At 45.7% G+C, this 72,089-nt stretch overlaps 2 protein-coding genes across 2 annotated transcripts; both read left to right on the top strand.

The window, feature by feature from the left end:
• Positions 1 to 16,808: 16,808 nt before the first annotated feature.
• On the top strand, positions 16,809 to 17,432 carry LOC142433251 (melanoma-associated antigen B1-like). The gene has a single exon (XM_075538336.1). It carries the CDS (start codon positions 16,809 to 16,811, stop codon positions 17,430 to 17,432), a length of 624 nt encoding a protein of 207 aa, XP_075394451.1.
• Positions 17,433 to 47,737: 30,305 nt separating this feature from the next.
• LOC142433253 (melanoma-associated antigen B4-like) lies at positions 47,738 to 48,736 on the top strand. Its single transcript, XM_075538337.1, has one exon. It carries the CDS (start codon positions 47,738 to 47,740, stop codon positions 48,734 to 48,736), a length of 999 nt encoding a protein of 332 aa, XP_075394452.1.
• The last annotated feature ends 23,353 nt before the right edge of the window (positions 48,737 to 72,089 follow it).

Raw genomic sequence — 72,089 nt, forward strand, 5'->3', positions numbered from 1 at the left:
CTGTTAGGTTTCTGGAGTTCTTTGTTTGCCAAGCTTTAAGAATAAACACCGTAATGCACTATGTAACTCAGTGAGTTTACATGAAGGAACAGCAGATGTTCAAGTTTCCCCTTCTTAAAGCAGTACATGCTATTTCTGGAAAGCACGCCAAGTCACCCATAAGCCATACTAGGCTTCACCAGCGGGCAGGCAGAAGCAGGTGGATAAGAAGAACCATGGGAGTGCTACAGGCAAAGTGCATGGGGGCACCAAGGAGGCCCAGAGATGGTACTGAGGGCTTCAGGTGGGTGTTGCGTGGGTCCAGCACATTAGGTGCCCTCTGGACATCATACCAGAGAACCTGGGCAGAGAATAAAAGGACTGGCTGCGGCTTGGGCATGTGAGGCCTTGTTTGTCAGAGGGGTTTTCCCAGAGGGCGGGGCTGCCCACCTTTATTTTGCACTGGACCCATCCTGGCTGTGGGTCCCCTGATGGAAAAGACTCTCAGGTGGATAGTAGGCACAGGCTCATAAAGTTCAAAGCAGCCATCTGATCATGAGCACACTGATCAACAAGGACCTATAAGACAATGGTCTGCTTCATGTAGATCTCTTGAGGTCCCTATGGCTATGCAGGAACCTTTGGAAGTGCTGAACGAGACTGCCCTGGCAGCTGAGAGCAGAGTTACAATTGTGAATGGAGGGTGGCTTAAAGGTGCTAGGGACCAAAACAGCCTGGGAAATGGCTGTCAGCCTTTGGGATCTCCCCTCACAGCCCTGGGCCTGCATTTTCAACCAAGCCTGCCTGCTTTCTACAGGGGGGTGGCAGCAGGTTGTGTGAAGAACTCATTATCTGTACCGGGACCTCCCCGCCGGCTGGGCACGATGAATACACCCTGACCTTTAGTTCTCATTCAGCCTGCCTATGGGAAGTTTGCCCGGTTCCTACTGCCAGTCCAGAAGCAATTCCTGGGGTATATGAGATGGAATGGGAGGACGACAGTTGCCTTTAAGCCCTAGAACCAGCAGCACTTGAGCTCAAGCGACAGGCAGCCCAGGCACCAAAGTAGGATGCAATGAGATAGCTGAAAACAGAAATGGCAGGACTCGGCTTGAGAGTAGCATGGTATCTAGAAATGCCCCGGAGGGATAGAGTGTCAAGGCCACCCTTTACGGGAAGATCCCTGGTGTGTGTGGGGGTTGGGGGTGGTGGTGGAACGGGTGGACATAGAAGACAGACTATACCTGAGCACAATGGATCTCTAAAAAATATGTCCCTGGAGGTCCGGCGGGAAGGACCACCAATTTATGACGTCACAGGACTGTACCTGCGTCAAATGTGACTCTGATAAATCTGTCCCCGGATGTCTGGCGTGTAGGACAGCACACCTTAGATTCTCAGAGGTCTTAGCTCTAAGACAACTAGTTCACAGGAAAAAGTGACATCAATAGCATTAAAAGTAATAGGTTTCCAATCTGTGGGAAATTTGACATCCCCTTGAAGAAGGGCTATTGGGAGGAGATGAGCCAGTCAGGATGCAGTGTAGCAACGGTGAAATATACAATTTTCATCTAGTTCTTGAATGCTTCCTCACCCCCACTCTTATGATCCCAATTCTACCTTACATATCCGGCTGGAACTGGGAATGTACACTCGCACAGATGGGAACTGGAAATACAGGAATACCAGGATAGATGAACCCATCAGGACCAGGGGTGAGAGTGGCGATACCGGCAGGCAGGAGGGAATGTGAGGGAGAAAGGTGGAACAGATTACAAGGTCTACATATGACCTCCTCTCTGGGGGATGGACAGCGGAAAAGTAGGTGAGGGAGATGTCACAAGCTGTAAAATATGACAAAATAATAATAATAATTTGCAAATTATCAAGGGTTCAGGGGGAGGGGACATATGGGAGGGAAGGGGAAAATGAGAAGCTCATACCAAGGGCTCAAGTAGAAGCAGGTGTTTTTAGAATGATGATGGCAACATATGTACAAATGTGCTTGATACAATGGATGCATGTATGAACTGTGATAAGAGTTGTATGAGCCCCTAATAAAATGATTTAAAAATAATAGGTTTCAAAAAATATTCACCATGTACTAAGGCCAATCAATAACCCAGTACTCTGAAGGAACTGGGGGGATGCCTCAAATAAAAGGCTCGGAAGGAGCCAGGATCTCCTGTTGCCCCAATGAGGAATTACATTGACTGATGAACCTGCTGATGCCCAATTGAGCGTAGGATCCCCAGCAGAAAAAAAAAAATAAATGAAACAGATTATTCATTTTCTTCTTCTTCTTCTTCTTCTTCTTCTTCTTCTTCTTCTTCTTCTTCTTCTTCTTCTCTCTCTCTCTCTTTCTCTCTCTCTCTCTCTCTATCCCTCTCTCTTCATTCCTTCTTTCCTTTTATTTCCTGCCTCATCGTCCTCCTTTAATAACATAATGTCGCAACCCTGGTCATTGTGCTTTGCATGGTCAACTTAAATGTCAGGAATTCCCCACCTCGAGTGACTGAGCTGGAGGACCATGACACTTTCTATACCACCGAAGAGTTTCATAGTCTCTGAAATCCATGTGTGCGGTTCTAAGCTATCCTATACAATTGCCATGAAATGGGACGTATTAGTGATTTGAGAGTTGAGTTTGGTTTGGTTCTTTTTAACTGCCTTTGGCTACTATCTATTCATGCTGTGATATATGTATACCTCTTTTTCTATGCATATTGTAATATCAGTGCTCTTCATTACCCTGGCCCCCATCAAGCCCTGCTCTTTTAGGCTTCTTGGACAAGCTACTCCTGACCCATCAAAGGCAGATCCCCTGGGTGTGAAAGCTGTGTTCCTGGACTCCCACCCACCACCCACTCCACCACCACACCCACACACACAACAGACCCCTTCTGCTACATTTTGCAAATGCGGGGATGTTCCACGTTTGCTCAATTCAATATCATACAAAATCGTGCTGGCCATTAGATATTTGAAAGCTTACTCCATATGCTTTGGGGATTGGGGCTATTGTGTTGTATTATGCCCCCATGTTGATTGATGGACTGGCCAGTAGGTTGTTACGGACTTCATTTCTTATGCATGAAGACAAGGAGGTGGGTCAAGGATCCCTTGGTGCTCCACTTTATGGATAGGTAGGATCCTAGAGGGAGCTGCCAAGAAGGAGTGCACAGGCTGCCAGGGGTCATGTGGAAAGGGGTGGTGTCAGCCAGGGAGTGACTGTGCAAGAGGCTTTCCTATTGGGTACAGGGTCCTGCTCAGAGCAACCCAGTCAGTCAGCCACTGGTTGCAGGAGCCAAAGGTGTGTCAGGCTGGTGGGGGAAATGCCTGAAGGAGCACCCTTGGCAAGCGTTTTCTGAGGAAAGTACAGGGAGCATTCCTGGGACAGGGTCAAGGCAGGAGCATTGGACAGAGTATGGGGAAGTCCTGTTAGGTTTCTGGAGTTCTTTAATTGGCAATTTTTAAGAATGCACCCCATAGCGCATTATGTAACTCAGGTGAGTTTATATGTAGGAAAGGGAAAAGTTCAAGTTTCCCCTTCTCAACGTGTTACATGCAATTTCTGGAAGGCATGTCAAGCCACCCGGAAGCTGCCCTGGGGCTCACCAGCTGTCAGGCAGAACCAGGTGAAAAAGAAGAGCCTCTGGAGGGCAACAGTCCATGTGCATGGTGGCCCCAAGGAGGCCCAGAGGTGTCACTGAGGGTGTCAGATGGTTGCTGCATGGTGCCTGCACATGGACGCCTTCTGGACATTGATAAAGGGACTGGCTGGGGCCTGGGAGTGTTTGGTGGGGCCTTTCGGTGAGGTGTGGCCAGAGGGCGGGGTTTTCTTCCTTTATTTTACTTGGGTCCCCTCCTGGCTGTAGGTCCTTTGATGCAAAGGACCCTCAGTTGGATAGTAGGCACAGGCTCACAAACTTCAAAGGAGCCTCCAGATGCACACAGGAGCACACTGATCAACAAAGGCCTGTGAGACAATGGCCCCCTTCATGTAGATCTCTTAAGGTCCCTATGGCTATGCGGGAACTTTTGGAAGTGGTTGCTTGAGATGGCTCTGACGGTGGGGCGGGAGGGGGCGCGGAGGGCAGGGTTATGACTGTCAATGAAGGGTGGACCAAAATTTCTGGCCACCAAATCATCCCAGAAAATGGCTGTTGGCCTTTGGACTCTCCTCTCACAGCCCCAGGCCTGCACTTTCACCCCAGCCTGCCTGCTGTCTATTGGGGGATGACAGCAGGCTGTGTGAAGAACCCGTGATTTGTGGTGGGGACCTCCTGCCACCTGGGTACCACAAATGCAGCCAGACCCTGAGTTCTCACTCAGGCTGCTCATTGGAATATTTGCCTGGTTCCCACTGCCAATTCAGGATCACATCATGGAGTGTGCGAGCTGGACTGCGAGGCCAACAGTTACCTTTAAGGCCCTAGAACCAGCAGCACTTGAGCATAGACATCAGGCAACCCAGGCACCAAAGTACTATGCCAATGGGATAGCTGGAAACAGACCCGGCAGGACTCGGCCTGAAAGAAGGATGGTATCCAGAAGTACGCCAGAAGGGATACAGTGTCAAGGCCACTCATTTACTGGAAGAGCCCCGGGGGACAAAGGCCACCCGTTTAGCGGAAGAGTAGGTCTACATAGAAGACAGCCTGTACCTGCTAGAAATAGGGCATGGAAAAATATTTTCCCGGATGTGCGGCATGTAGGACAGCCCTTTTATAATGTCAGAGGAATATACCTCCGTGAAATGCGACTCTGAAGAATCTGTCCCCGGATGTCTGTTGTGTAGGCCAGCACACCTTAGCTTCTCAGAGGTCTTAGCACTATGACAGCCAGTTCACAGGCAAAGGTGACATCGAGATCTCTAAAAGTAATAGGTTTCCCATCTGAGAAATTGGACATCCTCTTGCAGAAGGGCTCCTGGGAGATGAGCCAGTCAGGATGCGGTGTAGCAACGATAAAATATACAATTTTCCTCTAATTGTTGAATGATTCCTCTCCTCCACTGTCATGATCCCAATTCTACCTTACATATCCGGCTGGAACTGAGGATTTACACTCACACAGATGGGAAATGAAAATACAGGGAATCCAGGACAGATGAACCCATCAGGACAAGTGGTGAGGTTGTCGATACCCGGGGCCAAGAGGGAAGGTGAGGGAGAAAGGTGGAACAGATTACAAGGTCTACATATGACCTCCTTCCTGGGAGATTGACAGTGGAGAAGTGGGTGAGGGAGAAGTCAACAGGTGTAAGTTATGACAAAATAACAATAGTTTATAAATTATCAAGGATTCGGAAGGGAGGGGGCAGAGCAGAGAGAGGGAAAAAATGAGAAGCTAATAATAAGGGCTCAAGTAGAAACCAGGTGTTTTGAGATTGGTGATGGTAACATATGTACGCTTGTGCTTGACACAGTTGATGGATGTATGGACTATGATAAGAGTTGTATGAGCCCCTAGAAAAATGATTTAAGAAAAATAATAGGTTTCAAAAAAATATTCCAACGACCATCCTGTGGACCGCTAAGGCCCACTAATAATCCAGAAGTCTGAAGGAACTGGGAGGATGCCTGAAAGAAAGGAGAAGCCTCGGGAGGCGCCTGGATCTCCTGTTGCCACAACGAGCTATTTCCTTGACTGGTGAGCCTGCTGATGCATAGCCAACTTAAAGGTGAGGAGTTCTCCACCTCCAGTGACTGAGCTTGAGGACAATGACACTTTGTATACCCCCAAAGGGTTTCACAGTCTCTGAAACCCATACATGCAGTTCTAAGCTATTCTACACAATTGCCATGACATGGAATGGATTAGAGATCGCTGAGTTTGGTTTGGTTTGGTCCTTTTTAATTGTCTTAGGCTAGCTTATAACCATGCTGTGATATATGTATACCTCTTTTTATATGCATATTGTAATATCAGTGTTCTTTATTTTCCTGCTCCCACCAAGTCCTACTCCTTTCGGCTTCTTAGACAAGCTCCTCCTGACCCAACAATGGCAGTTCCCTTTGGTGAGATTGCTGTGTTCCTGAACTCCCACCCATCCCCCACTCTCCCCCACCCTACCCCCCCCACACACAACAGACCACTTCTGCTATATTTTACAAATGCAGGGGTTTTCCATGGTTGCTCAATATGATATCATGCAACGTCGTGCTGGCCATTGGGTATTTGAAGCATTCCACCTTATGCTTTGGGGATTTGGGCTATCGTGTTGTATGTATGTCCCCACGTTGATTGATATACTCCACCATGGACTAGCCAGTAGGTTGTTGCGGACATCCTTTCCCAAACAGGAGGACAATGAGTTGGGTCTAGGAGTCCTTGTTTCTCCACTTGGTGAATAGGTAGAATCGTAGAGGGAGTTAACAACCTGAAGTCCACAGGCCGCCAGGCGTCATATGGGATGGGGTGGTTTCAGCCAGGGGGTGACTTTGCCACAGGCTTGCCAACTGAGGCCAGGAGCCCACTGAGAGCAACCCAGTCATTGGCTGCAGGAGCCCAGGATTTTCAGGGTGGTGGGGGAAATTACTAAAGAAACACCCTTGGCGACAGCGTTCGGAGGTGAGCGCAGGGAGCATTCCCGGGACAGAGCCAAGACAGAAGCACCTGACAGAGTACGGGGGAGGCCTGTTAGGTTTCTGCAGCTCTTTGCTTGGCAAGCTTTAAGAATGAACCCCTTAGTGCACTATGTAACTCAGGTGAGTTAACATGAAGGAAAGGGAAAGGTTCAAGTTTCCCTTCTTACAGAAATACATGCAATTTCTGGAAAGCATGCCATAAGCCACGGCGGGCTCCACCAGCAGGCAGGCAGAACCAGATTGAAATGAAGAGCGGCGGGAGAGAAAGAGCCCAAGCGCATGGGGACCCCAAGGAGGCATGGAGATGGCACTGACAGCGACAGACGGGTGCTGCGTTGGCCCTGCACACTAGACGCCCTCAAGACATAATGCCTGAGAGCCTGGGCAGAGCATAAAAGGACTGGCTGTGGCCTAGGCATGTGAGGCGGGGTTTGTCGGAAGGGTGTGGCAAAAGGGCGGGGCTTATCGCCTTTATTTTATGTTGGATCCTTCCTGGCTGTGGATCCCCTGATGGAAAAGACCCTCAGGTGGATAGTAGGCACAGGCTCATAAAGTTCAAAGTAGCCTCTGATGCACGAGCACAGTAATTAAGGGCTCAGGAGAGAATGGCCTGCTTCAAGCAGATCTCTTGAGGTCCCTAGAACACATGGGAACCTTTAGAAGTGGCTGTAGGAGACTTCCCTGGCAGTTGGGGGCAGGGCTACAGCGGTGAATGGAAAGTGGCCCAAAGATTCTAGGGGCCAAAACTTCCTGGGAAATGGCAGTCAGCCTTTGGGCTCGCCCCTGACAGCCCTAGGCCTGCATTTTCACCCCAGCCTGTGTGCTTTTTGCAGGAGTATGGCAGCAGGCTGTGCGAAGAACTCCTGATCTGTGCTGGGATATTCCCGCAGGCTGGGCATCAAGAGAGCACCAGGTACCTTAGTTCTCATTCAAGCTGCTTATGGGAAGGTTTTCCTGGTTCCAAGTGCCAGTCCAGAACCAATTCCGGGGGTGTGCAAGCAGGAATGCGAGGACAACAGTTGCCTTTAAGGCCCTAGAACCAGCAGCACTTGAGCTCAAACGTCATTCAGACCGGCCTCCAAATTAGGACGCCAATGGGATAGCTGAAAACAGACCCGGCACAGATGGTACCGGAGTGCCCCAAGGGGGGGGGGATACAGTGTCATAGCCACTCCTTTACTGCAAGAACCCTGGGTGTGGAAGCAGGTGGACATAGAAGACAGCCCGTACCTGCGCAAACTAGATCTCTGAAAAATATGTCTCCGGATGACTGGCATGTAGGACCACGCCTTTATGATACCAGGGGAATGTTCCTGCGTGAATTGTGACTCTGATAAATCTGTCCCCAGATGTCTGGCGTGGAGGACAGCACACCTTAGCTTCTCAGAGGTCTTAGCACTATGACAGCCAGTTCACAGGCAAAGGTGACAGCGATAGCAATCAAACTAACCATCTGTGGGAAAATGGACATCCCCTTGCAGATGGATTCTGGGGAGGAGACGAGCCAGTCAGGATGCGGTGTAGCAATCATTAAATATACAATTTCCTCTAGTTCTTGAATGCTTCTTCTCCCCCACTGTCATGATCCCAATTCTACCTTACATATCCGGCTGGAACTGAGGATTTACACTCACACAGATGGGAACTGAAAATACATGGATACCAGGACAGATGAACCCATCAGGACCAGTGGTGAGAGTGGTGATACTGGGAGGCAATAGCGAAGGTGAGGGAGAAAGGTGGAACAGATTACAAGGTCTATGTATGACCTCCTCCCTGGCGGATGGGCAGCAGAGAAATGGGTGAGGGAGACGTCGGAAAGTTTAAGATATGACAAAATAATAATTTACGAAATATCAAGGGTTTAGGGGGGAGGGGCAGAAGGGAGAGAAGGGGAAAATGAGAAACTCATACCAAGGGCTGAAGTAGAAAGTAGGTGTTTTAGGAAGATGATGGCTATTTATGTATGGGTGTGCTTGACACAATTCATGTATGTATGGACTGTGATGAGAGTTGTATGAGCCCCTAATAAAATGATTTTAAAAATTAATAGGGTTTAACAAAATATGCACAACGACCATGCTGCGGACCGCTAAGGCCCACCAATAATCCAGTAGTCTGAAGGAACTGGGAGGATGCCCCAAAGAAAGGAGAAGGCTCAGGAGGTGCCAGGATCTCCTGTAGCCTCTATGAGCTATTTCATTGACTGGTGAACCTGCTGATGCCTCGCTGAGCATGAGGTCCCCAACAGAAAAAAATGAAACAGATGACCCTTTTCTTCTTTCTCTCCTCTCCTCTCCTCTCCTCTCCTCTCCTCTCCTCTCCTCTCCTCTCCTCTCTCTCTCTCTCTCTCTCTCTCTCTCTCTCTCTCTCTCTCTCTCTCTCTCTTTCTCTCTCTCTCTCTCTCCCCCCTCCCTTCCTTCCTTCCTTCCTTCCTTCCTTCCTTCCTCCCTTCCTTCCTTTCTTTATTTTATTTCCCACTTCTTCGTCTTCCTTTTACAACATAAGGTCGCAACCCTCATCGTTGTGCTTTGCATGGCCAACCTAAAGGTCAGGAGTTCCCCACCTCAAGTGACTGAGCTTGAGGACAATGACACTTTGTATACCCCCGAAGAGTTTCACAGTCTCTGAAACCCACCCATGTGTTTCTAAGCTATCCTACACAAATGCCATGAAATGGAATGGATTAGAGATTGGTGAGTTTGGTTTGGTTTGGTCCTTTTAAACTGACTTAGGCTACTATATAACCATGCTATGATATATGTATACCTCTTTTTCTATGCATATTGTAATATCAGTGCTCTTTATTGCCCTGCTCCTCCCCCCCCCCAAAAAAAAAAACACCTACTTTTAGGCTTCTTTGACAAGCTCCTCCTGACCCATCAAAGGCAGTTCCCTTTGGTGGGAAAGCTGTGTCCTGGACACTCCCCCCATCCCCCACCCCCCACCCCACTACACACACCAGACCCCTTCTGTTACATTTTGAACATGCTGGGATTTTCCAAGCTTGCTCCATTTGATATCATGCAAAATCGTTCTGGCCTTCGGGTGTTTGAAGCTTTCCTCCTAATGCTTTGGGAATTGGGGCTATTGTCTTATATGTATGCCCCCACGTTGATTGATATACGCCACCACGCAGCACTTGAGCACAAAGGTCAGGAGCCCTGGTCCCAAAGTAGAATGTCAATGAGATAGCTGGAAACAGACCTGGCAGGACTCAGCTTGAGAGTAGCATGGTATCTGGAAATGCCCCGGGGGAATACAGTGTCAAGGCCACCTTGACAGGAAGAGACCTAGGGGACAAAGGCCACCCCTTCACATACATAACATAATAAACTTTATATATATTATAATATATCATCATATGTATCATAAAAACAGACTCATTGCCATAAAATCAAACCACAAAACTATGCTCATAGAAAAACCCTAAAGAAATATAGAAAAACATTCTCTGATTGGTTGAAGTATGTGTGACTCATTTTCTCCCTTTTGTGAATTGGGTTTTTTTGCATCTTTGTTTGTTTGATTTTTAGGTATATTTCTCATTTCTTACCAAATGCTTTCTCAAAATACATTCAAGTTTAGTTCCTGCAGCCAAATTAAACCAAAAGTGTACATATAATATTCTGGAATTCCTATTAAATCTGGGCTTGAACAGTACTTCTCTGGGTTTTAATCTGCTGTTATGACTTTGGCAGCATGAACAGTCCTCATTCGAAGTGGACTTTGGGAAAAACAAGTGGTCACATTTTGTAGGAAACAACTGTTTTTCAAGGAACAAGTAAATTTTCCCATTATAGCTACCCTAATTAAGGGCTCAGGCTGCTTATCATTATCTATAACACACAGTACTTGTCCTTTCCTTGGGGTGCCAGACAATTTTTGACAACTGAGGCTTCTCAATTCATCGTTGTATGGGATAGAGGTATGTGTTAGTGTATTAGTCTGAGTAGACTAGAGAAACAAATGCAGGGAGACACTCATATGTGTATAAGAAAGAGTTTTATAAAGAAGAACAATTGACTATTGAGAAAATATTCCAACCCAGTCCAGATCAAGCCCTTAAGTCTGATATTAGCTCATATGTCTGAAACCAATCCATGAAGTCCTCTTCAGAATCAAGAAACACATGCAATGATGCTGAATTCTAATGCAGGAAGATCACAAGCCAGTGGGTGGGAAGTCTTGTAGATCCACTTGCAAGGTAAGCATCTCAGAGCAGACAGGGGTCTCCATATGGCTTCTTCAGTTCCCAGGACTAACTGCATCAAAATAGTTTTCATGTGGCTTCATGTGAGAAACGTCTTGCACAGAGTGAGCATAGAGCAAGTGTCGCCTTTCCAATAAGGAATAGAAGTTTTCCCAGAATTCTCAGGAGAGGGACATGTCCACACAGAGGCCTCACTGGTTATGATCTGACTGACAGGCTAGACTGCAAACCTTCACTCTTAAGCCTCTGAAGCTGATGAATGAATATATAACTACAACGGTTGTTATATTACTTTAATATTGTTTAAATGGTTCCTATTTTGTGACAAATGTCTTCTGTGTACTAATGCACATAACAAATCTTTCATATGACAATTCGCCTTAGCTATTAAAATTGTACATGAGAAAATGTGTTGCAGTATTTGGTTGCAAATAATTTGACATCCAGAGGGCTTTCTGGGGTGGGGAAGCAGGGCAGTCTCAACCCCCTAAAACAGGGTGAATCAAGAAGGGAGCTTGCCTGGATAAACAATTTGGAGTAGAAAACAAGAGGCCCATCAGTTTCAGGGGCCATGGGCAAGGTGAAGATGGGGGAAAGGCAGTGATGTTAAGTAACTCAGGGAGAAGGGAACAACAATTGATTCAAATCAGTGGCGAGGAGGGTGTAAGAGGACTGGTAGGACTTGAGCAAGGGGAATGTAACCGAGAGGAAAGACTGAAATCCAAATGAAGCCTGTGCATATTTGCAGGACTACAGGATAATAAAAAGTAGTAGAGGAAAGAAGTGGGAGTTAAAGGTTATTTGCGGAGGTCTCCGTGCTGATATGTACATATGTAAATATACTTATTTATGATGATGGGGAAATATACCTATGTGCATATATTTATAGGTTTGTTATTTAGGAAGCAGATGGACATTGGGCATATATTCAAATATTCCCTCATTGCACACATGGTTCTACTTAAATGGAATTCCATGTTCTTCACCTTCCTGACCCAATCCCTGATGACATATTAGTGCAAAGGCAATTGTGGTGAAGAAAGTTGATGGTGCCAGGCTATCAAAAGATATAGTATCTGGGGTCTTAAAGATTTGAAGGTAAACAAGCTGCCATCTTGCTGAGAAGCAGGCGAGGTCACATGGAAGAAGCACACCAGCCTGTGTGATCACATATTGTGGAAGGGATTAGGTTTCAGGCTAAAGGAAGAAAAAATCTTATCATTGTGTGCTCACCTTCCTGATAAGAACGCTGAGGACAGATGGGTGCATGAGCAAATGTTAAGAAAGCTAATGGTCCTGGATATCAAAGGATATGGCGTCTGGGGTCTTAAAAGCTTGAAGGTAAACAATCGCCTTTCTAGCTCAGAAGCAACAAAGACCACTTGGAGAAACCAAACCAACATGTGTGATCCTGAGGTTTTGAAGGAATCCGGATTAAAGAAAAAAATTATCATATCATAGTGAGCTCACTTTTCCCATTCAATCGCTGAAGACACCTGGGAGCATAGGCAAATGTGGTGGAGAAAGTTGATGAGGCCCGGTTATCAAAAGATATAACATCTGGGGTCTTAATGGCTTGATGGTAAACAATCAGCCATGGAGCTCAGAAGCAACAAAACCCACATGGAAGAAGTACAACAGCCTGTGTGATCATGAGGTGTCAAAGGGATAGAGTATTAGGCATCAAGAATAAAATAATCATATCATGGTGAATGAAGGGGAGTGCAGATGGGGGATCCAAAACCCATCTGTGGGCAAGTGGACATTCCCTTTCAGAATGGGCTCGGGGCGTGGACTAGCCAGTCTGGCTGCAGTGTACCAACGATGAAACATACAACATTCCCATAGATCTTAAATGCTTCCTCCCACCCACTATCATGATCCCAATTGTACCTTACAAATCTTGATAGAACAGATGATGTACACTGATACACATAAGAACAGAAAACACAGGGAATCTGGGTCAGATGAACCCCTAAGGACCAGTAGCGAGAGTAGGGAATCCCGGGAGGGTGCATGGAAGGTGGGGTAGACAGGGGAAACAGATTACAAGGCGCTACATATAGCCTCCTCCCTGGCTAACGTAAAACAGAAAGGTGGGGCAAAGGAGATATCAGAAATAGGAAGATATGACAAAATAATAATAATTTATAAATTATCAAGTGTTCATGAGGGAGGGGTGATTAGGAAGGGAGGAGGGAATGAGGAGCTGATATCAAGGGCTCAAGCATGTGTTTTCAGAATGATGATGGCAACAAATGTAGAAATGTGCTTGACACAATGGATGTATGTATGGATTGTGATAAGTGGTTTAAGAGACCCCAATAAAAAGACTTTTAAAGAAAGACAATGCAATTTCATCAGTCCCGAGCAAACAGCCAAACAGCAATTGCTGAGTCTATCAATTAATTGTCTTGCAATGAGCTTTCTTCTTTTCATCGTGAAGACCTAGAATCTACCAAACCCACACGACTGCACGTTGTGATACATCTGACCACTGCTAAGTGCTGGGACATTCTTTAGAGTTTGAGGACTCTGGGTCACTTGGTTCAGATAACTCTGCAATTCAACATCCGACTACTTTCTTTTAGTGAGATATAAAGAGAAAAAAATTGGGGCTGTTTGGAAAATTGGGAACAATTTGTTGGAATTCCAAGTCATTACCGACAAGTTGTTGAACATCTTCTACCTTTCTGATAGCATAATTTGGATCACGTGGCAAGACTAACGCGAATTTTCCTTCCCCACACTGGCATATAACATGCTCTTTCTTCCACCCTGCATATTTCCTTCCGTCCAGATATCTCGGATGATATTAGACATGTGGCAGTTCATCTTCAGGGTAGCGTCTAAAAGTTTCTAACTGGCATCAATGAACAACTGCTTTTTTATTTCTCTATTTGTGTCTTTGGCATTTTTCGGTGTTTGTCTGTTTCAAGTTAGTAGATATGTTGGAGCACTTGTCTTGTGCTTCAGCTTTCCCAATTCATGCCATATTGCACGTGCCACAAGGACACATTCTCGGCAATGATGCCAAGAGAGAAATTTCTCATGAGTTGGAGGAATGGGACATTTCTCAGGAAGCCACTTACATAAATGAAGGGGGCCAAGTTAAGGCCCTCCACAGAGACTGGGGAGATAAGCATACTAGAACACAGGGGTGACACAAATAGACCACTGGCACAGTCTTTTAGAACTACAAAGACAGGAAAGTTTTCTAGTCTAGTGTCTTTCCTTGATCCAAAAGATCACTTAGTGAAGTGAAGGACTTGACTATGTGGGGCACCTCTGTTAAGCACATATAGGACTCTCAGATTCTGATATCAACCATCCTATATGGGCATACATTGAGCTTATGGAAATACTTTTCATCTCACCAGAGGAAATATATATTGTGAGTTCATGACCAAGCTTAATAAAATAAGTACAACATGCCTTTTATTTGCACAAATAGCTAGATATCAGGGTGTTAACTCGAAATAAGAAGGAGTCAGAAGGCAGATAGGTCTTTTGTGGCCCAGGACACTCATCACTGTTGTCATTCCTATGAGACCTGAAGAACTGGGGACAAATATAGAGCGCCCTGTTCCCAGTGCAGGCTCTCTGAAGACCCTCTTCCGGAAGAGCAGAATACATTCGCCAGAGGGATAGATTTCAGTGTGGGAATCCTGATGTCATGGTGAGGGAAAGCTCAAGCTGTCAGGATAAGCAGGCCCCTCCTTGGACCCTCAGATCCTAGTATGCAGAAGACAACATGAAGATTCTCCCCCAAGATTTTTCTTGGGGTTAAGCAAAAGAAGTGGTCCCTCACAGTGCACCAGCTCTTTTCTCAGTCCTGGGAGGTCCCAGCAATGTTTGTGGTCTGACTGCACCTTCAGCAAGTCATTTGGAACTCATAAAACCCTCGATAGCATTTCTGAGAAAGTAAAACTTTACCACAAAGACAGTCCTTTGAGCGAAAGAATTGCTGGTGGGTGTGAACCACAGCCTTGAAGTCCCTATACCACAGCCACTCACAGTCCACCAGGGCTCCCATTTAGCCTGAGGTTCACCTTTATTTCCTTTTGTCGGGTTTCTGAGAGGCAAGCACTTTAGTCTAACAGGAGAGGCAGTTGTAGGGTGGGGGATGGATGGAGCAGCCCTGGTTCCTCCACTGTTAACACATCACAGGTGTCAAAGTGAGGAATGCCACTTGAGTGAACCCCCACTAACCAGACAAGAACAAAATGAAAGAAAACAGAACACAAAAAAATGTCCCTGCACGCGACACAAAGAATCATAGCGACGCTATGGGTCATTTTAGAAGTATCCCAGCTGTGAGATTCAGAGACCACAATTGTTGACGAGATTTGAAAGTCATGTCTATCTTGCTCAAAGCCTAACAGTGGTTTCGAACGGTGAACCCTGCGGGTCCCAGCACAATGGAAAACTATTATGCAAACAGGGCTTCGGTTATCTCTTCTCTAGTCTCAGTGCCAACAAATGAAAGGATTCTGATTAAATACCAGGAGGAACGCGGCAGGGTTATCAGCTAAAGACGGCCCTCATTTCTATCACAAAAGAAAGAGCTCCATCCAAAACACCTCCGCTCCCCGGTTGCATATAGGGGCTTGTCTCATTGCTAAGTGACGGGAGACCAGGCTCCAGGTGCAAAAGGTGTGTGTTGGGGTGTACTCAGACAGTCTAGCCCTCAGGGAGGCAGTACCCAGAATGCAATCAGCAGGCGCTCCCATGGTGCACGGGGCCACGCACACCTGAAAGCCCTTCTAGGTTCTCCACGATGGGAGGGGAACTTGAGTCAGATTCTGGGCTCTACTCAAGACCCCCGGGGTCTGATTGAGATTGACGTGGTGAACCTCTGAAACCCAAAGGGCACACTGGGTCTAAATGATTGGGGTCCCAAGAGATACGTCCCTGACAACAGCCCATAGAAATCCCTCTAATGCGTAACAGTTGGAGGACCCTACCTTCATTAGCCGTAAGTGACGCTCTTCAAAAGCAACCTTACCACGTAATAACCGGAAATTTGCCAATTCCGGGTTGAAGACGCAGCGAGGTTCCACGCAGGAGTATCAGTGGTGCTCAGGAGACCTGGTAAGTGGCCCACATGGGACCTGGAGGGACCATCTACGTAATCCAGACCTCCTGTAGGTCTTAATATGCCCCTGCCCCACTCGCAGGTTCCCAGTTCCCAGGTCTCAGAGACCCGGGACATCTCCTGAGCTGGGTCTTCAGACCTGGTCTAAAGGGGCGGCCCGGATCCTAAGGAGGGAGGCGAAACAGGGTTTCTTTGGGGTTAGAGAGGGCCCATCGTGCTCCTGCAACAGGCGGCTCTGCTCCGAGTGTAGACAAACACAAGCCGCCCTGCTCTCTAATCTGAAGCCATAAGGCACATGTGTAAACCCATGACTGACTAAATTAGCTGCGGCCTTCATTCTGGCGCACAGAGCACCAGCATTGAATCCAAGCAGTCTCTGGGAAGAGGAGGGAGGAAATCCACATCTCCTCTTATCCCCTGCTATCCCCCCAGTGATCACTGGGCAGGACTGACACACTCAGCCTAATGTTCACCCCTCCCCCCCCCACCAGGTTTCTCAGGCAACAAATCAAGCAGCACAGGAGGCTGGTGCTTGCCTCCAGGAGGCCGAAGCTCTCTCAGCCACCCTCCTTCGTGGGTGCTGTCACCTGCCCAACCACACTCCTCCCTGGTGCCGTTGAAGATAGTCACCATGCCTCGTGGTCAGAAGAGTAAGCTTCGTGCCCGTAAGAAACGTCGCCAAGTCCGTGATGACACTTGTGAAGCACAGGGGGAAGGGTCTGCCCTCTCCTCTGCTGCTCTTGGGGAAACTGCCCAGAGCTCTCCTGGTGTTCCTGTTTCCCAGGGGCCCCAGGGAGGCCAGGCCTCCAACACTGCTGCTGCAGGCTATGCTGCCAAGGGCCACCATAAGGGAAGGCCACGTTCTTCTGGGGCACCACTCCCCCATGAGAGAACCGGAAAAGCCCTGAGAAGTGTGAATTTGGCCATGCTGCTACTGCTCCTGTTAAATAAATATAAGGAGAAAGAGCCCGTTACGAAGACGGAAATAATGAAAGTTATTGGAAGAAGGAACAAGGTCGCCTACCGTGGGATCATGAATTTTGCATCGAAAATGTTGGACATGGTATTTTGTCTCAACCTGAAGGAAATGGACCCGTTCACCCATTCCTATATCCTCCTGCGCAAACTCTACTTCACTGAAGACGGAGGAATTCTGGATGGTGATGGTGACAGGGGGTTTCCCAGGTACGGTCTCCTGATGGCTCTCCTGTCCTTTATCTATGTAAAGGGCGGCCGGGCCACTGAGGACGAGATGTGGGAATACTTGCATAGGTTGGCCGTGTATGATGGGGAGAAGCACATTATCTTTGGGGACCCCAGAAAATTCATAACAAAAGATTTGGTTCAGGAAATGTACCTGGAGTACGTGCTGGTGCCCTATAGTGTTCCCCCATGCTTTGAATTGCTGTGGGGCCCCAGGGCCCATGCTGTAACCAGCAAGTTGCAAGCCCTGGAGTTTTATGTCAAGCTCACTGGTACAAACCCGGCTGCCTTCCCGCTTCAGTATGAAGCAGCTTTGAGAGAGGAGGAAATGAGGGTTAGAGCCTGAGTTGCAGCCAGAGCCAGTCGTGCTATGAAGCCCAGGGCGTGTCCCAGTGCCACACCCAGCAGCTCCTCCAAGCCTTAGTCAAGTCTGAGGCAGATCACTCCCTCTGCGCTTCAAAATAGAACTTAGAATTCACGTTGTTGAAGGGCTGGGCTCAAGGATTGTTGGAGTTTATGCTTAATATCCCGTGTTTTTTTCATTTGTCCTTTATTGTTTGGTAACTGTTAAATATTCTGTTAAGTCACATGTTCATTAGGCTAAGATCTCAGCTTATTAATGAGCTGCCTTGTACATTTATTTTTCTTTGTATAAAGTATGAGTAAGAGGGTTGGTCTCTTGCTAAGGCAACTTGAAAAACTTTCAATCTTTCTTTGGTTTTGTGAGATTTCTAGAAGAAGGAAACCTCTCTTTGGAACTTAGATTGTTTTAGGAAATGGGAGTGAACCCCACATTAAAATACTCCTTATGTTTCCTTGTTGATTTCTGTCTCCATTTCTATTTTTGAGAATTTAAACACATATACATATCTGGAGATATATCAGTTAATCAAGTATATAGATGACATTAAAGAATGATTAATGATTAATGACACCTTTGTTAGATGACTCCTCACATCCCAATAATTCACAGAGAATTGGCTTTTTGAAGCGCTCTGACATTGAGCGAGAAAAGCCAGCCCTATCCATACATGCTGAGCATCTAGAAGTTGCTGTCACTTAAGGATGAAGGTCAGCAACTCTCTGTGAACGCAAGGGTCAAGGATAAATATGGGGTGGAGATCAGTGAAGTACCAGATGGGAGCAGTCTAGTATACACACCATGATATAGAGAATTTGTGGGGCTGAAAATCATGTCATTTTGAATTTAGTCCGATGGTGCAGGGAAAGATGGGTGATGAAAGTGTCAATGTGAAGTACGTGGAGGAGGGGACTCTGGGTGACGTGTTCATGGGCACAAACTGCCATGATGTGCTCAACATTAAAACCCTGACCCTAGAATCAAGGATGGTTCTTACTGTAACTATAGCATTGTGGGTAAACCAGAGAGAAATCCCCAGCACAGCAACGATTGGACTTTGTCTCTGTTTTTATCCCTGTGCACTGGAAGCCATTCTCTGACTGGGTATGTAATGCAGAGCATGTCTGTGGAGAGGATGGGAAAGAAAAATATACCCTCTAAGGTGAGAGGTCTAGAAGCCTATTCTCATCTTTTGCCATGGGCTAGGGTTCCAGAGTATAATTCATCAAAGAAAATTAGAATTAGGTGCCCATGAGCATCAGTTGGGAACCCTGGTGATGTGAATCTGTGTTAAGCTGCTACGGCAAGGTCACAAGTTTGAAAATAAGAGCTGTGTCTTCGTTTTTATTCTCGCCCGGGAAGCCTACCATGTGTCCTCTGCTGTTATTCCTTGAGCGGGGACTCATTCTTCTTTCCAAGGTGCCACGTGGCAGAACTGCTCAAGATTTCCATTCAAGATCCTAGGAGTTAAGAGGCAGACCGCTACAGGAATCACACAAAGACTAGCTGGTGCCAATTGTAAAACGTAGAATGTTCCCGGGAGGGGGCGCTGAGTATTCCCTCGCCTATCCTTCAGAAATCTCAAGAACCTGAGCATCTTGGCTTAAGAGCAGCACTTGAAGGTAGTTGATAGAGTAGTTTTAGTAGTTGATTGAAATCAAGGCGATTACCCTGAATGAGGATGATGGTTGGGCCCAGAAAAGGAAGTGGGTTCTTCTCTGACTGGCAAGTTGAGGGCCCTGAAAAGAAATGAGAGAACCACTCACTGCAGAAGAGAGGAGACTCCAGGAAGTCCCTCCCTATCCTGTCCTCCAGCCCTTGTGGGAGCTGTCGGTGACAGAATCCTCAGGTTTAGGACTCCCTTCTGTTCCAGCTAGAAAGTGGGCCCTAGTCTAGTGAGGGCTTGCCCCAGAGGTGCACAGGGAAAAGGACACTAACAGGAGTCCAAGTGAGGACTCGCTGTCTTGTGAGAAAATCTCCAATTTTAAGTAGAGCAGATTGCACAGGGCGCAGAAGAACATTTGCCCCAAGAAGCCACCAGCAGAATTTTTAGGCAGAAATAGTGCCCTCTTATTTTGGGCACACAAGTTAACAGGCAGGTAAGACTTGGATTTAACAAGGAGGGATTGGGAGTCTACGTTCTGCAGACAGAGGAGGTTTAGCTCTAAATGGAGTAAGGTGTACGGGAGGGGAAGTCAGGGGCGAAATTATTCCCTAAATAGACTTTAATCAGAGCATCACTCTAGCTGTTACTCCAGGGAGGCCCCAGGCAAGCTCTCCAGGATTCAGGCCCTGCCTTTCCAGAATGCAGTGGTCTCATTCTTAACTGGTGACGGAGGTCTTTATAGGAAGCAACCTCACTCAGTCTCTGATAAGTACCAGGATGCAGAACCTGAGCAATGTGTTAATGGACCACCACCTCCAAAAGTGTTGTACAAGAGCCCAGCCCCGCTGACGTCCCTTGTAGAGTCCCCCAATGTCCTTTGATCCTCGAGACCCACCAGCTGCATTATCTGGACGTGATGCTACCCATAGCTGCCTTTGTGAGGACAGAACTTCAGAACCATAAGTTCTGTGATTTGAGAAATTCATTTTCTGCTCATGGAATGTTGAAATCCCAACCTGGTCACGAATCAAGGTGAGGACCCTGAAGGTAGTCTGGGAGCAGCACACACTCCTGGGCGAATCATCCCCGGGACTCGCTTTTGTTGCTTGCCCTAGAAGAACCTAGCAAGATGACCTGGAATACCTCCTGTCTAGAGAGTCTCCAGGAAGTTAGCATATGGTCTCAGGTAATACTCCTCCTCTTTATAGGACACTTACGTCAGGGGCTTACCTGCTAGTGTCTAGATGAGGACCTTGAAGGCGAATGCATCTACAGGAGGAGCTCCGCAAAGTTCTCCAGCTGACATTGGTACTCAAATACCTCAGGGAAGTGAAGGCCTTAGTTGATCTGAGCTGTCGATGTTCCCCAAAGAGCATTTACCCAGAATTTATTGAGAATCTATGCGAGGCAGGCATTTGGGACCTTGGGGCCTTGTCTCCTCCCGTAGAGTCTTAGACAGTGATGTGATTCAAATAATATAACAACCAGTTTGCTTCCCCATAGACTGTTTTAAGTATAGACAACACAAGTTGTACTCATAGTTTATTATTCCATATATTTTAAACTTATGTTAGAACAGTAAAAGAGATATGGGAACTAGATAATTAGAAAGAGTTTACCACATGAATGAAAATTATTAAATAGTTACTGAGCAGCACAAATGGAACAAATTTACGATGTTTCCATATTTCTTTTGGACTCCCATTTTTGCTTTCAACATCCTTCGCTTTTACATTAGCACCTTGAACAGTGTGATGTCTCTTTAAACACCTTTTCAATGTAGGAGAGGCATCTCATTCCTTTAGAGGGTGGCCCATTAGACTATCTTCATTGTGTTTGATATATTCAAAACAGGTAGGCAACTTCACTGATCTGAATGTATTAGATTCACCTTCTAAAAACAGTGTTCTGCTTCTGCTAAACTTAAAGTCATTGTTCTGACTATATTTTTAGCTCTTTGGGTACTTTCAGGAATTGCCCATTTCTCTCCTAATATCTTGTGGGATTTCAGTATCACAAAATGATGACATGAATTGGCAGCGTGTCCCCCTCTGGTTGTTTGACATTGTTCCTCTTGACCTTATATGTTTGTTGACTGAAGTGACAACTGCAGGCCATTAGAATGTCATGTTTCATCAAAAGCAAACCCAGTTTTATGAAAGAATAAATTAGTATGCAGGCATTGTTGTGTCTAATTTTTTACTCCTATGGACGGAATAAACATTTGTGGATGCTTAGAATGGACTGTTTTGAAGGTGAACGTGAGAATAGAGTAAGGCATATAAATTTGTGATTTCCACATTTAGCAGCCACCCACCTTAGAGAGAATCTGGAATACAAGTGACATTTCCACAACCAGTTTGCTAAACTCAACAAAAAATGGACCTCCCTGTGCAAATATAAACAATATCCTCCCCTTTGGTGGGTTAGTGCCCTGTGCCCTGCTACCAATTCTTTGTTGTTGTTTTTTTCCTTTCCCCACATCCTTTTTAGTTGCCTACCATATGTTTCCCTGGATTTGGTCTGGTCTCTGCCATACTACCTCTTCCTCAAGCCAGGAATGTCTGTATACAGTCGCTATTTCCCCATGCTCCTTTTGCATTCTTTAATAGCTTACCTCAGTGGACTCATGTTTACATCTCCACAGGGAAAGAGGAACCAGGTTTCAACCTAGTGCCCCAAGATGTGAATGCAAAATGCCAGGGTGGAGGTGGAGTAGGGAACCAGTGGACAGGTCTGAGGGGCCTGGGCCAATCCCAAATATGTTCACACCTCTCCCTCCCCCCAGAAGAATTTATTTCAGAGGACAGCACTGACTATGCAGCTCCAGGAGAGGGACATGTCTGATCAGAGCACATGGGAGCAAATGAAGGGGGAGGAAGAGAGAGTGGAGCATATCCTGGCCCACCAAGTCTTGAGGATGATATTCCCGCTCAGAGCAGCAAATCCACAGAGAATACCACATGGCCGGTTCCACTATGAGACTCGACACCCCTCACTGACCCATAGCCCTACAGGGGACAACACTGGAACACACTGTGAGAATTCTGCCCGATCTGATCCCACCACACCGAGGCAGAACACTAAGGCGGTGCAACAGAACAGCAAGGGAACAGAGCAACGAAGTCCCCGGGGAATGCGGAAAATAGACTTTGGTGTCAGGTCTTGGTGCCCAACAGATTGGACTGGAAAACACTCCTAAAGGCCAAGGAACAATCCTTGTATTAACTACAAACTTTTCTTCCTTATTGTGTTTTGTTTAGGTTTTTTTTTGTCATTGGTTAGTTGTCGTTGCTTTGTTTTGTTTTAGTTTGTTGCTTAGTTTTGCTCTGTCTCAGTTTTGTACATGTTATTTTTTCCACGCACAGCTCTGTCTATATAAGATAGCCTGGATGAAAAATCTAGAAGAGAAAACAACAGGATCCACAGTTACGGGGGGACATGGGAGTGGGGGATGTGTGGGGACAGGCAGTGGTTTTAATAAGCCCAGAGACAAGTGAACAACAAGTGATCCAAATCGGTGGTGAGGAGGGTATAGGAGGCCTGGTAGGGCGAGATAAAGGTTCATGTCACTAAGAGGAATTAATGAAACCCAAATGAAGACTGAGCATGATACTGGCACAAGAGGAAAGTAAAAGGAAAGAGAGGAAAGAGCTGGGAGGAAAAGGGCATTTATATAGGTCTAAATAAAGGCATGTACATATGTAAATATATTTCTTTATGAGGATGGGGAAATAGATCTATGTGCATATATTTATAGGTTTCGTATTAAGGTAGCAGATGGACATTGGGCCTCCAGTCAATTACTCCCTCAATGCAAGAATACTTTGTTCTATTAAACTGATATTCTATGATGCTCAACTTCCCAACACAATCGCTGAAGACAAAGCAGGAAATAAGCAAATGTGGTAAAGAAAGCTGGTGGTGCCCGGTTATCAAAAGATATAGCATCTGTGGTCTTAAAGGCTTGAAGGTGAACAAGTAGCCATCTAGCTTAGAAGCAACAGCCCACAAGGAAGAAGCACACCAGACTGCGTGATCTCAAGGTGCCAAAGGGATCAGTTATCAGGAATCAAAGAACAAAAAAATCTTATCATTGTGTGCTCACCTCCCTGATATGATTGCTGAAGACAAATGGATGCATAAGCAAATGTGGTGAATAAAGCTAATGGTGTCGGGATATCAAAAGATGTAGAGTCTGGGGTCTTAAAGGCTTGAAGGTAAACAAGCGGTCATCTAGCTCAGAAGCAACAAAGCCCACATGCAGGAAGCATACCAGCCTGTGAGATTACGAGGGGTCAAAGGGATCAGGTATCAGGCATCATCAGAACAAACAATAATATCCTTGTGAATGAGGAGGGAGATGCGGAGTGGAGACCCAAAGCCCAGTTGTTGGCCACTGGATATCCCCTTATACTAGGGTCTCAGGGAAGAGATGAGTCAGTAAGGGTGCAATCTAGCAACGATGAAACATGCAACTTTCCTCTAGTACCTCAATGCTTCCTTCACCCTCCCCCCACTACCATAATCTCAATTCTACCTTACATATCTGGCTAGACCAGAGGATGTACACTGGAACATATAAGAAATGGAATCACACTGAATCCAGGGTGGATGATTCCTTCAGGACCAGTGGTGTGAGTGGAGATACTGGGAAGGTGGAGGGGGGTGGTTGGAAAGGGGGAACCGATAATAAGGATCTACATATAAACTCCTGCCTGGGGGGATAGACAATAGAAAAGTGGGTGAAGGGAGCCGTTGGACAGTGCATGATATGACAAAATATTAATTTACAAAGCAGCAAGGCTTAAGGAGGGAGGATGTAGCCAGGAGGGAGGGGGAAATTGGGAGTTGGCGCCAGAGGTTTAAATGGAGAGCAACTATTTTGAGAATGATGAGGGCAATGAATGTACAAATGTGCTTTACACAGTTGGTGTATGTATGGATTGTAGTAATAGTTGTATGAGCCCCTAATAAAATGATTTTTTTAAATTACCTACCAGTTCTGCCAAACCTGTCCCTACTGGCTAAATCCCACTGCTGGCCTTAGGGATACAGTACTTTTGTTGAACGAACAAGTCCCTCTTCTAGAGAAGGAGGAGTTCCAAGGCCTAACAGGAGTTACAATGAAGCTGCGTGGAAGGACTGAGGTTATCACCCAGTAGAGAAATGTAGAAGGAACCAGCAGTTCCTATTTGTGGCCCTTAGGCACTCAGGCATGGGAGTCAGGCATCTGTGGACTCTCCTTTTTCTTTTGGATGCCGACAGGTTGGTTAGAGCCCTGATGTGAGAGCAGGGGCTTCAGATCAGCAGATTCAATTGTGCAAGGACTTCTGCGGAGACTCAAGCCGTCATTCCCACTTAGAATCAAACTGAGGGCTCTGAATGAGCACTGAGCTTTCCAAAGCAGCCCAGACAGAAAGAGCCCAATCGAACCATGAGCGCCGAGGACTCCCTGATAGAGGTGGTGCACATCAGGTGGACTCCGCGCTCTCTTAGGGTGTCCCCGGTAGTTGGAGGCATTGATTCAGAGTATTGCACTTAGAGAAGCAGGGGGATAGGTTGGGGTGTGTGAGGAGGGCAAAACTCTACCAAGAATTGATACAATGGTCATAAAGGGGAACTGAGATGACCCAGAGCAGAGGGAGTCCCCCAAAGGCTACACCTCTCATTTTCTTCTCCCAGCTCCAGTGAGCCCCACACCTTAGAGTAGCTTAAGACACACTCTAACAACTTCTGCAGGTTGCTCATGGAACATGCTGAACATTCACAGGAGCCCTGTATGTTTCTAGATCTGTGGATTCAAGGAAACCTTTAGAGGGTGCCTTCTTGAAGCTTAATGTATTTTTACTCATGCATTGTGCTAATATATCCCCCTTTTCCACGGTGCCCACATCACCTATGGTCCACCTCCCAGTGCTGCTACATTATTTGATCAGAGCCAGTATGCCTGGAGGTGGGAAGAGTAATCTCTGTGCAGCTGAGAAGTGCCAGAGGGCACAAGATGAGACCCAGATCCTCAGAGGTCCTCCGGCCATGGAAACTGCATCTGAAGCGTTATCCTCCACCTCCATTTCTCCTTCTGAAAGTATGGAAATACTACCCAGAAAAAGTCTGGTGCTGAGCAAGTATAATAGTTAAGGTTTATTGTATCAACCTGGCCAATGAACACATGTGGGATCACTTAAAGGGCAGTTTAACTGAAGAATGGAAAGATAATGGCTCAGAGAGCCTCACTTGTTTGGTTTGTTTTTTTTTACTCTGATTGCTGGAGCAGAATGCTACTGCCTTAGCTACTTCTCTACCTCGGCTGCAAGGCTCACTTCCGGGGAGACATCCCTGAAGAGAAGCCACATGGAGTTTCCCTGATGCAGCCCTGGGAGCTTGACAAGCCGAGGGGAGACTCCTGCCAGCGCTGAGATGCTTACACCCTCACTGATTCGGCTTTCCTCCTGCATTCGGTGTCATTACAAGTTTTTGGTGACATTGAGGAAGACTCTGTAGATCAATGATGGACCTATGGAAAAATGTAAGACTTATGGGCTTGGCCAGCAGATTTGACTCGCAAATCCATTTGGAAACGAGAAAATATGGTAAAGGCACTCTGAGAATATGGCAAAAGTACTGAAGGTGAACTTGTTCCTCTAGGCTAATCCCACTAACACACCATCTTTTATAAGGGGAAAATGAGAAGAGATTATACATATGAAAGCAAACATTGACAGGAAATGAAATTTTATAAAATTTTGGATCCTTCTAGGTGATTAAAAAAAAGCAAACATACATAAAGAGCAGTTAGATTTAAAACATGCTGGCTTTGAAAAATAACAAAAGAAAAGGTAAGGAAAACAATCCACAAACTTTACTCCAAGTCTTATCTCTATTTTCCCTGAGGAAATGCTGTTAATTTAGCATGCCTAATGGTGATGGTCCTGCAAGAAGTATAACCAGAATGTTCTTTAGCAGTGAGGAATGCAAGTATTCACCTGACATACTTTGGACACATGATATTAAAAGAGAGCAGTCCCTAGACATGGATCCTATGCTTGGAAGAGCAGAGAGGGCTTGAAAAAGTGGAAAATACTCACAGAGATTGATTGGCCCAGGGTGATGCATGCACAAGATCTGCCATGGGCCAAGAGGAGGGAAGACCAAATTCTTCTGGGGCACCACCCCCCACTGTCAGCTCTCAAAAAGCTCTCATTTCCACGATGGTGGGTATGCTGTTACAGTTCCTGCTGGAGAAGTATAAAATGAAAGAGCCCCTTATGAAGGCAGAAATGAAGGTTCTTAGTAGAAATTGCAAGGAGTCCTTCCCTGAGACCGTGAAGATTACCACTGAAGTGCTGGAGCTGGTACTTTGTCTTGACCTCAGGAAATGGACACCCACAAACAATCCTATGTCCTTCTGCGGAATCTCTACCTCCCTGAAGACAAAGAAAATGTGGGGAGTGTTGGCGACACGGAGCTTCCCAGAAATGGGCTCCTGATGACTCTCCTGGCCTTGATCTACATAAAGGGCGACCGGGCCACTGAGGAAGAGATGTGGAAATACTTGAATAGGTTCGGGGGGTGTGATGGGGAGAAGCACTTCTTTTTTGCGGAGCCTAGGAAGTTTTTATTACCAAAGATTTGGCTGAGGAAAGGTACTTGGAGTACGTGCAGGTGCCCAATAGTGATCCTCCACGCTAGGAATCCCTATGGGGCCCCAGGGCCCTTGTTATAAACAGCAAAATGCAAGCCTTGCAGGTTTTTGCCAAGCTCACTAGTACAGTCCCTGCTGACTTCCCGTTTCTTTATGAAGCAGCTTTGAGAGATCAGGAATTTCGAGCCACAGCCAGAGATGCAGCCATAGCTTGTCATGCTAGGACATGTTCTGGGTCCACATCAGGCAGCTCCTCCCACCCCTAGTCAAGTCTGAGGGAGATTTTTCACTCTGTGATTCAAAAGAGAATTTAGCATTCAAGTGGTGGAAGGGATGGTTGGAAGGTATGTAATAGTTTATTCTACATAAGTTTTTTGTTTTGTTTTTTACTGTTTCATTTTGATAAATCCAGTTTGATAGTTTTCAAATATTATTCTATCCAGTCTAACTATCCAGTCTATCATTAACTTAGGGTCTCAAGCTATCACTGACTTGGAACCCACATTTATCTCTTTACCTAAAGTTAGTCTCTCCTTAAGGCAACTTGAAAAACTTTGGATCTTTATTTTGATGTGGCAAGGGGTCCAGAACAATAAAACATCACTTTGAAATTGAGATTGCCTTGGAAATCTGAGTGAATGTCACAATTAAATATTTGGAATGATCAATTATTCATTTCTGGGAGGGGGAAAAAAGAGGACCTGATGCAAAGGGCATAAGTGGAGAGCAAATGCTTTGAGAATGATTGGGGCAGGGAATGTGCGGATGTGCTTTATACAATTGATGTATGTATATGTATGGATTGTGATAAGAGTTGTATGAGCCCCTAATAAAATGTAAAAAAAGAAAAGGAAAAAAAAGAAAATGATTAGGGGAAAAAAAAGATATCCAAATGGGAGTGAAGGAGGTGAAACTATCATTATTTGCAGATGACATGCTCCTGTGCATTATGGATCCCAAAAGTTCCTCAGTGGGATACTTAGAGCAATAGAAGAATATGGAACAGTGGCAGGCTAGAAGTTCAATAAACTCAAGTTGAGAGCTTTGCTATACACATCAGACAGGACCATGGAAGAGGAGATCAAGAAGGAAGTACCCTTCACTGAAGCCAAACAAAATGAAATACCTAGGAATATATTTAAGCAAAAAAACCTAAAGACCAATACATGGAAAATTACAAGACCCTACTACAGGAAATCAAAAGCGACCTCCTCAAATGGAAGAACATACCATGCTGGTAGTTAGGAAGGCCCGACATAGAAAAAATGTCAATCTTTGCCAAAACACTTTATAATTTTAACGCTATTCTCATTCAAATACCAACAACCGTCTCCAGAGGATTGAAATAGCTGACCACCAATTTCATATGGAGAGGGAAGAAGCCCAGAAATAACAGATAACTGAAGAAACAAGTCAGATGGAAGACTGGCTTTACCTGATTTTAACACCTACTACACAGCTACACTCGTCAAAAGAGCATGGTACTGGCACAATGACAGATCCTCAGACCAGTGGAAAAGAATAGAAAGGCCAGCAGTAAAATCATCAGCATATAGACGACTGATCTTCGGTAAGGTTCCAAAAAACATCAATTGGGAAGTGGATGCTCTTTTTAACAAGTGGTGCTGGAAACAATGGATACCACATGTAGAAAAATGAAACAAGATGCTTACCTCACCCCATGCGCAAGAACAAACTCACGGTGGATCACAGACCTAGAAGTAAAACCCCGAACAATCAGGACCATCAAGGAAGGAATCAGGACAAACTTAAGATCATTGGCCCAGGGAATTCATAGGCTCACTGCAATGGGTTAAGGTATATACACAGGTGAACTGGAAATCGACCAATGGGATTTATCAAGAATTAAACCCCCTGTGTGCCTCGAAAGACTTCACCAAGAGAGTAACAAGGCAACCCACTGATCGGAGAGGATATTTAGTAATGACACATGAGACAATGAGCATATTACTAAAATCCACAATACCCTCATGGTCGGCAAAAAGAGGAAAACAGTTAAGCCCCAAAGAAGTGGGCAAAAGAAGTGAAAAGGAATTTCACTAGGGAGGAGACTCGTATGGCCAATAAGCACATGAGAAACTGTTTCAGTTCATTAGCCTAAAGAGAAAGGCAAATTAAAACAACCATGGGTTATCACCTAACACCCCTAATGTTAGCCCAACCCACAAAATCAGAGATCAACCCATGCTGCAGGGGATGTGGTGAAATAAGAACACCCCTCCACTGCTGGTGGTCATGTAGATATGTACACCCACTGTGGAATGCGATCTAGTGATACATACACAAAATGGAAATTGATCTACCTTTTGATCCAGCCCGCCCTCTACTAAGCATATACACAGAGGAGGTAAGAAATAAAACAAGACCAGTCATCTGCGCTCCAATGTTAATTGTGGCGCTATTCACAATTGCAAAGGATTGGAAACAAACTAAATTTCCATTGATAGGCGAGTGGATTGGTAAACTCTGGTACATACAATGGAGTACTACTCAGTACTAAAAAGCATGGATGATCACATGAAAAACGTCGTTCATGGGAAGAGTGGGAAGGAATTATGTTAAGTGAGGTAACCCAATCCAAAATGGACAAGTATGGCATGGGTCCCCTGAGCTAAGTACAATCAGAACAGCAGGAGTAGAAGAAAAGACACTTATCTCACAATGTACTTGTGGAAAAATAGGCAGTCAGTAGGTCAGACCAAACCCAGGGAGGTACAGGTGAATCCACCAAAAAGAAAGGGAAAGGAGGAAGGATGGGTGGACATAGAGGACTGTCTGTACCTGTAAGAAATAGGTCCCTGAAAAATATGTCACCGGATGTCGGGTGTGTAGGACCGCCCCTTTATGATTCCAGAAGGCTGTACCTGAGTGAAATGTGATCCTGATAAATTTGTCTCCGGATATCTGGCATGCACCACAGCGCACCTTAGCTTCTCAGATGTCTTAGCATCAAAACAGCATTGTAAACGCAAACATGCCATCGACAGCAATAAAAATAATAGGTTTCCATACAATAAAATCTTCAGGAACTTCGCCCATGCTGTGGACAGCTAAGGTCCCCCAATAATCCAGTAGTCTGAAGGACATGGGAAGATGCCTCAAAGAAAGGAGAAGGCTAGTGATACGCCAGAATTTCCTGTTGCCCCAATAAGCTATTTCCTTGAATGATGAACCCGCTGAAGCCCAGCTGAGTGTGAGGCAGGGAGCAGAAAAAAGAATTGGATGCTCTCTCTCTCTCTCTCTCTCTCTCTCTCTCTCTCTCTCTCTCTCTCTCTTCTTCTTCTTCTTCTTCTTCTTCTTCTTCTTCTTCTTCTTCTTCTTCTTCTTCTTCTTCTTCTTCTTCTTCTTCTTCTTCTTCTTCTTCTTCTTCTTCTTCTTCTTCTCTCTCTCTCTCATTTCCCGCTTCTTTGTCTTCCTTTTATAAAATAGGTTCAGAACCCTGGTGGTTGCTCATTGCATGGCCACCCTAAAAGTCAGGATTTCCCAACCTTCAGAAACTGAGCTGGAGGAAAATGACACTTTGTATACCCCGAAAAGTTTCACAGTCTCTGAAACCCACAGATGCGGTTCTAAGGTATCCTACCCAATTATCTTGAAAGAGAATGCATTGGAGATCAGTGAGTTTGGTTGGGTTTGGTCCTTTTTAACTGACTTAGGCAACCATGCTACGATATATTTGTATCTCTTTTTCTATGCGTATTGTAATATCAGTGAACTTTATTGTCCAGACCCCCACCAACTCCTGCCCTTATTAGCTTCTTGGAGGAGCTTCCCCCGAACCATCAAAGACACTTCCCTTTGGTGTGAAAGTTGTGTTTATGGAATCCCACCCACCCCTCAATCAACACCTGCACACACACACACACACACACACACACACACACACACCAGACCCCTTCTACTACATTGTGCACATGTGGGGATATTCCAAGGCTGCGCATTTGGAAATCATGCAAAATCGTTCAGTCCAACGGGAATGTGAAATGTTGCTCCTTATGTTTTGGGGATGTGGGCTATTGTGTTGTATGTATGCTCCCATGTCGATTGATATACTCTACCACGGACTGGCCAGTAGGTTGTTATGAACTGCCTTTCTCACACAGGAGGACAGGGAGGTGGGTCAAGGAGCCTTTGGTTCTCTACTTGGTGGATAGGTAGGATCCTAGAAGGAGTTGCCAACCTGAAGTCCACAGGCAGTCAGGAGTCATGTGGGAAGGGGTGGTGTCAGCCAGGGAGTGACCACAACAGGGTTGCCAAATGGGGACAGGGGTCCACTCAGAGCAACCTGGGCGGTTAACCATGGGCTACAGGAGGCCAAGGTTGTCAAGCTGTTGGGGGAGAAAGCCTGAAAGTGCACCCTTGGCGAGCACAGTCTGAAGCTGGCATGGGGATCATTCCGGTGACAAGGCCAAGGAGGGAGTATCAGACAGAGTACTGGGAATGCCTGTTAGGTTTTTGGAGTTCTTTGTTTGCCAAGCTTTAAGAATAAACCCCATAGTGCACAATGTAACTCAGTGAGTTTACATGAAGGAACAGCAGATGATCAAGTTTCCCCTTCTTAAAGCAGTACATGCTATTTCTGGAAAGCATGCCAAGTCACCCATAAGCCATACTAGGCTTCACCAGCGGGCAGGCAGAAGCAGGTGGATAAGAAGAACCATGGGAGTGCTACAGGCAAAGTGCATGGGGGCACCAAGGAGGCCCAGAGATGGTACTGAGGGCTTCAGGTGGGTGTTGCGTGGGTCCAGCACATTAGGTGCCCTCTGGACATCATACCAGAGAACCTGGGCAGAGAATAAAAGGACTGGCTGTGGCTTGGGCATGTGAGGCCTTGTTTGTCAGAGGGGTTTTCCCAGAGGGCGGGGCTGCCCACCTTTATTTTGCACTGGACCCATCCTGGCTGTGGGTCCCCTGATGGAAAAGACTCTCAGGTGGATAGTAGGCACAGGCTCATAAAGTTCAAAGCAGCCATCTGATCATGAGCACACTGATCAACAAGGACCTATAAGACAATGGTCTGCTTCATGTAGATCTCTTGAGGTCCCTATGGCTATGCAGGAACCTTTGGAAGTGCTGAACGAGACTGCCCTGGCAGCTGAGAGCAGGGTTACAATTGTGAATGGAGGGTGGCCTAAAGGTGCTAGGGACCAAAACAGCCTGGGAAATGGCTGTCAGCCTTTGGGATCTCCCCTCACAGCCCTGGGCCTGCATTTTCAACCAAGCCTGCCTGCTTTCTACAGGGGGGTGGCAGCAGGTTGTATGAAGAACTCATTATCTGTGCCGGGGCCTCCCCGCTGGCTGGGCACGATGAATACACCCGGACCTTTAGTTCTCATTCAGCCTGCCTATGGGAAGTTTGCCCGGTTCCTACTGCCAGTCCAGAAGCAATTCCTGGGGTATATGAGATGGAATGGGAGGACGACAGTTGCCTTTAAGCCCTAGAACCAGCAGCACTTGAGCTCAAGCGACAGGCAGCCCAGGCACCAAAGTAGGATGCAATGAGATAGCTGAAAACAGAAATGACAGGACTCGGCTTGAGAGTAGCATGGTATCTAGAAATGCCCCGGAGGGATAGAGTGTCAAGGTCACCCTTTACGGGAAGATCCCTGGTGTGTGTGGGGGTTGGGGGTGGTGGTGGAACGGGTGGACATAGAAGACAGACTATACCTGAGCACAATGGATCTCTGAAAAATATGTCCCTGGAGGTCCGGCGGGAAGGACCACCAATTTATGACGTCACAGGACTGTACCTGCATCAAATGTGACTCTGATAAATCTGTCCCCGGATGTCTGGCGTGTAGGACAACACACCTTAGATTCTCAGAGGTCTTAGCTCTAAGACAACTAGTTCACAGGAAAAAGTGACATCAATAGCATTAAAAGTAATAGGTTTCCAATCTGTGGGAAATTTGACATCTCCTTGAAGAAGGGCTATTGGGAGGAGATGAGCCAGTCAGGATGCAGTGTAGCAACGGTGAAATATACAATTTTCATCTAGTTCTTGAATGCTTCCTCACCCCCACTGTTATGATCCCAATTCTACCTTACATATCCGGCTGGAACTGAGAATGTACACTCGCACAGATGGGAACTGGAAATACAGGAATACCAGGATAGATGAACCCATCAGGACCAGGGGTGAGAGTGGCGATACCGGCAGGCAGGAGGGAAGGTGAGGGAGAAAGGTGGAACAGATTACAAGGTCTACATATGACCTCCTCTCTGGGGGACGGACAGCGGAAAAGTAGGTGAGGGAGATGTCACAAGCTGTAAAATATGACAAAATAATAATAATAATTTGCAAATTATCAAGGGTTCAAGGGGAGGGGACATATGGGAGGGAAGGGGAAAATGAGAAGCTCATACCAAGGGCTCAAGTAGAAGCAGGTGTTTTTAGAATGATGATGGCAACATATGTACAAATGTGCTTGATACAATGGATGCATGTATGAACTGTGATAAGAGTTGGATGAGCCCCTAATAAAATGATTTAAAAATAATAGGTTTCAAAAAATATTCACCATGTACTAAGGCCAACCAATAACCCAGTACTCTGAAGGAACTGGGGGGATGCCTCAAATAAAAGGCTCGGAAGGAGCCAGGATCTCCTGTTGCCCCAATGAGGAATTACATTGACTGATGAACCTGCTGATGCCCAATTGAGCATAGGATCCCCAGCAGAAAAAAAAAAATAAATGAAACAGATGATTCATTTTCTCCTCTCTCTCTCTCTCTCTCTCTCTCTCTCTCTCTCTCTCTCTCTCTCTCTCTCTCTCTCTCTCTCTTTCTCTCTCTCTCTCTCTTTCTCTCTCTCTCTCTCTCTATATATATATATCCCTCTCTCTCTTTTCATTCCTTCCTTCCTTTTATTTCCTGCCTCATCGCCCTCCTTTAATAACATAATGTCGCAACCCTGGTCATTGTGCTTTGCATGGTCAACTTAAATGTCAGGAGTTCCCCACCTCGAGTGACTGAGCTGGAGGACCATGACACTTTCTATACCACCGAAGAGTTTCATAGTCTCTGAAATCCATGCGTGCGGTTCTAAGCTATCCTATACAATTGCCATGAAATGGGACGTATTAGTGATTTGAGAGTTGAGTTTGGTTTGGTTCTTTTTAACTGCCTTTGGCTACTATCTATTCATGCTGTGATATATGTATACCTCTTTTTCTATGCATATTGTAATATCAGTGCTCTTCATTACCCTGGCCCCCATCAAGCCCTGCTCTTTTAGGCTTCTTGGACAAGCTACTCCTGACCCATCAAAGGCAGATCCCCTGGGTGTGAAAGCTGTGTTCCTGGACTCCCACCCACCACCCACTCCACCACCACACCCACACACACAACAGACCCCTTCTGCTACATTTTGCAAATGCGGGGATGTTCCATGTTTGCTCAATTCAATATCATACAAAATCGTGCTGGCCATTAGATATTTGAAAGCTTACTCCATATTTGAAAGCTTTGGGGATTGGGGCTATTGTGTTGTATTATGCCCCCACGTTGATTGATGGACTGGCCAGTAGGTTGTTACGGACTTCATTTCTTATGCATGAAGACAAGGAGGTGGGTCAAGGATCCCTTGGTGCTCCACTTTATGGATAGGTATGATCCTAGAGGGAGCTGCCAAGAAGGAGTGCACAGGCTACCAAGGGTCATGTGGAAAGGGGTGGTGTCAGCCAGGGAGTGACTGTGCAAGAGGCTTTCCTATTGGGTACAGGGTCCTGCTCAGAGCAACCCAGTCAGTCAGCCACTGGTTGCAGGAGCCAAAGGTGTGTCAGGCTGGTGGGGGAAATGCCTGAAGGAGCAGCCTTGGCAAGGGTTTTCTGAGGAAAGTACAGGGAGCATTCCTGGGACAGGGTCAAGGCAGGAGCATTGGACAGAGTATGGGGAAGGCCTGTTCGGTTTCTGGAGTTCTTTAATTGGCAATTTTTAAAGAATGCACCCCATACCGCATTATGTAACTCAGGTGAGTTTATATGTAGGAAAGGGAAAAGTTCAAGTTTCCCCTTCTCAACGTGTTACATGCAATTTCTGGAAGGCATGTCAAGCCACCCGGAAGCTGCCCTGGGGCTCACCAGCTGTCAGGCAGAACCAGGTGAAAAAAAGAGCCTCTGGAGGGCAACAGTCCATGTGCATGGTGGCCCCAAGGAGGCCCAGAGGTGTCACTGAGGGTGTCAGATGGTTGCTGCATGGTGCCTGCACACTGGACGCCTTCTGGACATTGATAAAGGGACTGGCTGGGGCCTGGGAGTGTTTGGTGGGGCCTTTCGGTGAGGTGTGGCCAGAGGGCGGGGTTTTTTTCCTTTATTTTACTCGGGTCCCCTCCTGGCTGTAGGTCCTTTGATGCAAAGGACCATCAGTTGGATGGTAGGCACAGGCTCACAAACTTCAAAGGAGCCTCCAGATGCACGCAGGAGTACACTGATCAACAAAGGCCTGTGAGACAATGGCCCCCATCATGTAGATCTCTTAAGGTCCCTATGGCTATGCGGGAACTTTTGGAAGTGGTTGCTTGAGATGGCTCTGACGGTGGGGCGGGAGGGGGGCGGAGGGCAGGGTTATGACTGTCAATGAAGGGTGGACCAAAATTTCTGGCCACCAAATCATCCCAGAAAATGGCTGTTGGCCTTTGGACTCTCCTCTCACAGCCCCAGGCCTGCACTTTCACCCCAGCCTGCCTGCTGTCTATTGGGGGATGACTGCAGGCTGTGTTAAGAACCCGTGATTTGTGGTGGGGACCTCCTGCCAGCTGGGTACCACAAATGCAGCCAGAACTTGAGTTCTCACTCAGGCTGCTCATTGGAATATTTGCCTGGTTCCCATTGCCAATTCAGGATCACATCATAGAGTGTGCGAGCTGGACTGCGAGGCCAACAGTTACCTTTAAGGCCCTAGAACCAGCAGCACTTGAGCATAGACATCAGGCAACCCGGGCACCAAAGTACTATGCCAATGGGATAGCTGGAAACAGACCCGGCAGGACTCGGCCTGAAAGAAGGATGGTATCCAGAAGTACGCCAGAAGGGATACAGTGTCAAGGCCACTCATTTACTAGAAGAGCCCCGGGGGACAAAGGCCACCCGTTTAGCAGAAGAGTAGGTGGACATAGAAGACAGCCTGTACCTGCTAGAAATAGGGCATGGAAAAATATTTTCCCGGATGTGCGGCATGTAGGACAGCCCTTTTATAATGTCAGAGGAATATACCTCCGTGAAATGCGACTCTGAAGAATCTGTCCCCGGATGTCTGTTGTGTAGGCCAGCACACCTTAGCTTCTCAGAGGTCTTAGCACTATGACAGCCAGTTCACAGGCAAAGGTGACATCGAGATCTCTAAAAGTAATAGGTTTCCCATATGAGAAATTGGACATCCTCTTGCAGAAGGGCTCCTGGGAGGAGATGAGCCAGTCAGGATGCGGTGTAGCAACGATAAAATATACAATTTTCCTCTAATTGTTGAATGATTCCTCTCCTCCACTGTCATGATCCCAATTCTACCTTACATATCCGGCTGGAACTGAGGATTTACACTCACACAGATGGGAACTGAAAATACAGGGAATCCAGGACAGATGAACCCATCAGGACAAGTGGTGAGGTTGTCGATACCCGGGGCCAAGAGGGAAGGTGAGGGAGAAAGGTGGAACAGATTACAAGGTCTACATATGACCCCCTTCCTGGGAGATTGACAGTGGAGAAGTGGGTGAGGGAGAAGTCAACAGGTGTAATTTATGACAAAATAACAATAGTTTATAAATTATCAAGGATTCGGGAGGGAGGGGCCAGAGCAGAGAGAGGGAAAAAATGAGAAGCTAATAATAAGGGCTCAAGTAGAAACCAGGTGTTTTGAGATTGGTGATGGTAACATATGTACGCTTATGCTTGACACAGTTGATGGATGTATGGACTATGATAAGAGTTGTATGAGCCCCTAGAAAAATGATTTAAGAAAAATAATAGGTTTCAAAAAAATATTCCCAACGACCTTCCTGTGTACTGCTAAGGCCCACTAATAATCCAGAAGTCTGAAGGAACTGGGAGGATGCCTGAAAGAAAGGAGAAGCCTCGGGAGGCGCCTGGATCTCCTGTTGCCACAACGAGCTATTTCCTTGACTGGTGAGCCTGCTGATGCATAGCCAACTTAAAGGTGAGGAGTTCTCCACCTCCAGTGACTGAGCTTGAGGACAATGACACTTTGTATACCCCCGAAGGTTTTCACAGTCTCTGAAACCCATACATGCAGTTCTAAGCTATTCTACACAATTGCCATGACATGGAATGGATTAGAGATCGCTGAGTTTGGTTTGGTTTGGTCCTTTTTAATTGTCTTAGGCTAGCTTATAACCATGCTGTGATATATGTATACCTCTTTTTATATGCATATTGTAATATCAGTGTTCTTTATTGTCCTGCTCCCACCAAGTCCTACTCCTTTCGGCTTCTTAAACAAGCTCCTCCTGACCCAACAATGGCAGTTCCCTTTGGTGAGATTACTGTGTTCCTGAACTCCCACCCACCCCCCACTCTCCCCCACCCTACCTCCCCCCCACACACAACAGACCACTTCTGCTATATTTTACAAATTTAAAAATTTTACAAATTTTTCCATGGTTGCTCAATATGATATCATGCAAAATTGTGCTGGCCATTGGGTATTTGAAGCGTTCCACCTTATGCTTTGGGGATTTGGGCTATCGTGTTGTATGTATGTCCCCACGTTGATTGATATACTCCACCATGGACTAGCCAGTAGGTTGTTGCGGACATCCTTTCCTAAACAGGAGGACAATGAGTTGGGTCTAGGAGTCCTTGTTTCTCCACTTGGTGAATAGGTAGAATCGTAGAGGGAGTTAACAACCTGAAGTCCACAGGCCGCCAGGCGTCATATGGGATGGGGTGGTTTCAGCCAGGGGGTGACTTTGCCACAGGCTTGCCAACTGAGGCCAGGAGCCCACTGAGAGCAACCCAGTCATTGGCTGCAGGAGCCCAGGATTTTCAGGGTGGTGGGGGAAATTACTAAAGAAACACCCTTGGCGACAGCGTTCGGAGGTGAGCGCAGGGAGCATTCCCGGGACAGAGCCAAGACAGAAGCACCTGACAGAGTACGGGGGAGGCCTGTTAGGTTTCTGCAGCTCTTTGCTTGGCAAGCTTTAAGAATGAACCCCTTAGTGCACTATGTAACTCAGGTGAGTTAACATGAAGGAAAGGGAAAGGTTCAAGTTTCCCTTCTTACAGAAATACATGCAATTTCTGGAAAGCATGCCATAAGGCACGGCGGGCTCCACCAGCGGGCAGGCAGAACCAGATTGAAATGAAGAGCGGCGGGAGAGAAAGAGCCCAAGCGCATGGGGATCCCAAGGAGGCATGGAGATGGCACTGACGGCGACAGACGGGTGCTGCGTTGGCCCTGCACACTAGACGCCCTCAAGACATAATGCCTGAGAGCCTGGGCAGAGCATAAAAGGACTGGCTGTGGCCTAGGCATGTGAGGCGGGGTTTGTCGGAAGGGTGTGGCAAAAGGGCGGGGCTTATCACCTTTATTTTATGTTGGATCCTTCCTGGCTGTGGATCCCCTGATGGAAAAGACCCTCAGGTGGATAGTAGGCACAGGCTCATAAAGTTCAAAGTAGCCTCCTGATGCACGAGCACAGTAATTAAGGGCTCAGGAGAGAATGGCCTGCTTCAAGCAGATCTCTTGAGGTCCCTAGAACACATGGGAACCTTTAGAAGTGGCTGTAGGAGACTTCCCTGGCAGTTGGGGGCAGGGCTACAGCGGTGAATGGAAAGTGGCCCAAAGATTCTAGGGGCCAAAACTTCCTGGGAAATGGCAGTCAGCCTTTGGGCTCGCCCCTGACAGCCCTAGGCCTGCATTTTCACCCCAGCCTGTGTGCTTTTTGCAGGAGTATGGCAGCAGGCTGTGTGAAGAACTCCTGATCTGTGCTGGGATATTCCCGCAGGCTGGGCATCAAGAGAGCACCAGGTACCTTAGTTCTCATTCAAGCTGCTTATGGGAAGGTTTTCCTGGTTCCAAGTGCCAGTCCAGGACCGATTCTGGGGGTGTGCAAGCAGGAATGCGAGGACAACAGTTGCCTTTAAAGCCCTAGAACCAGCAGCACTTGAGCTCAAACGTCATTCAGACCGGCCTCCAAATTAGGACGCCAATGGGATAGCTGAAAACAGACCCGGCACAGATGGTACCGGAGTGCCCCAAGGGGGGGGGGGATACAGTGTCATAGCCACTCCTTTACTGCAAGAACCCTGGGTGTGGAAGCAGGTGGACATAGAAGATAGCCCGTACCTACGCAAACTAGATCTCTGAAAAATATGTCTCCGGATGTCTGGCATGTAGGACCACGCCTTTATGATACCAGGGGAATGTTCCTGCATGAATTGTGACTCTGATAAATCTGTCCCCAGATGTCTGGCGTGGAGGACAGCACACCTTAGCTTCTCAGAGGTCTTAGCACTATGACAGCCAGTTCACAGGCAAAGGTGACAGCGATAGCAATCAAACTAACCATCTGTGGGAAAATGGACATCCCCTTGCAGATGGATTCTGGGGAGGAGACGAGCCAGTCAGGATGCGGTGTAGCAATCATTAAATATACAATTTCCTCTAGTTCTTGAATGCTTCCTCTCCCCCACTGTCATGATCCCAATTCTACCTTACATATCCGGCTGGAACTGAGGATTTACACTCACACAGATGGGAACTGAAAATACATGGATACCAGGACAGATGAACCCATCAGGACCAGTGGTGAGAGTGGTGATACTGGGAGGCAATAGCGAAGGTGAGGGAGAAAGGTGGAACAGATTACAAGGTCTATGTATGACCTCCTCCCTGGGGGATGGGCAGCAGAGAAGTGGGTGAGGGAGACGTCGGAAAGTTTAAGATATGACAAAATAATAATTTACGAAATATCAAGGGTTTAGGGGGGAGGGGCAGAAGGGAGAGAAGGGGAAAATGAGAAACTCATACCAAGGGCTGAAGTAGAAAGTAGGTGTTTTAGGAAGATGATGGCTATTTATGTATGGGTGTGCTTGACACAATTGATGTATGTATGGACTGTGATGAGAGTTGTATGAGCCCCTAATAAAATGATTTTAAAAATTAATAGGGTTTAACAAAATATGAACAACGACCATGCTGCGGACCGCTAAGGCCCACCAATAATCCAGTAGTCTGAAGGAACTGGGAGGATGCCCCAAAGAAAGGAGAAGGCTCAGGAGGTGCCAGGAACTCCTGTAGCCTCTATGAGCTATTTCATTGACTGGTGAACCTGCTGATGCCTCGCTGAGCATGAGGTCCCCAACAGAAAAAAATGTAACAGATGATCTCTTTTCTTCTTTCTCTCTCTCCTCTCCTCTCCTCTCCTCTCCTCTCCTCTCCTCTCCTCCTCTCCTCTCCTCTCCTCTCCTCTCCTCTTCTTTCTCTCTCTCTCTCTCTCTCTCTCTCTCTCTCTCTCTCTCTCTCTCTCTCTCTCTCTCCCTCTCTCTCTCTCTCTTTCTCTCTCTTTCTCTCTCTCCCCTCCCTTCCTTCCTTTCTTTATTTTATTTCCCGCTTCTTCGTCTTCCTTTTACAACATAAGGTCGCAACCCTCATCGTTGTGCTTTGCATGGCCAACCTAAAGGTCAGGAGTTCCCCACCTCAAGTGACTGAGCTTGAGGACAATGACACTTTGTATACCCCCGAAGAGTTTCACAGTCTCTGAAACCCACCCATGTGTTTCTAAGCTATCCTACACAAATGCCATGAAATGGAATGGATTAGAGATTGGTGAGTTTGGTTTGGTTTGGTCCTTTTAAACTGACTTAGGCTACTATATAACCATGCTATGATATATGTATACCTCTTTTTCTATGCATATTGTAATATCAGTGCTCTTTATTGCCCTGCTCCTCCCCCCCCCCCAAAAAAAAACACCTACTTTTAGGCTTCTTTGACAAGCTCCTCCTGACCCATCAAAGGCAGTTCCCTTTGGTGGGAAAGCTGTGTCCTGGACACTCCCCCCATCCCCCACCCCCCACTCCACTACACACACCAGACCCCTTCTGTTACATTTTGAACATGCTGGGATTTTCCAAGCTTGCTCCATTTGATATCTTGCAAAATCGTTCTGGCCTTCGGGTGTTTGAAGCTTTCCTCCTAATGCTTTGGGAATTGGGGCTATTGTCTTATATGTATGCCCCCACGTTGATTGATATACGCCACCACGCAGCACTTGAGCACAAAGGTCAGGAGCCCTGGTCCCAAAGTAGAATGTCAATGAGATAGCTGGAAACAGACCTGGCAGGACTCAGCTTGAGAGTAGCATGGTATCTGGAAATGCCCCGGGGGAATACAGTGTCAAGGCCACCTTAACAGGAAGAGACCTAGGGGACAAAGGCCACTCCTTCACATACATAACATAATAAACTTTATATATATTATAATATATCATCATATGTATCATAAAAACAGACTCATTGCCATAAAATCAAACCACAAAACTATGCTCATAGAAAAACCCTAAAGAAATATAGAAAAACATTCTCTGATTGGTTGAAGTATGTGTGACTCATTTTCTCCCTTTTGTGAATTGGGTTTTTTTGCATCTTTGTTTGTTTGATTTTTAGGTATATTTCTCATTTCTTACCAAATGCTTTCTCAAAATACATTCAAGTTTAGTTCCTGCAGCCAAATTAAACCAAAAGTGTACATATAATATTCTGGAATTCCTATTAAATCTGGGCTTGAACAGTACTTCTCTGGGTTTTAATCTGCTGTTATGACTTTGGCAGCATGAACAGTCCTCATTCGAAGTGGACTTTGGGAAAAAAAAGTGGTCACATTTTGTAGGAAACAACTGTTTTTCAAGGAACAAGTAAATTTTCCCATTATAGCTACCCTAATTAAGGGCTCAGGCTGCTTATCATTATCTATAACACACAGTACTTGTCCTTTCCTTGGGGTGCCAGACAATTTTTGACAACTGAGGCTTCTCAATTCATCATTGTATGGGATAGAGGTATGTGTTAGTGTATTAGTCTGAGTAGACTAGAGAAACAAATGCAGGGAGACACTCATATGTGTATAAGAAAGAGTTTTATAAAGAAGAACAATTGACTATTGAGAAAATATTCCAACCCAGTCCAGATCAAGCCCTTAAGTCTGATATTAGCTCATATGTCTGAAACCAATCCTTGAAGTCCTCTTCAGAATCAAGAAACACATGCAATGATGCTGAATTCTAATGCAGGAAGATCACAAGCCAGTGGGTGGGAAGTCTTGTAGATCCACTTGCAAGGTAAGCATCTCAGAGCAGACAGGGGTCTCCATATGGCTTCTTCAGTTCCCAGGACTAACTGCATCAAAATAGTTTTCATGTGGCTTCATGTGAGAAACGTCTTGCACAGAGTGAGCATAGAGCAAGTGTCGCCTTTCCAATAAGGAATAGAAGTTTTCCCAGAATTCTCAGGAGAGGGACATGTCCACACAGAGGCCTCACTGGTTATGATCTGACTGACAGGCTAGACTCCAAACCTTCACTCTTAAGCCTCTGAAGCTGATGAATGAATATATAACTACAACGGTTGTTATATTACTTTAATATTGTTTAAATGGTTCCTATTTTGTGACAAATGTCTTCTGTGTACTAAGGCACATAACAAATCTTTCATATGACAATTCGCCTTAGCTATTAAAATTGTACATGAGAAAATGTGTTGCAGTATTTGGTTGCAAATAATTTGACATCCAGAGGGCTTTCTGGGGTGGGGAAGCAGGGCAGTCTCAACCCCCCAAAACAGGGTGAATCAAGAAGGGAGCATGCCTGGATAAACAATTTGGAGTAGAAAACAAGAGGCCCATCAGTTTCAGGGGCCATGGGCAAGGTGAAGATGGGGGAAAGGCAGTGATGTTAAGTAACTCAGGGAGAAGGGAACAACAATTGATTCAAATCAGTGGCGAGGAGGGTGTAAGAGGACTGGTAGGACTTGAGCAAGGGGAATGTAACCGAGAGGAAAGACTGAAATCCAAATGAAGCCTGTGCATATTTGCAGGACTACAGGATAATAAAAAGTAGTAGAGGAAAGAAGTGGGAGTTAAAGGTTATTTGCGGAGGTCTCCGTGCTGATATGTACATATGTAAATATACTTATTTATGATGATGGGGAAATATACCTATGTGCATATATTTATAGGTTTGTTATTTAGGAAGCAGATGGACATTGGGCATATATTCAAATATTCCCTCATTGCACACATGGTTCTACTTAAATGGAATTCCATGTTCTTCACCTTCCTGACCCAATCCCTGATGACATATTAGTGCAAAGGCAATTGTGGTGAAGAAAGTTGATGGTGCCAGGCTATCAAAAGATATAGTATCTGGGGTCTTAAAGATTTGAAGGTAAACAAGCTGCCATCTTGCTGAGAAGCAGGCGAGGTCACATGGAAGAAGCACACCAGCCTGTGTGATCACATATTGTGGAAGGGATTAGGTTTCAGGCTAAAGGAAGAAAAATCTTATCATTGTGTGCTCACCTTCCTGATAAGAACGCTGAGGACAGATGGGTGCATGAGCAAATGTTAAGAAAGCTAATGGTCCTGGATATCAAAGGATATGGCGTCTGGGGTCTTAAAAGCTTGAAGGTAAACAATCGCCTTTCTAGCTCAGAAGCAACAAAGACCACTTGGAGAAACCAAACCAACATGTGTGATCCTGAGGTTTTGAAGGAATCAGGCATTAAAGAAAAAAAAATTATCATATCATAGTGAGCTCACTTTTCCCATTCAATCGCTGAAGACACCTGGGAGCATAGGCAAATGTGGTGGAGAAAGTTGATGAGGCCTGGTTATCAAAAGATATAACATCTGGGGTCTTAATGGCTTGATGGTAAACAATCAGCCATGGAGCTCAGAAGCAACAAAACCCACATGGAAGAAGTACAACAGCCTGTGTGATCATGAGGTGTCAAAGTGATAGAGTATTAGGCATCAAGAATAAAAAAATCATATCATGGTGAATGAAGGGGAGTGCAGATTGGGGATCCAAAACCCATCTGTGGGCAAGTGGACATTCCCTTTCAGAACGGGCTCGGGGCGTGGACTAGCCAGTCTGGCTGCAGTGTACCAACGATGAAACATACAACATTCCCCTAGATCTTAAATGCTTCCTCCCACCCACTATCATGATCCCAATTGTACCTTACAAATCTTGATAGAACAGATGATGTACACTGATACACATAAGAACAGAAAACACAGGGAATCTGGGTCAGATGAACCCCTAAGGACCAGTAGCGAGAGTAGGGAATCCCGGGAGGGTGCATGGAAGGTGGGGTAGACAGGGGAAACAGATTACAAGGCGCTACATATAGCCTCCTCCCTGGCTAACGTAAAACAGAAACGTGGGGCAAAGGAGATATCAGAAATAGGAAGATATGACAAAATAATAATAATTTATAAATTATCAAGTGTTCATGAGGGAGGGGTGATTAGGAAGGGAGGAGGGAATGAGGAGCTGATATCAAGGGCTCAAGCATGTGTTTTCAGAATGATGATGGCAACAAATGTAGAAATGTGCTTGACACAATGGATGTATGTATGGATTGTGATAAGTGTTTTAAGAGACCCCAATAAAAAGACTTTTAAAGAAAGACAATGCAATTTCATCAGTCCCGAGCAAACAGCCAAACAGCAATTGCTGAGTCTATCAATTAATTGTCTTGCAATGAGCTTTCTTCTTTTCATCGTGAAGACCTAGAATCTACCAAACCCACACACTGCACGTTGTGATGCATCTGACCACTGCTAAGTGCTGGGACATTCTTTAGAGTTTGAGGACTCTGGGTCATTTGGTTCATATAAATCTGCAATTCAACATCCGACTACTTTCTTTTAGTGAGATATAAAGAGAAAAAAATTGGGGCTGTTTGGAAAATTGGGAACAATTTGTTGGAATTCCAATTCATTACCGACAAGTTGTTGAACATCTTCTACCTTTCTGATAGCATAATTTGGATCACGTGGCAAGACTAACGTGAATTTTCCTTCCCCACACTGGGATACAACATGCTCTTTCTTCCACCCTGCATATTTCCTTCCATCCAGATATCTCGGATGATATCGGACATGTGGCAGTTCATCTTCAGGGTAGCGTCTAAAAGTTTCTAACTGGCATCAATGAACAACTGATCTTTTATTTCTCTATTTGTGTCTTTGGCATTTTTCGGTGTTTGTCTGTTTCAAGTTAGTAGATATGTTGAAGCACTTGTCTTGTGCTTCAGCTTTCCCAATTCATGCCATATTGCACGTGCCACAAGGACACATTCTCGGCAATGATGCCAAGAGAGAAATTTCTCATGAGTTGGAGGAATGGGACATTTCTCAGGAAGCCACTTACATAAATGAAGGGGGCCAAGTTAAGGTCCTCCACAGAGACTGGGGAGATAAGCATACTAGAACACAGGGGTGACACAAATAGACCACTGGCACAGTCTTTTAGAACTACAAAGACAGGAAAGTTTTCTAGTCTAGTGTCTTTCCTTGATCCAACAGATCACTTAGTGAAGTGAAGGACTTGACTATGTGAGGCACCTCTGTTATGCACATATAGGACTCTGATTCTGATATCAACCATCCTATTTGAGCAGACATTGAGCATGAGGAAATACCTTTCATCTCACCAGAGGAAATATATATTGTGAGTTCATGACCAAGCTTAATAAAATAAGTACAACATGCCTTTTATTTGCACAAATAGCTAGATATCAGGGTGTTAACTCGAAATAAGAAGGAGTCAGAAGGCAGATAGGTCTTTTGTGGCCCAGGACACTCATCACTGTTGTCATTCCTATGAGACCTGAAGAACTGGGAACAAATATAGAGCGCCCTGTTCCCAGTGCAGGCTCTCTGAAGACCCTACTCCGGAAGAGCAGAATACATTCCCCAGAGGGATAGATTTCAGTGTGGGAATCCTGATGTCATGGTGAGGAAAGCTCAGAGCTGTCAGGATAAGCAGGCCCCTCCTTGGACCCTCAGATCCTAGTATGCAGAAGACAACATGAAGATTCTCCCCCATGATTTTTCTTGGGGTTAAGCAAAAGAAGTGGTCCCTCACAGTGCACCAGCTCTTTTTTCAGTCCTGCGAGTTCCCAGCAATGTTTGTGGTCTGACTGCACCTTCAGCAAGTCATTTGGAACTCATAAAACCCTCGATAGCATTTCTGAGAAAGTAAAACTTTACCACAAAGACAGTCCTTTGAGCGAAAGAATTGCTGGTGGGTATGAACCACAGCCTTGAAGTCCCTATACCACAGCCACTCACAGTCCACCAGGGCTCCCATTTAGCCTAAGGTTCACCTTTATTTCCTTTTGTCGGGTTTCTGCGAGGCAAGCACTTTAGACTAACAGGAGAGGCATTTGTAGGGTTGGGATGGATGGAGCAGCCCTGGTTCCTCCACTGTTAACACATCACAGGAATCAAAGTGAGGAATGCTGCTTGAGTGAACCCCCACTATCCAGATCAGAACAAAATGAAAGAAAACAGAAAACAAAAAATGTCCCTGCACGCGACACAAAGGATCATAGGTACGCTACGGGTCATTTTAGAAGTGCCGCAGCTGTGAGATTCAGAGACTACAATTGTTGACGAGATTTGAAAGTTATGTCTATCTTGCTCGAAGCCTAGCAGTGGTTTCGAACGGTGAACCTTGCGGGTCCCAGCAAAATGGAAAATTATTATGAAAACGGGGCTTCGGTTATCTCTTCTCTAGTCTCAGTGCCAACAAATGAAAGGATTCTGATTAAATGCCAGAAGGAATCCGGCAGGGTTATCAGCTGAAGAACTTCCTCATTTATATCACAAAAGAAAAGCTCCATCCAAAAAACCTCCGCTCCCCGGTTGCATATAGGGGCTTGTCTCATTGCTAAGTGACGGGAGACCAGGCTCCGGGTGCAAAAGGTGTGTGTTGGGGTGGACTCAGACAGTCTAGCCCTGAGGGAAATTGTAGCAAGAATGCAAACAGGAGGCGCTCCCATGGTGCACGGGGCCACACACGCCTGAACGCCCTTCTAGGGTCTCCACGATGGGAGGGGAACGTGAGTCAAATTCTGGGCTCTACTCAAGACCCCCACGGTCCTATAGAAATTGATGTGATGAACCTCAGAAACCCAAAGGGCACACTGGGTCTAAATGATTGGGGTCCCAAGAGATACATCCCTGATATCGGCCCAAAGAAATCCCTCTAATGCGTAACCCTTGGAGGACCCTACGTTCATTAGCCGTAAGTGACGCTCTTCAAAAGCAACGTTACCACGTAATAACCGGAAATTTGCCAATTCTCGGGTTGGAGACGCAGCGAGGTTCCACGCGGGAGTATTGGTGGTGCTCAGGAGACCTGGTAAGTGGCCCGCATGGGACCCGGAGGGACCATCTATGTAATCCAGACCTCCTGTAGGTCTTAATATGCCCCTGCCCCACTCGCAGGTTCCCTGTTCCCAGGCCTCAGAGACTCGGGATATCTCCTGAGCTGGGTCTTCAGACCTGGTCTAAAGGGGCGGCCCGGATCCTGAAGAGGTAGTCGAACTAGGATTTCCTGGGGGTTAGAGATGTCCCATGGCGCTCATGCGCCAGACGGCTCTACACCAAGTGTAGACAGCCCTGCTCTCTAATCTGAAGCCATAAGGCACATGTGTAACCCCATGACTCTGACTAAATTAGCTGCGGCCTTCATTCTGGCGCATAGAGTATCAGCCCTGAATCCAAGCAGTCTCTGGGAAGAGGAGGGAGGAAATCCACATCTCCTCTTATCCCCTGCTGTCCCCCCAGTGATCACTGGGCAGGACTGGCACACTCAGCCTAATGTTCACCCCTCCCCCCCCACCAGGTTTCTCAGGCAACAAATCAAGCAGCACAGGAGGCTGGTGCTTGCCTCCTGGAGGCCGAAGCTCTCTCAGCCTCCCTCCTTCGTGGGTGCTGTCACCTGCCCAACCACACTCTTCCCTGGTGCCGTTGAAGACAGTCACCATGCCTCGTGGTCAGAAGAGTAAGCTTCGTGCCCGTGAGAAACGTCGCCAAGTCCGTGATGACACTTGTGAAGCGCAGGGGGAAGAGTCTGCCCTCTCCTCCTCTGCTGCTCTTGGGGAAACTGCCCAGAGCTCTCCTGGTGTTCCTGTTTCCCAGGGGCCCCTGGGAGGCCAGTCCTCCACCACTGCTGCTGCAGGCGATGCTGACAATGGCCAAGATAAGGGAAGACCAAGTTCTTCTGGGGCACCACGCCCCACTGAGAGCACGGGAAAAGCACTGAGAAATGTGAACTTGTCCTTGCTGTTAGTGTTCCTGTTAAATAAATATAAAAAGAAAGAACCCATTACGAAGGCAGAAATAATGAAAGTTATTGGAAGAAGGAACAAGGACGCCTACCCTGGGATCATGAATTTTGCATCGAAAATGTTGGACCTGGTATTTTGTCTGGACCTGAAGGAAATGGACCCCTTCACCCAATCCTATATCCTCCTGCGCAAACTCTGCTTCACTGAAGACGAAGGAATTCTGGATGGTGATGATGACAGGGGTTTTCCCAAGTACGGTCTCCTGATGGCTCTCCTGTCCTTGATCTACATAAATGGTGGCCGGGCCACTGAGGAAGAGATGTGGGAATACTTGCATAGGTTGGCCGTTTATGATGGGGAGAAGCACATTATCTTTGGGGAGCCCAGAAAATTCATAACCAAAGATATGGTTCAGGAAATGTACCTGGAGTACGTGCAGGTGCCCTGTAGTGATCCTCCACGCTTTGAATTGCTGTGGGGCCCCAGGGCCCATGCTGTAACCAGCAAGTTGAAAGCCCTGGAGTTTTATGCCAAGCTCACTGGTACAAACCCGGCTGCCTTCCCGCTTCAGTATGAAGCAGCTTTGAGAGAAGAGGAAATGAGAGTCAGAGCCCGAGTTGCAGCCAGAGCCAGTCGTGCTATGAAGTCCAGGGCGTGTTCCAGTGCCACACCCAGCAGCTCCTCCAAGCCTTAGTCAAGTCTGAGGCAGATCACTCACTCTGCGCTTCAAAATAGAACTTAGAATTCAAGTTGTGGAAGGGCTGGGCTCAAGGATTGTTGGAGTTTATGCTTAATATCCTGTGTTTGTTTTCATTTGTATTTTGTTGTTTGGTAGCAAATAATCTGTTAAGTTGCATGTACATTAGGCTAAGATCTCAGCTTATTAATGAGCTACATTCCACATTTATTTCTCTTTGTATAAAGTATGAGTAAGGGGGTTGGTCTCTTGCTAACGCAACTTGAAAAACTTTCAATCTTTCTTTGGTTTTGTGAGATTTCTAGAAGAAGAAAACCTCACTTTGGAACTTAGATTGTTTTTGGAAATGCGAGTCAACCCCACAATAAAATACTCCTTATATTTCTTTGTTGATTTCTGTGTACCTTTCTATTTTTAAGAATTTAAACGCATATACATATCTGGAGATATATCAGTTAATCAAGTAAATAGATGACATTAAAGAATGATTGATGATTAATGACACCTTTGTTACATGACTCCTTGCATCCCAATAACACACCGAGGATTGGCTTTTTGAAGGGCTCTGACGTTGAGCAAGAAAATCCAGCTCTGTTCATACATGCTGAGCATCTAGAAGTTGCTGTCACTTAAGGACGAGGGTCAGTAACTCTCTGTGAACAAAAGGGTCAAGGATACATATGGGGTGGAGATCAGTGAAGTACCAGATGGGAGCAGTCTAGTATACACACCATGATACAGAGAATTTGTGGGCCTGAGAATCATGTTAGTTTGTATTTAGTCCGACGTTGCAGGGAAATATGGTTGATGAAAGGGTCAGTGTGAAGTGCGTGAAGGAGGGGACTCTGGGTGAAGTGTTCAGGGGCACACACTGTCATGATGTGCTCAACATTAAAACCCTGACCCTAGAGTCAAGGATGGTTCTTACTGTAACTGTAGCTTTGTGGGTAAACCAGGGAGAAATCCCCAGCACGGAGAAGATTGGCTTTTGTCTGTGGTTTTATCCCTGTTCACTGGAAGCCATGTTCTGACTGTATGTAATGCACAGCATGTCTGTGGAGAGCCTGGGAACGAAGAAGATACACTCTAAGGTGAGATGTCTAGAAGCCAATTCTCAACCTTTGTTGTGGGCTGGGGTGCCGGAATGTAATCCATAAAAGAATGTTAGAATTACATGCCCATGAGCATCAGTTGGGAACCCTGGTGATGTGAATATGTGTTAAGCTGCTACGGCAAGGTCACGAGTTTGAAAACAAGAGCTGTGTCTTCGTTTTTATTCTTGCACTGGAAGCCTACCAAGTGTCCTCTGCTGTTATTCCTTGAGCAGGGACTCATTCTTTCCAAGGTTCCATGTTGCAAAACTGCTTAAGATTTCCATTCAAGATCCTAGGAGTTAAGAGGCAGACCGCTACAGGAATCACACAAATACTAGCTGGTGCCTGTTGTAAAATGTAGAAGGTTCCCGGGAGGGGGCGCTGAGTATTCCCTCCCCTATCCTTCAGAAATCTCAAGAACCTGAGCATCTTGGCCTAAGAGCAGCACTTGAAGGTAGTTGATACAGTAGTTTTAGTAGTTGATTGAAATCAAGGCGATTACCCTGAATGAGGATGATGGTTGGGCCCAGAAAGGGAAGTGGGTTCTTCTCTGACTGGCAAGTTGAGGGCCCTGAATAGAAATGAGAGAAAAACTCACTGCAGAAGAGAGGAGACTCCAGGAAGCCCCACCCTATCCTGTCCTCCAGCCCTTGTGGGAGCAGTCAGGGACAGAATCCTCAGGTTAAAGACTCCCTTCAGTTCCTGCTGGAGAGTGGGCCCTAGTCTAGTGAGGGCTTGCCGCGGGGGTGCAGAGGGACAAGGACACTAACAGGAGTCCAAGTGAGGACCCGTTGTCTTGTAAGAAAATCTCCAATTTAAGTAGAGCAGATTGCACTGGGCGCAACAGAACATTTGCCCCAAGAAGCCACCAGCAGAGTTTTTAGGCAGAAATAGTGCCCTCTTATTTGGAGCACACAAGGTATCAGGCAGGTAAGACTTGGATTTAACAGGAGGGGAGTGGGAGTGTAAGTTCCGCAGACAGAAGAGGCTTAACTGTAAATGGAGTAAGGTGTATGGGAGGGGAGATCAGGGCCAAAATTATTCCCTAAATAGACTTTAATCAGAGCACCGATTAAGCTATCACTCCAGTGAGGCCCCAGGAAAGGTCTCCAGGCTTCAGGCCCTGCCTTTCCAGAATGCAGTGGTCTCATTCTTAACTGATGGTGGAGGTCTTTATAGGAAGCAACCTCACTGAGTCTCTGACAAGGACCAGGATGTAGAACCTGAGCAATGTGTTAATGGACCACCACCTCCAAAAGTGTAGTACAAGAGCCCAGCCCCCACTGACGGCCCTTGTAGAATCACTAACCTTCTTTGTTTCTGGAGACCCACCAGCTGCATTATCTGGACTTGATGCTCCCAGTAGCTGCCTTTGTGAAGACAGAATTTCAGAACCATGAGTTCTGTGATTTGGAAAATTCGTTTTCTGCGTATGGAATATCAACGTGCCAACTTGGTCAGGAATCAAGGTGAGGACCCTGAAGGTAGATTGGGAGCAGCACACACTCCTGGGCAAAACATCCCCGGGAAACACTTTTGTTGCTTGCCTTAGTAGAAACTTGGAAGACGACCTGGAATACCTCCTGTCTAGAGAGTCTCCAGGAAGTTAGCATATGGTTTCAGGTAATACTCCTCCTCTTTATAGGACATTTATGTCAGGGGCTTACCTGCTAGTGTCAAGATGAGAACCTTGAAGGCGAATGCATCTACAGGAGGAGCTCGGCAAAGTTCTCCAGCTGACATTGGTACTGAAAAGACCTCAGGGAAGTGAATGCCTCAGTTGAGCCGAGCTCTAGGTGTTCCCCAAAGAGCGTTTACCCAGAACTTATTGGGAATCTATGGAGACAGGCATTTGGGACCTTGGGGCCTTGTATCCTCCGGGAGAGTCTTAGACAGTGATGTGATTCAAATAACATAACAACCAGTTCACTTTCCCATAGACTGTTTTAAATATAGACAACACAAAGTGTACTAATAGTTTATTATTCCATATACTAAAAACTTAAGTTAGAACAGTAAAAGAGATATGGGGAACTAGATAATAAGAATGAGTTTTACCACATGAATGAAAATTATTAAATAATACCTTACCAGCTCAAATGGAACAAATTTAAGTATTTTTCATACTTCTTTTTGACTACCATTTTTGCTTTCAACATCCTTCGCTTTTACATGAGCACCATGAACATTGTAATGTATCTTTAACCAGCTTTTTAGTGTAGGAGTGTCATCCCATTCCTTTAGAGGGAGACTCATTAGACTATCGTCATTGTGTTTGATATATTCAAAAACAGCTAGGATACGTCGTTGCTGTGAATGCATATATTCATCTTTGAAAAGTAGTGTTCTGCTTCTGGTAAGCTTAAAGCAATTGTTTTGACTGTAATTTTAGCTCCTTGAACACTTTCAGGGATTGGCCATTTCACTCCTAATATCACAAAATGCTGACATGAATTGGCAGCGTGTCCTCCTCCGGTTGTCTGGCACTGTTCCTCTTGACCTTATATGTTTGTTTATTGAAGTGTCAAATGCAGGGCATTAGAATGTAGTGTTTCATCAAAAGCAAAGCGAGTTTTATGAAAGAATAAGTTAATATGCAGGCATCGTTGTGTTTAATTTTTTTACTCATATGGACAAAATAAACATTGCTATCGGTTCTTAGAATACACTGTTTTGAAGATGAATGTGAAAAAGAGTAAGGAATATGAATTTGTGATTTCCAAATTGGGTAGTCACCCACCTTAGAGAGAATCTGGATTATGAGGGCCTTTTCCACAACCAGTTCGCCAAAACCAACAACAAATGTACCTCTCTGTAGAGATATAAACAATATCCTCCTCTTGGGTGGGTTAGTGTCCAGTGCCCCTGCTACCAATTTCCTATTGTTGTTGTTTTTTTTTCCTTTCCCCACATCCTTTTTAGTTGCCTACTATATGTATCCCTGGATTTGGTCTGGTCCCTGCCATACTACCTGGTCCTCATCCCAGGAATGTTTGTATACAGTAGCTTTTTCCCCATGCTCCTTCTGCATTTTTAATAGCTTACCTCAGTGCACTCATGTTTAGATCTCCACAGGAAAAGAGGAGCAAGACTTCAACCTAGTGCTCCAAGATGTGAATACAACATGCCAGCGTGCAGTAGGGAACCAGTGGAGAGGTCAGAGGGGCCAGCCCGAATCCCAAATACTTGGACACCTGTCCCTCCCCCCGGAAGAAACTATTTCAGAGGACAGCACTGACTATGCAGCTCAGAGAGAGGGACCTGTCTGATCAGAGCACACAGGAACAAATGAATGGGGAGGAGGATAGAGTGGAGCACATTCTGTGCCACCAGGCCTTGAGGATGATATTCCCACTCAGAGCAGCCAATCCACAGAAAAGGCCACATGGCCCGTCCCACTATGAGACAGGACATCCCTGACTGACCCATAGCTCTACATGGAACAACACTGGAGACACACTGAGGGAATTCTGCATGATTTGATCCCACCACGCCGAGACAAAACACTAAGGGTGTGCAGCAGAACAGCAAGGGAACAGACCAAGGAAGTTCCCAGGGAATACGAAAAATAAACTTTGGGGCCAGGGCCTGGTGCCCCAACAGACTGTACTGGAAAACACTCCTAAAGGCCAAGGAACAGTCCTTGAACTAACTACACGCTTTTCTTTCTTGTTGTGTTTTGTTTATTTGTTGTTGGGGGTTTTTTTGTCATAGTAGGCACATGCTTGCAAAGTTTATAGGAATCTCCCGATGCACGAGCACACTGATCAGCCAGGGCCTATGAGTCAATGGCTCCCTTCAAGATGATCTCTTGAGGTCCCTATGGCTAAGCGGGAATCTTTGGACGTGCCTGCAGGAGACTTCCCTGGCAGCTTGGGCTGGGTTATGGCGCTTAGTGGACCGTGGCCCAAATGTTCTGGGTATCAAAATAGCCCAGGAAAGGAAATAACTTTCGGTCTTTGGGCAATCCCCTCACAACGCCAGGCCTGCATTTTCAAGCTAACCTGTCTGCTTTCTGCAAGGGTACGTCACCAGGGTGTGTGAAGAACCTGTGATCTGTGCTGCGGACCCACCTCATTGGCTGGACCCCACAAATTCGCCTAGAACTTTAGTTCTCATTTTGGCTGCTGATGCGAAAGTTTGCCTAATTCCCACTGTCATTTCACGACCGATTCCTGGGGTGTTCGACCCAAACTTCAAGGCCCTAGAACCAGGATCGCTTGAACTCTAACATAAAGCAGCCCAGGCACCAAAGTAGAATGTCAATGGGATAGTTGAAAACAGACCCGGCAGGACTCAGGTTGAGAGTAAGATGGTATCTGGAAGTGACTGGGGGGTATACAGTTTCAGGGTCACCCCTTGACTGGAAGAGCCCTGTGGGAGGAGGCCGGGGCAGATGGACATAGAAGGCAGCCTGTACCTGCTGCAAAATAGGTCTCTGAAAAATATGTCCCCTGATGTCCGGCATGTAGGACCGCTCATTTTTTATGTCTGAGGACTGTCCCTGCATGAAATGCGACTGATAAATCTGTCCCAGGATGTCTGGCCTGTAGGACAGCACACTTTAATTTCAAAGAGGTCTTATCTTCGTCCATGTGGGCTTTTTGCTTCACTGTTGGAAGGCCACTTGTTTAACTTCAACCCTTTAAGTTCCCAGACACTATATTTCTTAATAGCCGTGTACCTTCTTTGTCTTCATCACATCTGCTTATTGCTTACGTATCCCTTTTGTATGGGAGTGGGGGCTGAGCATTACAAAATGCCAACTTGTTAGAACAAGGTTTTGAGGGAAGATATGGCCTACGGCCAAGGCCATCTACAGCTTCAGTGTATTGCCTTATAAATATATGTACACAGGCCAATACCACGATTGTTATGGATTTGCATAAGTGCACACCTCTGTTAATCTCCCTATGTGTGTCTTTGCTTCCTAGAGGATGCCTCTGTTTACTTTTGCCTCCTCCTGCCCCACCACCTCTTTTCCCCTTTTCCACCTCTTAGCGCTTCCTCTCCAATAGCTTGATGTTGCTTTAATACTCACAGGATCTCTAACCTCTCCTAGATGCTTTTTCTGCTTCTCTAGTTGTCCCTCTGTCCCTGAAGCCGCCCACTTACCACACACTTCTCCCCACCTCAATCTCCCCCCTCTACCTTCTTGGGCCATTGGCCCCATTGCCTTCTCCCTGGGATTCTATCACATGGTCCCACCCATATACTTAGGCAGACCATCCATGTCCTAGTCTGAACAATAAGAGAAAAAAAGGTTGAAGAAATTAAAGGAAAGAAAAAAAGATGAGTGGGAAAAAAAAAACTCTACTGAAGTCCAAGTCTATTTTCTGGTCCCCAAGAAATGCTCCCCACTGGTCCTGAGTGAGATCGGGGGCTTCCCCTCCTCGTTTGAAGTCCATTTTTGGGACCTATCAGGAGCTCTATTGATTGGCTTTTAGTCCAATTGCTGATCTGTAATACTCCATTCCCCACTGTCGCCCCACTGTTTGTCCCCATTATTGTCCCCGTTATTGTCCCATGTCTTCCTAGGTTCCAGTAGTGGAAAACATGTCGTGAGCTTTGGGGAGTCCCAGAGTCCTCTCTGGGTCCCAGTAGCTCCATGCAGGTACGTCATCCTCTAAACTTGGTGAGCCCATATGGAGTCTAGGCCGACTGCCCCTTTCTCTTTTTCCTTCTTTGTTTGCTTCCTTCTGGGTGTGGTAGGTCGGCTCCTTTCCCCGAACAGAGATTCTAGTGTCATTCTCTGTGACACACACTTCCACGGTGAGGGTCAGGCTGGTTCTGGTTGGGGCCGACCCTATAGTCCAGTCTTTTAATGGATTCCTCCACGTGTTACGTTACCCTGCCGGTTTGGTGCATCATGGTGGGTTCTGTATGCACTCTCCAATTCAGTGGAGACGTGATCAATATTGTCCCCCTGGGTGGGTTAGTACACTCTTCCCTCCATGTCATCATCTCAGTTTTGCCCCAACCCCATTCTACCTCATCTTTTCTCCTTTCACCTTCATTATGTTAGATTCACCTGTACCTCCCTGGGTTGTGTCTGGCCTACCATACTGCCTATGCTTCCACAAGTATATTGTGAGATAAGTGTCTTTTCTTTTACTCCTGCTGTTCTAATTGTACTTAGCTCAGGGGACCCATGTTGTACTTGTCCATTTGAGATTGGCTTACCTCGCTTAATATAATCCCTTCCCACTATTCCCATGAACGACGTTTTTCATGTGATCATCCATGCTTTTTGGTGTTGAGTAGTACTACTGCATTGTGTGTATGTGCCAGAGTTCACTAATCCACTCGTTTATCAATGGAAATTTAGATTGTTTCCAACCCTCTGTAATTGTGAATAGCGCCACAATTAACATTGGAGAGCACATGACTGGTTCTGTTTTATTTCTTACCTCCTGTGCGTATATGCTTAGTAGAGGGCTGGCTGGATCAGAAGGTAGATCAATTTCTATTTTGTGTATGTATCACTAGATCACGTTCCACAGTGGGTGTACATATCTACATGACCACCAGCAGTGGAGGGGTGTTCCTATTTCACCACATCCCCTGCAACATGGGTTGATCTCTGACTTTCTGATTTGGGCTAGCCTTAGGCGTGTTAGGTGATATCTCATGGTTGTTTTAATTTGCCTTTCTCTTATGGCTAATGAAATAGAACAATTTCTCATGTATTTATTGGCCATATAGGTCTACTGACAGGTGAAATTTCTTTTCAGTTCTTTATCCCACTTCTTTGGGGCTTAACTGTTTTCCTCTTTTTGCACATTTTAGTAATAAGCCCATTGTCTGATGTGTCATTATTAAAAATCCTCTCTGATCAGTGGGGTGTCTTGCTACCCCCTTGGTGAAGTTTTTCGAGGCACACAGGGGTTTAATTCTTAATAAATCTCATTTGTCGATTTCTAATTGATCTGTGTGTGTCCCCTAACCTACTGAAGTCAGCCTAGGAATTCCCTGGGCCAATGAGCGTAGGTTTGACCTGATTCCTTCTTTGATGGTCCTGATTATTTGAGGTTTTACGTCTGGGTCTGTGATCCACCATGAGTTTGTTCTTGTGTATGGGTTTAGGTAAACATCTTGTTTCATTTTTCTACTTGTGGATATCCATTTTTTCCAGCACCACTTGTTAAAAAGGGGTCCACTTCCCAATTGATGTTTTTGGGAACCATACCGAAAATCAGTCTTCTATATGCTGATGGTTTTGCTGCTGGCCTTTCTATTCTTTTCTTTTTTTTACATTTTATTAGGTGCTCATACAACTCTTATCACAATCCATACATATACATACATCAATTGTATAAAGCACATCCGCACATTCCCTGCCCCAATCATTCTCAAAGCATTTGCTCTCCACTTAAGCCCTTTGCATCAGGTCCTTTTTTTTTCTCCCCTCCCTCCCCGCTCCCCCTTCCCTCATGTGCCCTTGGTAATTTATACACTGTTATTTTGTCATATCTTGCCCTATCCGGAGTCGGCCTTGGTATTCTTTTCCACTGGTCTGAGGATCTGTCATTGTGCTAGTACCATGCTCTTTTGACTAGTGTAGCTGTGTAGTAGGTGTTAAAATCAGGTAATGCGAGTCCTCCTACATTGTCTTTCTTCAGGTCTCTGCTAATTCGGGGCTTCTTTGCTCTCCATATTAAATTGGTGGTCAGCTTTGAATAAGGTTGTTGGTATTTGAATCAGAACAGCATTAACCTTATACAGTGTTTTGGCGAAGATTGACATTTTTACTATGTTGAATCTTCTTATTCACCCGCATGGTATGTTCTTCCATTTGAGGATGTTGCTTTTGATTTCCTGTAGTAGGGTCTTGTAATTTTCCTTGTATAGGTCATTTTTTTGCTTAAATATATTCCTAGGTATTTCGGTTTGTTTGGCTTCTGTGATACTTCCTTCTTGCTCTCCTCTTCCATGCTCCTGTCTGATGTGTATAGCCAACCTCTCGACTTCAGTTTGTTGATCCAGTAACTTGCACTGTTCCATATCCTTCTACTGCTATAAGTATTCCATTGAGGTATTTTTGGGGTCTGTAATGCACAGGACTATGTCATCTGCAAATAATGGTCGTTTCACCTCGTTCACTCCCATTTGGATACCTTTTATGTCCTTTTGATCTCTTATGTTGTAACTAGGAACTCCAGTACAACATTGAATAGAAATAGAGACCTAGGGCATGTTGGTGTTGTACCCTTTTTCAGTGGGTTTTTTTTTTTTGGTGTTATCTTCATTGACTATGATATTAGCTGTTGGCTTTTAGTTTATAGTTTGTATTATCTTGAGGAATTTACCTTCCATTCCAATCTTCGTGAGTGTCTTAATTAGGAATGGGTGTTCGATATTGTCAAATGCTTCCTCTATGTCTATGCATAGTATCATGTGGTTCTTATACTTTGTTATCAATGTGGCGTATAATATTGATAGATTCGTATTCTATTGGTCAATATACTGTTAAGGATTTTTGCATCTATATTCATTAGAACTATTTGTCTGTAGTACTCTATGCCTGTGGGGTCTTTGCCCTGTTTTGGTATCAAATTTATGCTGTCTACCAAGAATGAGTTTGGGAGATTGCCTTCTTTTTTTGCTCTGGAGTAATCTGTGGAGGATGTGTGTCAACCGTTACCGGAATGTTTGCTAAATTCTGCTATAGAGCTATTTTGCCCGGAGGCTTTCTTTGTTGGTAACATCTTGATAATCCTCTGTTGCATCCCATAAATTCTGAAATGTGGTATTCTTGTTCTCATTAGTTACTGGAAACGTCTGAACATCTTACCTAATCTGGGCCTGTACCCATTCATGTCCCAGAAGACTGTTGCCCATCCTCCCATTGATTGTCCTTGCTGTTCTGGTTGTCCTTTTATTAGTCTCCAGCTTCAGGCCACCGTGATCCCAGAAAGACAGCTGAGAAATCCCTGTGTCCTCGAAGTTAATCAGCCTTGACTTGTGTCTCAGCATGCGATAGATCCTTGAAAAGAAGCCACGTAGACCTGAGAAGAAAGTGAATTTCTTTGCATTTGGGTGGAAAACTATCAGGCCCAGTTGCCTAATTGCCTTGTTTAGCTCTATAGCCTCTTTACTGAGCTACTTTCCCAGTTATCTGTCTTTCTCCGATACCAGAGTATGAAAGTCACCTACTATGATTGTTGAATCCGTGATTTATTTTTTCTTCATTTTAACAGTTTTTTTAATGAACTTCACCACTCCATTTTTGTGCACGTAAATATTCAATATGCTAACTAATTCCTGGTTTACTGGTGCGTTGAGCATTATATATTGCCCCTGCTTTTGTCTTTCTATGGTTTGAATCTTGAGGTTCATTTTGTAGGATATTAGGATTGCCACCCCTGATTTATTAAAGTTGTCATTCGCCTCATATTCTTTCCACCAGCCTTTAATTCTTAGTTTATTATTGTATTGTGTGTCAGATGTGTATCTTGTAGGTTACAGATTTTGGGTGATGTTTTCAGAGGCAGTCTGCAAGCCATTTTCTTTCAATGTATGAATTCAGGCCATTGCTTTTCAGAGTTATTATCACAATCTGTGGATTCATTGCTGTCATATCACGTCTTGGATTTTGGGTGTTTTCCCATTTCCCTTCATATCAGTGTGCTGTGTTGGTGTGTGTGGATTTTCTCTGGTCTTCGGCTCCTGGATGCAGTTGGGCTACATGGGGGTCTCCTTCTCGTGCTTGGTGGAGGTTGATCCTCTGGCCATAGTGAGTCAGCCAGTTTCTTCCGCAGGGTCGGTTGTCTTGAAGCATATTCTTTGAGTCTTTCCTTGTTCTGGAAGATCCTTATTTCTCCATATATCTTAATGGATTATATGACAAGGTAAAGGATTCTTGGGAGGCGTTTGTTTTTTCTTTTAGCTTTTGGAAGATGTTGCTCCACTTTCTCCTCCTTGTCATGGGGTCTGCTGATAGGTCAGGACATACTCTTGCCTTAGCTCCTTTGTATGTGGACGTTTTCCTTTGCCTTGTTTCTGAAAAGTTTTCTTTTTTCCCCTCAAAGTTGAATGTTTATAAAAATTATATTTATTGGTGAGTTCTTGGGGTTTAGTCTAGTTAGTGTCCTGTCTGCTTCCTGTGTGAGTGCCTGATACTCAGTTATAAAAGTGGGAAGTTTTCTTCAGAATTTTTTTTGCCTAACTTGCCTGTGAATGTGTGTGTTATGTCATGCTCCGGTACACCAATTATTCAAATATTTCTCCTATTCATAACATATGTCATTGATCTCAGATTGTCTTCTGCTTCGTTAATTTTCCTGACTGTCTTTGTTGCTTGCTGAGCTCTGTTTGAGTGTCTTCAAAATTACTGATATCATTCTTGCCTCCTTAAGCCTTATTGTAAATTCCGTTGCCTTGTGTTTGGCTTCAGCTCTCTCATGTGTTACCACCTGTATTTCCCTTTGGTGTATGAACTTTATCCCATCTCTTGGGGACTTCATCTCCTCTTTCATTGCATGCTTATTTTGAATTGCTTCCCTCAGCTCCTGTATTACTCCACGCAGACTTCTGAAGATTTCTTTCTGTGACAAACCCTTGTCTGCTTCTTCCGTTAGCATCATTAACTCTGCTCCTGTGTTTGTCTCTCATTTGTTTTTGTAGTAGTTGTTGTTGAGTGTGATATAGTACGTTGATTTTTTCCTCCATCCTTTTGTAGGCCTCATGTTTCTGGGAGACCAGGAGGCCCTTAGGTCTTTCTCTGTGTTACTGTTAAGGAAGCTTTCAGGTGGCTGCCTGTGACCTACTAGAAAGGTGAGTGAGAGCGCTGTGTAGGCAGAGTTCCTCGTTGGTCAAGTGCCCAAGAGTTGTGAGGAGTATCAGTTATTGGAGTTCAGATTGGTGTCTATATGTATGTCCATGGAATACTTTGACTTAGTCTGTCAGGGCACGTTTACCTGCCATTTTTCTTCTTTAATGAATACAAATATTTATTTCCTACCAATTGTTCAAGTTTCCTAATAGAAAGCAAAGTTGGAGGAAGCCTTGCTGCCACAGGAAATGGTGCTGATGTCGAGTTCTGAAGCAAGGCTATGTGTGGGTGAACTTATACTCATATCAAGCATGCATTCCCCCTGCTCCCTGCAGGCCTGGATTGCTGAGCTGCTAGGCAGAAGTTGGTGAATCAGAAATAACATGGCAGCGGAGCCTACGGCACCCCCAAGACTGACCTGGGACAACAAGCTGGTGCACTCAGGGCCATATCAGGTGCTCCGAGTATACCACCGGGCGCTCCAGTGGCGTGAACCAGCTCAGAAGCTGGCAGAAGCTGTGTGGTCTCAGGCAGTGGTCCTGTAGCCAATGGGAGTCGTGGGGAGTGCCCAGCAATGATGACTCAGAGAGTGCTGCAGGAAGCATCCCAGGCAGGAGCAGATGGGAAGGCAGGGCATTGGTGGAGGTGTCCCAGGCTAAATGTGGGTGTATCGCCCCCTGTCACCAGTCACCTAACCAGCCAGAAATAGATTGCAGGTCAGGTTCCAGTACCCTGGGTGAATTGAAGAAGAGATCTGAGCCCAAGGGTGCATCACTTCCACTTGGGGAGAGGGGAGCTGCAGGAAATGGAAACAGCTCTCTGAGAGGAGCACCAGGAGTTGGCAGCTGCTGTAAGCGGTCCCACAAGCACTGCAATCTGCAAGTGTCTCGGCAGGGAAGGCAAGTACCTCCAAGCGTAGAGACCTGGCCTCAGGTTGGTTAAGAGTAGACTCTAGAACACTACCAGAATTCCTAGCAAGGAGGATCACTGTTTGACCCCTGCCAGTCTTCCAGGTACTTTAGTGTCACAAAATCTTGAGTGATGAGTTATCTAGGTTTTACATGAATGAAGTGCCTTTTCCCATCATAATTTCTCATCATATGTAAGAATTCCTAGATAACCTCCCCACTGGCACAGTGGCCCTTCTTGAAGATCACACCCAGTAGAGTCATCAGGAGAACAGTGTTGGGAAACCCCGTCCAGGGAGCATCTCATTGTTAGGGAGGTCCATTTTGCTGAGAAAGGCATTGGACTGTTTGGTGGAGGCAACTTCCTTTTAGTCAATGCAAACACTAGCAGCGCCGAAAGAAGCTCTCTTGAAGATCTCAGGAAAGAGGCATTTATAATTTTTTGTTGACAATGTTCAACATGTTTCTCTTCGTAATGTTCAGTTTTTCTTTCATACATGTGAATCAGGAACTTCACCAAAATTTGCAATTTCTGAGTTAAAGTGTTAATGTGTTGCACTGGAGACTGATGGGTTTATGTTGGGAGGAATTATCATTCTTTACATATTTCTTCTGGGGATCTCCATAACCTCTTTTGCAGGACATACCTGGAATATTGGCAGTGGATTTGGCTCTCTGAGTCCCCTGGAATTGCTACCTTACTGTGTTAATCTTGGTAGTCCAGAGAAACAAAATTCATAGACAATCATACTTTACAAGAGAGAGCTTCATATAAAGGGCAAGTGTAAGTAAAGAAAGCATCCCAACCCAGTGCTTTCTAAGCCCATAAGCCTGAAATTAGCCCATATGTCCCACAGCAATCTACAAAGTTCTCTTCAAGCTCACACAAAAAACATGAAATGATGCTGACTACAGGTGGAAAGTCGAATCAATGAGCGTATAAGCATCTCAGTGATGGCAGGGGTCTCTAGGCAGTTTGTTCGGCACCCAGGGCTGCATCAGGAAAGGTCCATGTAGTGTCTCCTCATGGATGTGTCACAGGAAGTGAACCTTGCCAGTTCAGGCAGAGAACTAGCTAAGGCAGCTGAACACTGGTCCATCCATCAGAGAACAAGAAACCATAGAAAAATAAAAGTGAGGCTCACAGAACCTTCAAGTAATCCCACGTGTTCATCAGCCAGGTTGGCACAATAAACGTTGACTATCACACTTGCCTAGCACCAGGCTTTTTCTGGTTAGTATTTCAAGGACAGTATTTCCAGAAGGAGAAACAGAGGCAGATGATAACCCTTCAGATGCTGTTTCTGGCCTGAGGACGTCTGAGGATCTGGGTCTCATCTTGTTCTCCCTGGCACTTCTCAGCTGCACAGAGATTATTCTTCTGACCTCCAGGCATAATAGCTCTGATCAAATATGCTAACAGGAATGTGAGCTAGATAATAGTTGATGTAGGCAACCTAGAAAAGGGAGAAGCATTCCCATAATACATAGAGAGATACCATTAAATTTTAAGAAGTTCCCCCCTAAAACATTGATTATGAACCTGTGGGTCCCGGCCACTTTCGGGGGCTGGCCGACCCTTTCATAGGGGTTGACCCAGACCATCAGAAAACACATATTTCTGATGGTCTTAGGAACTGAGACACCGCTCCTCTATACTTCTTCAGACGGGTCTACACAGATGCAGACACATCCACATACACATACCCGACTTGAACATTGTTACCCATACTACACCGTGCTTCAAGAGAACATTTGATTTATTTTCCTCAGAAATAAATATCACATAATATATAATTACATATTGTTTTGGGATTAATCAATATGCTTTAATTATGTTCAACTTGTAACAATCAAAATAGAGCCTGCATATCAGATATTTACAGTACGATTCATAACAATAGCAAAATGACTGTTATGAAGAAGCAATGAAAATAATTTTATGTTCGGGTGTCAGCACAATGTGAGGAACTGTACTAAAGTGTCGCAGCATTATGAAAGTTGAGAACCACTGTTCTAAATGTTTCCTTGAATACACTGATCTCGAAACCTATAGGGCTCCTATCCATGTTCAGCACGGTCCACGAGAAAGCTGTGGAAGTCATTAGAGCATGTCTTAGCCTAATCTCAGGTGTGGGGCTCACTGGGACAGGGAGCAGGAACCAAAATGACTAGCCATATTAGACTCCCTCTGCTCTGGGTCCTCTCAGTTCCCCTCTAGTGTCATTGCATCAGTTCTGGGAAGATTCTGCCCCCCTCACACCCCCACCATCTTCCCCTGCTTCCCTAAGTGTACTACACTGAACCAGTGCCCCCATCTCTCTGGGACGTCCTAAGAGTAAGCGAAGTACCACCACAATCCACAACCCCTATCAGCAAGCCATCAGTGCTGATGGTTCAATTGGGATCTTTTCATCTGGGCTGCCTTGGAGACGTCAGTACTCATTCAGAGCCCTCAGTTTGGTTCTAAGTGGAACTGAAGGCTTCAGGCTTCAGTGGAGGCCTGGAACACCTGCCTCTGCTGATCTGAAGTTTCTGCTCTCACATCAGAGCTCTAACCAACCCCCGACATCTAAAAGAAAAATGAGAGTTCATAGATGCCTGACTTCCATGCCTAAGTCACCAAGGACCACATGCAGGAACTGCCGTTTGCTTCTCCATTTCTCTGCGGGGTGATAACCTCAGCCCTTCCAGACAGGCTTCACTGGGACTCCTGTTAGGTCTTGGGTCCCCTGCTCTTGTAGAATAGGAGCTGGTCCATTTAACCAAGGTACCACATCCATAAGACCAGCAGTGGGATTTAGACGGTAGGGACAGATTTGGCAGAACTGGCAGGTAATTTTTGGTTGAGTTTGGTGAACTAGTTTTGAAAAAGACACTTGTAGTCCAGATTCTTTGTAAGGTTGGTGGCTGTCTAATGTGGAAATCATAAATTTACATTCCTTACTCTTATTTAACGTTCATCTTCAAAACAGTCCATTCTAAGTACCCATAGCAATGTTCATTCTGTCCATAAGAGTAAACAATGAGACACACAATGCCTGCATATTAATATATTATTTTATAAAACTGGTTTTGCTTTTGATGAAACAATATACTTTTATTGCCTGAACTTGTCCCTTCAGTAAACAAACAAGTATGGTAAAGAAGAACAACCAGACAAACAACTAGAGGGGGACAAGCTGCCAATTCCTTTCAGCGTTTTCTCATGGTGAATTCCCACAAGACATTAGGAGTGGATTGTGCAATTCCTGAAAGTGATCAAAGAACAAAAAATATAGTCTGGACAATTACTTTAAGTTGACCGGAAGAAGAAAATTGTTTTTCACAGGTGAATCTAATACGTTCAGAGCAGTAATGTAGCGTAGCTGTTTTGAACATATCAAACACAATGACTATTGTCTCATGGGCCTCCCTCTGAAGGAATGGAATGCCATCCCGACAGTGAAAAGGTGCTTAAAGATACATCACATCATTCATGCTTCTTGTGTGAAAGTGAAGGGTGCTGCAATTGAAGGTGGCAGTCAGGAAGCAATGCGAAAAAAATCTTAAAATTTCCCCTTTTTGTTTGTCAGTTATAATTTTATACTTTTCATTCATATAGTAAAAACCTTACAATCTAGTTCCGTGTATCTCTTTTATTGTTCTAACTTCAGTTTTAAGTGTGTGGAATAATACACTCCCTATTAGGATGCCCTTGCGTTCTTTTAATACTTAAAATGGTCAGTGGGTTAGTGAAATGGTTGTTATATTCTTTGAATCCTTCCACTGCCTAGGACCCTCCAGGAGGAAACGAGGCCACAGGGTCTCAATATCCCAGGTCACATAGATTCCCAATAAGGCCTCTGTAAAGGTCGTTTAGGGAACAGGGAGAGCTCAGCTGAACTTAGACCTTCACCTCCCCGAGGTCTTTCCAGTGCCAATGACAGCTAGAGAATTTTGAGGAGCTCCATCTTTAGACCCTCATCTAGACCCTACTAGGCAAGCGCATGACTAAAGTGCACTCTGAAGACTAGGAGTACTACTTGAGACCATATGCTGACGTCCTGGAGATTGTCTGGGCAGACGTTAAGTCAAATTTTCTTGCTAGGTTCTATTAGGGTATGCAACAGAAGCATGGATCAGGGATGCTTTGCTCTGGAGTGGTTGATGCTCCCAGTCTACCTTCAGGGTCCTCACCTTGATTCCTCACCAATTGAGAATTTGCTATTGCAAGAGCAGAAGATGATCTTCTCAAATCATAGAACTCACAGTTTTGAAATCCTATCCCCAGAAAGGTAGCTACCCGAAAAATCATGTCCCAATAATGCAGTTGGTGGGTCTCCAGGAGCCAAGGAGTTGGGTGTTATCCAAGGGCCATCAGCAGGGGTATAACTCTTGGAACCAGACTTTTGGAGTTGGTGGTCCATTCACAAACTTGCTCAGGTTATGCACCCTGGTACTTATCAGAGGTTGAGTTCGGTTCATTCCTATAGAGACTAACCTCACCAGTTAAGAAGGAGACCACTGCAATATAGAAAGGCAGGCATTGAAGCCTGGAGGCCCTGCCTGGGGCCTCCCTGGAGTAATGGCTAGATGAGTGCTCTGGATAAAGTCTATTTTGTGAATAATTTAGCCCCTCATCTCCCATATACCTTACTCCATTCATAGTCAAATCTCCTCTATCTGCAGAACCACCTCCCCGACCCCTGTTCTGTTAAATTAAAGTCTGTCAGGCCCTATACCTTGTATGACCCCAATAAGAGGGTACATCTTCTGCCTAAAGACGCTACAGGTCGTTTTCGGGTCAAATGCTGTGTTGCCTTCCTTTTGATCCTCACTATTTACAATTGGAGGCTTTCTCACAAGACAGGGAGTCATCACATGGACTCTTGTTAGTGTCCGTTTCTCTCTACAGTTCCTGCATAGGCCTTCACTACACTGGGGCCTTCTCTCTAGCTGGGAATGAAGGGAGTCTTTAACCAGAGGATTGTGTCACTGATGCTCCACCCAGGGCTGGAGGACAGGATAGGTTGGTTCTTCCTTGAGCCTCTTCTCTGCAGCAGTGAATGGTTCTCTCGTTCCTTTTTGGGATGCTCACCTTGACAGCCAGGGACAACAGTCATGGAGGGAGCCACATCTCTGGCTGGGCCCTACCAACATCCTCATTCAGGGTAGTCGCCTTGATTTCTACCAAATACTACAAGTCGTTCATCAGCTACCTGAAGTGCTCTTCTTAGGCCAAGATGCTCAGGTTCTTGAGGTCTCTGAAGGAAAAGTGTGGGAATGCTCAGAAGCCCGCCTGGACCCTTCTACATTTTACAGCAGGTGTCAGCTGCTGTTTGTGTGATTCCTATAGTCGGGGTGTCTGCCTGAGTCTTCCAACATGTAGGTCTCTCTCTTGGCTTCTATTATCTTACATGAAATCCTTCAGCACTTTTGACACAGGGAACAGTAGAAAGAATGAGTACCTGCTCAGGGAGTAACAGCATGACAGTTAGGCTGTTGCTTTCGAACTGGGGATTTTGAATTAGCAACCTAACACAAATTCACTAAACCCCAGGGGTCCTGATGGATACTCATGGACACCTCATTTTAAGGATTTTGATGGAGTGCTCTCTCACATCCTAGCCCCAGTCAAAGGATGGGAAATGGCTTATTGACACCTGACTTAATATGGTGTCTTCTTCTTTCCCAGGTTCTACATAGACATGCTTTGCATTACATACCCAGTCACAGCATGGCTTCCAGTGCACAGAGACAAAACCACAGAGAGACTCCAGTCTTGTCCCTGCAGGGGATTTCTACCTGTTTTACCCACAATGCTAGAGTAACAGTAAGCACCATCCTTGAATCCAGGGTCAGGATCTTGATATTGTGATGCAACATGACAGTGTCTGCTGCTGCACACCTCACCCATTTAGTTCCCCTCCGCATCACCCACTCACCTCTTCATCGCCCACCTTTTCTGCATCATAGAGCCTCATTGAAAATGACAACATCCCTTACAGGCATCACAGGGCAACACCTCAAACTGCGGTGCTGCAGGGTGTGTATACTAGACTGCTTCCACCTGGGACCTCCCTGTTCTCCACCTTTATTATTTCTTGGTCCTTTATTCATAGAGGCTTTCCCATCCTAGTCCTTATATGACAGCTGCTTCTAGATGCTACACACCTATGGATAGGGCTGGATTTACTTCCGCAACAGCACACCATTACAAGCAACCAATTCTCGTAGATAATTGGGATTGGCAGAACCACCAAAAGTGGTATAATTTTTTCTCCCTTATTTTACATGTAAATTTTAATAGCTGCTGATCTTAGGATATGAATATTTTTGAATTTTTACAAACAGAAAAGTAAACAGAAGTGAATGATTGATAATTCCAAATATGTTATTATGGCATTCACTCATATTTTCAAGAACAATCTCAATTCCAAAGTGATGGTATATTGTTCTGGAACCCTTGCCACATCGAAATAAAGATTCCAAGTTTTTCAAGTTGCCTTAAGGAGAGACAAACAGTCTTATGAGTCAGTCAGGGTGTGATGTAGCACCGATGAAGAATACAGCTTTCCTCCAGTTCCTAAATGCTTCCTTCCCTCCACCCCCCACTACCATGATCTGAATTCTACCTTGCAAGTCTGGATAGAGCAGAGGTTGTACACTGGTGAATATAGCATACAACCTGGAGCTGGAGGCACAGGGAATCCAGGGTGGATGATACCTTCAGGACCAGGGGTGTGAGGGGCGACACTGGGAGAGTAGAGGGTGAGTGGGTTGGAAAGGGGGAACCGATTACAAAGATCTACATGTGACCTCCTCACTGGGGGACGGACAACAGAAAAGGGGGTGAAGGGAGACACCGGATAGGGCAAGATATGACAAAATAATAATTTAAAAATTATCAAGGGCTCATGAGGGAGGGAGGAGCGGGGAGGGAGGAGAAAAATGAGGACCTGATGCAAAGGGCTTAAGTGGAGAGCAAATGCTTTGAAAATGATTAGGGCAAAGAATGTACAGATGTGCTTTATACAATTGATGTATGTATATGTATGGATTGTGATAAGAGTTGTATGAGCCCCTAATTAAAAAAAAGTTAGGTAAAGAGAAATAAATGTGGGTTCCAAGTCAGTGCTAACTTGAGACCCTAAGTTAATAAACATTAGATGGGATAGAATGATGTTTGAAAACTATCAAACTGGATCTTGAGAAATGAAACATTAAAATATAGATATATGTAGAATAAGGTATTACAATGCCTTCCACCCATCCCTTCCAACACTTGAACACGACATTCTCTTTTGGATCACAGAGTGAATAATCTCCCTCAGACTTGACTAGGGGTGGGACCAGAACATGTCCTAGCCTGATGAGCTATGGCTGCAACTCTGGTTCTGGTTCAAAATTCCTGATCTCTTAAAGCTGCTTCATACTGAATCAGGAAGTCAGTGGTTACTGTTTCAGTGAGCTTGCCAGAAAACTCCAGGGCTTGCATTTTGCTGGTTACAGCAAGGGCCTTGGGGCCCCACAGGAATTCGTAGCTAAGAGGATCACTATTGGGCACCTGCAAGTACTCCAGGTACTTTTCCTCAATCAAATCTTTCGTAATGAATTTTCTGGGCTCCCCAAAGAAGACGTGATTCTCCTCTTCATACACCCCTAGCATATTCAAGTATTTCCACATCTCTTCCTCAGTGGCCCAGTCACCCTTTATGTAGATCAAGGCCAGGAGAGCCATCAGGAGCCCATTCCTGGGAAACTCCGTGTCACCAACACTCCCCACATTTTCTTTGTCTTCAGTGAGGTAGAGATTCCGCAGAAGGACATAGGATTGTTAGCTGGTGTCCATTTCCTGAGGTGAAGACAAAATACCAGCACTTCAGTGGTAATCTTCACGGTCTCAGGGAAGGACTCCCTGTAATTTCTACTGAGAACCTTCATCATTTCTGCCTGCAAAATAGGCTCTTTCATTTTATACTTCTCCAGCAGGAACTGTAACAGCATACCCACCATCGTGGAAATGAGGGCTTTTTGAGTGCTGGCAGAAGAACTTGACCTTCCCCGCTCATCGCCCATGGCAGATCTTGTGCAGGCATCACCTGCAGCAGTGGCAGAGGGCTGGGCTCCCAGGGGCCCCTGGGAAACTGGAACACCAGGAGAGCTCTGGAGAGATTCCCCAACAGGGGTAGAGGTGCAGAGGGGCAACCCTTCCTCCTGTGCACCACGGGTGTCACCTTGGAGCTAGCACCATTTTCGACGGCCATGACGCTTACGCTTATGGCTATGATCCATGATGACAAGGAAATAGTGGGCGTGAACAGGTGACATGACCCACGAAGGATGGAGATTGTGTGAGATTCGGCCTCGGCAGGGAAGCTCAAACCTCTGGATCCAGTGCCTGAGAAGCCTGTGGGGGAGGATGGTTGAATAATATGCTGAGTGTGTCAGGTCTGCCCAGTGGTCCCTGGGGTGATGGCAGGGTCAGGGAAGGAGAAGTAGGTTTCCCGCCTCCTCTCCCTTGAGACTTCCTGGATCCAGGGCTGATGCTTTATGCCCCAGACTAAAGTTCACAGCCAACTAGAGCCGAGTCAGGGGGCCGCACATGTGCCTAAGGGCTTCAGACTAGAGAACATGGCGGCTTGTGTTTGGCTACAGTCTGTGTGGAGCTGCCTGACTCAGGAGCGCGATGTGCCCTCTCTAACCCGCATGAAACACTGGTTTGCCTCCCTCCTCAGGATGGGGGCAGCTCGTTTAGACCAGGTCTAAGGACCCAGCTCTGGAGACTTACCAGGTCGCTTTGGGCATGGAGACTGGGAACCTGGCGGTGGGACAGGGATTTATTAAGGCTTAGAGGAGGTCTGGATTACATAGATGATTCCTCCGGATCAGGTTTGAGACCCTTACCTGGACTCCTGAGTACACCTACGACTTTTACTTTGAGACAAGACGCGCTTCCAACAAGGAACGGTCACAGATCCGGTTATTGGGCAGTAGCGTTTCTATGGAATAGCGTCACTTCCGGCTAAAGAACGTGGTGGTCCTCGAAGGGCCACGCGCTAGGGGAACCTCCGAGGGTCGATATCAGGAGTGCGTGTCTTGGCACCCTAATCATTTGGACCCACAATTTCCTGAGACTTTCCCAAGGTTCACCACCTCAATCTCTACCCAACCCTGGGGGTCCTGTGTGTAGTCCAGAATCTCACTCAATCAGACCTCCCTTCACGAAGTCCCTAGAAGGGGATTCAGCCCCGCCCAGCCCGGTGCCTCACCGGAGAGCCTGCTGTTTACACTCGGGACAGCGCCTTCCTCCGGGCTAGATCCTCTGTACCCTCCCCAACACACGCACACCTTATTTACTCGGAGCCTGAACTCACTCCACTTGGGGACCAGACAAGCCCCTCTATGGAACTGTAGAGCCCCCCTTTGGAGGCAGCTCTTTCTTCTCTGATAAAAATCAAGGCTTACTTCAGCTAATAGATCTGCCTGGTTCCTCCTCCAGCTTTGATTTGAATCCTTTCGTTTGGTAGCTTAATGGAGCTAGCAGCTGGAACTGACAGGTGTAGCTTCTGGGGGACTCCCTGAAAGTTTCTGGATCAGTGCACTCAAGTAAACGTTTAGAGCGCACCTTCTTGAAGCTTGATGGTATCTCTCTAAGTATTGTGCTAATGCTTCTCCCTTTTCCAGGGTGTCTACATCAACTACTGTCCAGCTATAATTATTGATAACATACTTGATCAGAGCCATTGTGCCTGGAGGTCAAAAGAGTATTCTCTGTGCGGCTTAGAATGGCCAGGGAGTACAAGAAGGGACCCGGGTCCTCAGATGTTCTCAGGCCATGGAATCAGCATCTGAAACATGATCCTCTGCCTCCATTTCTCCTACTGGCAATACTACCCTGAAAAAGCCTGTTGATAGGCAAGGTAGTACTTTCTTTTTTTAATCATTTTATTGGGGGCTTGTGCAACTCTTATCACAATCCATACATACATCCATTGTGTCAAGCACATATGTACATTTGTTGCCATCATCATTCTCAAAACCTTTGCCTTTTACTTGAGCCCTTAATACCGGCTCCTCCTTTTCCCTCCTTTCTCCTCCTCCCCCCTCCCTCATGAACCCTTCATAATTCATAAATTATTATTATTTTGTCATGTTACACTGTCCAAGATCTCTCCCCGCCCTCTCCTCTTCTGTCCATCCCAAAGGGAGGAGGCTATATGTAGATTATTGTAATTGATTCCCCCTTTCCACCCCACATTCCCTCCACCCCCCAGTCATCACCACTCTCACCATTGGTCCTGAAGAGTTCATCTGTCCTGGATTCCCTGTGTTTCCAGTTGTGATATGTACCAATACACATTATCTGGTCTAGCCAGATTTGCAAGGTAGAATTAGGATCATGATAGTGTGGGGAATGAAGCATTTAAGAACTAGAGGAAAGTTATATGTTTCATGGTTGCTATCATGCACCCTGATTGGCTTATCTCTTCCCCCACAACCCTTTACGAAGGGGTTTCAAGTTGCCTACTGATGGGCTTTGAGTCTCCACTCTGCACTCACCGTCATTTACAATGATATGGGTTTTTTTG

This window comes from Tenrec ecaudatus, chromosome X (genome assembly GCF_050624435.1).
Source record: "Tenrec ecaudatus isolate mTenEca1 chromosome X, mTenEca1.hap1, whole genome shotgun sequence".
Lineage (NCBI taxonomy): Eukaryota > Metazoa > Chordata > Mammalia > Afrosoricida > Tenrecidae > Tenrec > Tenrec ecaudatus.

What these genes read in the sequence shown, in the direction of transcription:
- LOC142433251 (XM_075538336.1), top strand. Translation starts at nt 16,809, where the DNA reads ATGCTGCTACTGCTCCTGTTAAATAAATATAAGGAGAAAGAGCCCGTT.
- LOC142433253 (XM_075538337.1), top strand. Translation starts at nt 47,738, where the DNA reads ATGCCTCGTGGTCAGAAGAGTAAGCTTCGTGCCCGTGAGAAACGTCGC.